Raw genomic sequence first — 58,035 nt, 5'->3', positions numbered from 1 at the left:
ATCCCCACGATACCACATTCACCAAATTATTAGCAACCTAATTAGCCGACTATAATTATAAAATAAAAAAAATTGAAGTTCCCAAAACCAATAGATTGCGCTAAAAAAGAGGAAAAGATTACCTGAAGGGGAGGAGTAGTGGTCTCGAACAACAAGGCATCAGGTCTGTCAGCAAGAACAGAAGATTTAGTCCACAAACAGCTCAATCCGCATCGGCAGGAGTAGAGATCGTCAAGATTATCAGGAATCCACGTCCAACCTTTCACCAAAACACTAACATGCTCCATTTTCAGCTCACGGCATTCAAGTACATGATCTTGCAAAGACGAGGACCCATTTGACTGAATTGGGAGCAACGCTTTGTGCTTCTCCTTGAAAAGGGCGCAACCCACCTGAGAGTCCCACTTCCGGAAGGCGCTGATCAAATCGGTAAACGGATCGGGTTCGGATTTGGTCTCCGACGAAGCGGTCTGGGAGATGGGTTGGATGGAGTTCACTACGGACGGGAATTCAAGAAATCCAGAAAAGAAGAGGATTAAGAACGTGAAGGCCAACATGAATGCGACGGTGATTGTATTGAGGGGCTTGAATGGCATCGTGGGCACTGATCTCACGGTTTGGGTGCTCTCTATCTCTCTCTTTTGAAGAGAGAACGACACCGTGAGAGAGAGAGAGAGAAAGAGTCAATGGGTTTGAACTTTGAAGTTAGAAGTTTGAACGATCTAGTTCGGGTGTCTTCTAATTGAGAAGAGGGACCATCTATCTCTCTCTCTCTCCTTTTCTCTCCGCACTCTGTGTAGATTTCTCCCACCTAATTGCATAATTTTCCTAAATCTCCGTCACTGAGCACCCGGCCATCTCCGTCTTTCACCGCCAAACCAACCTACAAACTCAAGCCAACAGAACAGTACTTGGCTGTAACCCACCGGTTTCTTCTGCCCACCACCGAAGTAAGCAAACATAAAAAAAAAAAGTACACGCATCCCAAAATTTATATATTTTCTGAAATTTTAAAAAAATATATAAAAACTACGTCGCTGTTCCATCAGCGTCTCAACCTAAATCTTTGTTCGTCTGATTTGATAATAATATCAATATAGTATGCCTTAGTTTATAATATTACTCATTTTAATGATAGTTAATTCTAACCATTATCTAAAATGTGTTACATATACTTATATTTTTATTTATAATATTTATTTTATTAATGGCCCGAGACATGTTCATTGACAAAATCATCGTAGGAACGGAGACCTTTTCACAAAGCGAAGGCGAATTGATCAACGAGAAAGATTTTTTTTTTAATTTTTAAATTTTAATATATTAATAACTGACACGTAAAAAAAATAATTTTTTTTTATAAATTTTTTAGTAAAATATATAAAAAGTGAGATAAGTTAATAATTTCTAAATATATATATAGATAGAGAGAAATAGAAACGTTATTGGGCTTGGGCTGGGTTTATGTTGCGTGTGAGCCACTTCAATAGTGATATTCATACTATCTTCTAAAGGGCCCCGCTCAAGTCAGATATGTGGTAGCCTAGCCTTTAATTATGTTTGGGCTTGGGCCCGATACTTCATAATATAAAATGCACATACGTACGGTTATATATGATAAATGTGTGTAGTATTATTCTATATATATATATATATATATTTATAGATATATAATCGAACACCTCGATCGATTTCTTATTCACATTCCAAATATTATATTTCAGTCATATAACTAATTAACAGTACCATGCATGCAGGTCTCATATCATGTACTTGTCTATTGTTAATCACATTTTTATTTCTAGAATGCCTTATTTTTCTATAAGAATTATATCACATGATATCGGAGAAATTCCGCATCATGAATTTTGTCATTCTTAATCATACTAATTGATACATCGCATTTCGAGTGATTTTTCATATAAAGTATTGTCCTATAAATGCACTTAAAGTGTGTCGCACTAATTTATATGATTGAGAATGATAACATTGCATGCCACGTTATTTCTAAGAAATTTTTTTTTATCAAGCCGTTGCATACAACACACATGATAAAATAATTATATAGCATAATTTGATTTAAAAGATAAATTTTAAATTTTAAATCTTATAAATTAATTTTTATTATTTAAATAATGTGGATTATATTCTCTACAAATCCATTTGAAAATAGAATAACTCTACTGCATTCATAAAAGAGTAATACTACATACAGTCGTGGAATGTACAAATGCCGTACAGTCTCTTTGAAAAAGAATTAGGTATACTATTAAAAAATTAATTTCTTTTCATATAAATTTTATATTTATTTTTTTTTTTTCAAATACTTACACGATATTTATATATTTATAATTACAAATATCATTTCTCTCCGTAAGAATCCATGCCTAAGATGTGGGGTATTTATTCTCCACGACCATCTCCTTAAAGTTGTGGCGAACAGAAGCCCTGAAATCTTAATAGCCAATCTCTATCACATACTCATGTCCCCCCATGCACTTCTCTTTCCACCTTATCTTTTTATGTAATTTCCTTCACTTTTTGGGTGTTCAATATTTCCCTCCAAATTATGTCTCTGACTTTATTTACTAATATTAGTAGAGCCAGCCGTGGCACCTCTCACGACCACTAGATTTGGGTTTGTCTCGATCCCTGCAACTAATCCAATGGACATCATTCATCATAAAACAGTATTAATAATCTTAACAAGAGAGTAATATTAAATACAATTGTATAGATATATTTTATTTTTTAAAAAAAATAAGATTTATTATTAAAAAAATAATTTTTTATATAATTTTTATATTTATTTATTTTTTTAATTGAGAGTTAAACGACGTTTTACACATTTAATTTTTTTTTTATTAACTTGGTGTGAAAGTTTGTCCATGCCCTTTAGAAAGGGTGGGCATCCGGACAAGTTGGAAGCATCAAAGGAACATTGATAGTTTGATACTCTCTCTTGGTTTTAGGACTAGTTCCTGTCATTGTCGAGGTTTGTCCCTATCCATGGAAGGGAATTTTGAACACCGACTATGAATTTCAAATTTTACTACATTTACCGGCCTTAATCCAGTCTAAATAAAAGGACAATGATATACCACTAATTATATTACAATTTAACTACAATTATACATTAAAATATTAATATTTTCTACTTTAATTTAAAATTTCTGTACTTGCAGCAGTTCAAAATAAATAAAATAATAATTTTTTTATAGTTAGTAAAATAAAATAATAAGAATTTCTGTACATTATAATTTTTTATAGATAATAAAATAATAAAGATCATCTAAAGTGTTATACCTTAATTTACAAGACAAACAAAATTTAAGTAAGATTTGTGAGAAGATGATGAACCCCATCAACTTTTGGGCAGATGCTCGAGATCATTTATTCGAAAAAGAAGATCTACGTTATATCAGATCCATTAATGTTATATTAATATACTATTCTTCATCTTATTTTCATCTCACTCTATAAATGTGAGAAAAGATAGAAATTCTCAAGTTATATATAAGGAAAATGCTAAGTGGTCCTCTTAGTTTTGTCTTCTCATCTTGACCTTTTATATATTTTATTTCTTAATAATTAAGAAAGTAACTAATAGTGAATTTGTGTATTTTTTTTAAATATTTAAAGATATTAAAAAAATATTTGAAAATAAATACAATTACACTAGTAATAACTTTGAAGGGACAAAATGTTCGAGCTGAGTACTAACACCCTATATGTAATTGGAACATATTTTAAGAAAAGAAAAATGATACTACGTTGTCTCCGTTATACTACTCATTTTGTCATATTGACATCGAACTATTAAGTGGTGCTAAGCGTTTTATTAAAGAAAAATTTTAAACATAAGCCTCACACCCTGCACACCCACTTAAAAACATGTGATTTTACTTTTTTATCATCATATTTCATATTAAAACAGAGACTCCTTCATCTATAAAAGGAGAACCTCATTTCATTTATAGGCAGAGACAATTTTAGCGAAAACCATATTGTAAGCTATCTACTACTCTCTGCCTATCACCACTATTACTCAAGAGCAAATCTTGCTCTACCTTGTGCCATAAACTTTGTAATCTTATTAAAGTTTATGAATATGTTTATTTTCATATTATCTGTTTTAATTTCTTTATTTTGCATCGCATCCATGCATATGGTCGGTTCTACCACCTGCCTTTAATTGTGCATATTTATCTGCTTTGCTTTATTCTTCCATATTCTCCTTCCTTCTCTTCTTCTCTAATCTCTCTTCTCTCCATTTCCGCTGTATTGGTATCAGAGCCATTCTGGTATCTAATTGTTGCACATTATTCTCCATATTCTATCTTGTTTTGATCATCTTCTACCGGGTGCGGGAGTTTCTGCACTAGGTGGTTCAGTGTCGTGTTTGTGTTGCTTTAAGACTCTTATAAGTCCCATTTTAGCCGGGGTAGGCGTCCAGGGCATACTGGGTTAACAAGTAACCAGTCAAGGTAAAGTTCGCAGCCTCTTTGAGATGCAACCTTCCCTGTAGATTAGGATCAAAACCTGTTAGGATGAGGAGGAGTAATTCCTCAATTAGTTCCAGGTCGACTTTGCCACCTGACATTGTTAATGAAGAGGATTGCTCTTATGGAGAAGAGCTATCTCCCAATCTAGGATCATGGAAGATCCCTGATATTAAACCATCTTCTATTTATAAAACCACTTGGTTGAAAAATACTTTTTTAAATACTTTGAATGTTCGAACAGTCGAACAAACCTATAGTATATCTAAATCCCAAGAAAAATGTTATCTTCTTAATGGTAAGGAGATTGAAAGTTTTATAAATGAGGGATTTAAATATATTCACATAGGTTCTGTACAGATTGCTGCTAAACCTTTAACAAGGTTAGGCATCAATGCTTCTGTTCTTTTTTGTTTAAGAGATGGCAGATTCCTCGGGTTTGAGGATAGCATTCTCGGAATGGTCCAGTCTTCTCTTTCTGAAGGACCAGTCCATTTTGATTGTTTTCCAAATATTACGTTGGCTTTAACTGACAAACATATTTTGAAATGTTTAATTTTAAACATTTTAACTTCTGGATATCATATGATTGAAGGAAGTAAACCTCTTGCTTTAATTTTCAGGGTTTATTATCGTCTTTTAAAAACAAATTTAGACCCAAAAGCCATTGCAAAACCTTCTGGAAAGCATACTCTTCTGATCCAGAGTAGCTCTTCAGATGTGGATATTAAAATTCCAAAAAGGATTTATTGGGATGAAATTTCTCTTCCTAATGAATGGATTTTGGAACAAGAAATGCCCTTGCCTCCAAGAAATATTGCTCCGGGTGCTGATGTTGACATCATCCAGCAATTTCTAAATGAAGATGTTAAAATTTCTTTTGATAAATCTGAAACCTCCAGTAGTAGAAGAAGAAATTCTTTTGCTGGTTCCAGATCTAGTTTTGTTGGCCCTGTTCAGAACAATCCAAGAAAGGATATTAATTTCCATCAATTTCTTGAAGATTCTGTAAGAACAGCCCAACCTGTTGTTAAACCTGCTTTAAAAATGAAAGGAATTTCTACTTCCTCTCAAGTTACTTCTGCTTTTTATTCTGCAAAAGGAGAAACTGGTTCTTCACAAAACCAGAACATAAATGAAGAAGCCGACAAAGAAGACACGTCTTCTATGTCTCCAACTGCTTCAGATATGCAAGCCCCTGTTGCACCTGTTTTTGCACCTGTTCATCACAGTTTAAATGTTTTGAACAAACCTTTTGAAATTGATTTACTCGCTTTATTAAAAGATTTTGCTTCTTCTGAAAACAAACAAAAGCGAAAAGCCTATCTTGCAAAATTTTCAGATTTAGAAAAACAACGTGTCAAACGCAAATGGAAGGAAGAGATGAATAGGCTCCAGCAGCATATTTCTCTTCTAGATTTTGTAGAAAATACTTATGTTTCAAAAAACACGTTGAATGTTGTTAAAAATGAATTTGTCAAAGAAGAAGGTAGAACTGTGATCCAATCCAGTCACCCTCCTTTGGAGACTGTTGTTATCCCTTTTAAAGGATCGGAAGTAATTGCTTCCCCTTTTAAACTATCTGATACTATTGTTTCAAAAGATCCAGAAAAAGACAAGATTCTGAAAGAAACAAAAAAGATTATTTCTCAAAATAATTTTGCGAATCTTGCTCTTCGAACGATCGGAGAACAATTGGATCGGATTGAAGAAAAGGTGGAGAAACCTGTTTTTGCTTCTCCCCCCATTTTCAAAAATGATCATCCTTTGGTATTTCCCAAAGATCAGCCAAAGAAAAAGATTGAAAAACCTTTGATCAGTCTTCCTGAAGAAAGGCCAAAAATCGATTTTAAAAACCTACAGGCCACAAATTTAGACAGAATTGATCAATTGCTTGCTGATCTAAAGAAAGAACGACCTTCTACCAGTGCTCTTAATAGTAATGGTGATGGATTTGTTCTTGAAGAAACTTCAGAAGAATCTTCTAATGAAGAATCCTCTGAAGACAAGGATATTGATCTCATTGAAAAGAATTTTCAAAACCTGGAAATTGCCAGATTTTCTTCAAAAGGACCCAAGCCAATGAGTCTGACGAAGAATTGGTATTCCAGACCTACACCTCCTGATTTACAATTTGAAGAAAAAGTTTTTCAAAACCAATCTTCTTACTCTGCTGACAAGGTTTACGAATGGAATATTGATGGATTCTCTGAACAAGAAATCATCAATACCATGAGTAAAATGTCAATGGTTGCCAATGCTTATATCAACAATAACATTAGACAACCAGATATTGTTATAATTTTAACACAAGGTTTTACTGGTGTTTTAAGAAACTGGTGGGATAAGTATCTAACCAGTGATGCTAGGGAATCCATCCAACATGCAGTAAAATGCAATAAGGAAGGATTACCTATTTTAGATGAGGCTATTGGGATGGCACATCCTGATAACATCAACACCTTGATCTTTACTATTTTAAAACACTTTATTGGAACACCATCTAATATAACTAGTCGCGTCAGCGATCAGTTGAATAATCTCAGATGTCATCAGATGTCAGATTATAGATGGTACCAAGATGTTTTCATTTCTCGAGTAATGCTTCGTGACGACAGTCAAAAGCCTTACTGGAAGGAGAAATTTATCGATGGATTACCTCGACTATTTGCTTATAAAGTCAAGGAAGAACTTACTGGTGCTGATGGATTACTTAACTATGAAGAATACACCTATGGTGACATCTTCAGTATTGTTAAGAAACTTGGCATTAGTATGTGTCATGATCAAAGAATGCTTCGTGAACAGATGAGAAATAGTAAGAAGGCCAAATACGAAATGGGCACTTTCTGTGAACAATTCGGTCTTCCTAATATTGCTCCATCTAAAAGAAAGCATAAAATTGCTAAACCTCATGGTGGTTTCAGGAGAAAACCCCGTGATGAATTTTATAAGAAAACTTATAAAAAACCTTTTTCTAAATCTTTCCCAAAGAAAAGGAATTTTAAAGATTCCAAAGAAACTTCTTCCGGAAAATGTTTTAAATGTGGCAAGACTGGGCATTTTGCTGACAAATGTCCCAAGAAAGCCAAAGCTTTTAAAAAGAAGCTCAGCCAGATGGATATTAATCCCAATGATAGAGAAGAACTGTTTCGACTCCTAGAAACAGACTCGTCTTCATCATCGGAGATTCCTGAGTATAGCTCTAGTGATTCAGAATATCACTCTGAAGCTACTATTCCTGATTCCTCTGACTTAAAGCTAGGTTGTAATTGTAATTCTACTTGTTGTAAACCACCTAGTAAGACAATCAATGTCTTAACTAAGGATGAAGAACAAGAGAATCTTTTGCTAACCATGATTTCTCAAATTACTAATCCTGAGCTTAAAGAAGATTATCTTCTAAAGCTAAAGAAGGTAATGCTCCGTAAGGATCCGAAACCTTCTAACCAAAGGGTTAATTTTCAAGAAACCTTGGAAAGATTTTCAAAGAAAAAACCCAAGGATATTTCTGTTTCTGATTTACAATTTGAAATAAATTCTGTCAAAAAAGATATTTTAGACCTCAGATCTGAAATAAATAACCTCAAATCTGAGAATGAAGTTTTAAGACAAGAATTTTTATTAATCAAGATCGACAAACAACTTGATCAAGACATTCCTTCTGATAATGAGCAAACTGAGGCTGGTTCTAGTCAACAGGATTCACCTACCGACAACCAGATTTGTTTAATTCGTCATACTATTCCTCCTAAATGGTTTTCACGAGTTAATATTATTGTTGCTCATGATTTTCAATTTTCTGTTGTTGCTATGATTGATTCCGGATCAGACTTGAATTGCATTCAAGAAGGACTCATTCCTAGTAAATATTTTGAAAAATCTACTGAAAGATTATTCTCGGCAAATGGTTCAAGAATGACCATTAATTATGAGCTCAATAATGCTCATGTTTGCCAGGATAATATTTGTTTTCGGATTCCCTCTGTTTTAGTAAAAAACATGTCTGACAAAGTAATTTTGGGAATCCCTTTTATCTCTTCTTTATATCCTTTCATGACTGAGAAAGACGGTATCACTACCGACCCTTTTGGTCAGAAAGTAAAATTTCACTTTGCTTCTCGTTTTGAAATTGATTCGGATAAGAGCAAGAAATCTTTGTTTTTAGCAAAACAAAAACATTTGAATTTCCTCCAACAGGAAATCAAGTACAAAAAGATTTCTGAACAATTATCCAATTCCATTTTGATTTCCAAAATTGATGCTTTTAACAAACGTTTAATAACATATGTTTGTTTTGATTTACCCAATGCTTTTTGGTATAGGAAGAAACACATAGTTTCTCTCCAATACATTAAAGGGTTTAATGAAGCCAATATTCCAACAAAAGCTAATTCTATTCAAATGAATAGCAAAACACTGGAATATTGTCAAAAGGAGATAAACGATCTTCGTAATAAAGGCATTATCAGAAATAGCAAGTCACCCTGGTCTTGTCCTGCTTTTTACGTCCAGAAGAATGCAGAACTAGAACGTGGTACCCCTCGTCTGGTTATCAATTACAAACCCTTGAACAAAGTCTTAGAATGGATTAGGTACCCTATTCCCAATAAACAAAACTTAATTCATAGGTTGATGCCGTAGTCTTTTCTAAATTTGACCTCAAGTCCGGTTTTTGGCAAATCCAAATAGCCGAGTCAGACAGGTATAAGACTGCTTTTGTTACCCCTTTTGGTCATTTCGAGTGGAACGTCATGCCTTTCGGCCTTAAAAACGCTCCCAGTGAATTCTAAAACATCATGAACGACATTTTCAATCCGTTCTCTACTTTCACCATCGTCTACATCGACGATGTTCTTATTTTTTCCAAATCTATTGATGAACATTGGAAACATTTGCAAACGTTTCTTGACATCATTAGATTCAATGGTCTTGTTGTTTCGGCAACAAAAATTAAATTGTTCCAAACCAAGATTAGATTCCTTGGTTATGACATCTCTGAGGGCAAAATCAGGCCAATCCAAAGGGCCATAGAATTTGCTGACAAATTTCCTGATGTCATTCTTGATAAAAAACAATTGCAGAGGTTCTTAGGATCTCTCAATTATGTTGCTGATTTCTACAAGGATATGAGGAAACAATGTCGTCCTTTGTTTAAACGACTCCTTTCCAATCCTCCTCCTTGGACAGAAATCCATACAAATTTAGTAAGGAAAATTAAGGCACATGTCAAAACTCTTCCGTGCCTTGGTATCCCTACTTCTGATTCTTTCAAAATCGTGCAGACTGATGCCTCAGACATTGGTTATGGTGGCATTCTGAAACAATGTGTTTCACCAGGCTCATCTGAACAAATTGTTCGTTTCCATTCTGGAACCTGGAATCCTGCACAAGAAAAATATAGTACTATTAAAAAAGAAATTTTGGCTATAGTACTATGTATATCTAAATTTCAATCTGACCTTTTAAATCAAAAATTTTTGGTCAAAATTGATTGCATGTCTGCAAAATTTGTTTTAGAAAAAGATGTTAAAAACATTGCATCAAAACATATTTTTGCACGATGGCAAGCTATTTTAAGTGTTTTTGATTTTGATATTGAATATATCAAAGGCACACAAAATTCAATCCCTGACTTTCTCACCCGTGAATTTTTGCAGAAACCACACCATGGCCAGCAAAAAGAAAACCCGAGAGAGAGAGAAAAAGGTGAATCCACCACCTCCAATGCCCAGTATAAACCTCATCAAGAATGAGACTGGATCTGCTACCTCTAGTGCTGTTTCTACAGCATTAGACATTGCCAACAGGTTCCAGCCACTTGGCAAATCTGTTCAACCACAGACTTTCTCGTCTACAGTAACTACTACTTTTGACCCATATGCGAAAGCAATTGAGTCAAAACCCATCCCTATTACCCCTCAATTTTTCCTCCCAAAAGGAAAAGCTGAGTACTTGAAGAAGCCATTTTCTTCGTATCTGTTTCATATTGAGCCCAATAGCACAATATATACAGATGCTTTCAAAATCTCTTCTTCCTATTTTCCTCCTCTTTTTCACTGGATTCCTGAAGATTTCTCAAAAAATCTCCAGTTTTATTCCAGTATTTTAATTCAAACAAATTCTTTGGTTATCAAACCCATTCCTGACAAGGTTGATGCCAATAAATTGATTTACCACAGTGCCTATTTTCATCGAGTCATTACTCAAGCAGAATGGGGACCCTCCCCATCTTCTACTAAACGACTTGACCTAATAGACACTCCTGTCTCTTATTTTGATTATATTGATGCTTGGAAGCGCTTCATGTTCTTCCAAACTCCTGCTATGGACCATTCATGGTTCTTCTGTTTTGACAAACATTTTAAAGGAAGTTTTCCTCTTTGGTTCATCCAATGGTGGAACCAATTTGGATATATTCCTGAAAATCTTCCTGATGAGCTCCTAAAAGCTTATCAACATTTTTCTACTAAAGTTGGTCCAACCCTGGATCAACATTCCAGAAAATTTCACCACACCTTGCTTTTCTGTAAGAAGTACCACTTCCCGTGGATCTTCAAATGGAACTATGAAAGAAATGGTGATGTAATGACACGAGTTTATTTCACAAAATGGTGGGATAAATTCGCCCATAACCAAAAAATTGTTGATTTACTGATCAAGGATTTTTCCCAGTCTGCTCCCAACTTGCAGAATATTAAGGAATTCCCACAGATCATGGCTGGACCATCCAAAGGACCTGAATACCCATTATTGCTTCAGGCCCCTGCTTCTCCGACAAAATCCGGGGGGGTAAAGGATAAGGACAAAGAAAGTTCATCCAGCAAATCCTCTAAGTCCAAGAAGACAACAGATTTACTCTTCGACAGACTTAATAAAAAGGATTTAATCAACATATTAAAAGAATCATTGTCAAAGTCTCAAAGCAAATCTGGAGATGACTCAGACTCTGCATCAGAGGCTTCATACAGCAATTTCTTCGGTAATTCCGGATTTATCGGAATCGACACAGATGAAGAATAATTGCTAATTACTACCTGACAGAAGGTCCCACTTCTGTCGACTACTACTTGAGTTCAAAGAAGACCAGGATCCACCAGTCTTCTTTAAAGCTTTGTCATTTTGTGCCGAAAGCAACTCAGCCGCCATACACAATGATGACACCCGTGGTTAAATAGTACCAACACTGTTCACTCACGGATTTACTTTTGCTTTTACTTTCCCGTGCTTCAACAGTAGTTGACAGCTGTGAGTCACGGATCTTATGTAAACAGGGACTCCTTCATCTATAAAAGGATAACCTCATTTCATTTCTAGAGAGAGACAATTTTAGCGAAAACCATATTGTAAGCTATCTACTACTCTCTGCCTATCACCACTATTACTCAAGAGCAAATCTTGCTCTACCTTGTGCCATAAACTTTGTAATCTTATTAAAGTTTATGAATATGTTTATTTTCATATTATCTGTTTTAATTTCTTTATTTTGCATCGCATCCATGCATATGGTCGGTTCTACCACCTACCTTTAATTGTGCATATTTATCTGCTTTGCTTTATTCTTCCATATTCTCCTTCCTTCTCTTCTTCTCTAATCTCTCTTCTCTCCATTTCTGCTGAAATATGATGATAAAAAAGTAAAATCACATGTTTTTAAGTGGGTGTGCATGGTGTGAGACTTCTGTGTAGCACAACTCTTTATTAAAAAAAAAAAATTGAAAATACAAATATAAAAGGAATATTTTGTTTTGAGTATATATATATTTAAATAAATCCCACGATAATGACATATTAATAGAATAAAATAACTGTATAACTGAAGTGAATAATAACATTAATAATCTTAAAAGAGAAAGTGGGAAAGGAGTGTGGATAAACCGTGCGGTGCATGGACCATGAGAAGTCAAAGAGACGGCAAAGTCCCAGACTCCCCATCATTTGGTGCCATTCACATTGATGTAGCCCATATAACCTCACATCATAATTTCCCTCGATTAAATAAATAAGTAAATAAATAAATTATTCCGGACCAGACGAGACGGTCAGAGACGCCCATGTTCACTTTTTCTACCCCCAACTAACCAAAACCCCCCGCCCTGTTTCAACGATCACATTCTCTTCTTCTGATGGGCTCAATCTTTTAGCTCCATCTCACGCTCTTTCTCTCTGAGTTCAGAGTTCTAGGGTAGGGTTTGGGTTTTGGCTCTTGGAGGCTGACGCGATGGCTTTCTCGACGACCAGCTTTGCCGGTGCCAAATTGGAGGCTCCGTTCCTGAAATCTGCGCTGTCTTCAAGGGCCTCGCCTTCCTCTAAGCTTCCCATTCTTTGTAAGCACATTCGGAGCAGAAAAACCTTGATTCAGAGAGGAGTCAGGTGCGAGTTTGCTGCCTCAGATGCTTTTGTTCAGACCGATAAGCTGTCCGCTCTTGAACAGCTCAAGATCTCTGCTGCTGACAGTAATAGCTCCCGTTCTTCTCATTTTTTTTTTTTTTACCGTAATAGCTTCGAAAGAGTTTAATGTTCCTTTAAGATTTGTAAGCTTTCGATTATTAGGACATAACCACCTGTCTTTGCCTATGGAAATTGATGATTTTATTACATGTGGAGAAATCATCTGAATGTTGATGATACAGTTGCTAAGTCATGGGTGATTTAATTAGATGTCGAGAAATGTTAATAGCTTAGCCAATTAAATAGAGTTTTCTTCTGCATCCTTTTCAGTTACTGGTAACATTAAACGTTCAGGACGGGGGCTGTGCACAAATAAGTTTCAAAATCCAAGAAATTTTTTGTAAGCACTTCCAAGCATTTGTGATAAGAATTAAGATTCAGTAAATATAGGTCTCAATTCACAAAGTTTTGATCATGTGATCGGTTGAGTTCGAGTGTCATGTAAACTTATCTATGAATTATCTTTTCAGTGATTAATGCGGGATATGTGTGTAACTCTCAGTGCATGATTTCTACTTGTGCCAGAAATGAGATCGCTTATTCTTTTATTTTTTAATGTTCTATTGAGAATTTCGTAGTGCTTTTGGGAATAAAATTCGTTAAAAGCTTTAAGAAATATGGCTTTTCTGAACTGGGCATTTGTTTTTTCAGGATATACAAAAGAAAGGAGTAGCATTGTGGTAATTGGACTTAGTGTTCACACTACCCCAGTTGAGATGCGTGAGAAACTTGCCATTCCAGAAGCAGAGTGGCCTAGAGCCATTGGGGAGCTGTGTAGTTTAAATCATATAGAAGAAGCTGCTGTTCTTAGCACCTGCAATAGAATGGAGATATATGTTTTAGCCCTTTCACAGCATCGCGGTGTCAAAGAAGTGACTGAATGGATGTCAAAGGTCCTATCCCTCTCTTGATCAATACTAGGATTGGTTTATAGAGTGTAGACCAATCCAAATATCCTGGTATTTATAGAGTGTAGACCAATACTAGGATTGGTCTACACTCTATAAATACAAATCCATTTGTGTTTGTAAATATCCTGGTTTGGTAGTGACAAACACAAATGGATTGGTCAATTTAAAATGCTGCTAATGAAAAACATGTTGCAGATAGCCTTCTGATCAAGATCTGTCATGCAAAAACTTTTGGACCATTTTTTTAATCAATCTGTCCCAGTGGTTTCCTTTTTGCAATGTTTTTCCTCTTATTATTGACCTGCTGTTTTTTCCCCTTCCCATTAGTGACTTACTGTTCATCCATGTTGTTTGTGGCCTTTTCATGGATTGAGATAGAGGGTTAACACAGTGATTGGTGTGTGACACCGTTTAGAAGGAGTGTCCTATACTATTGCATTTTCATGATCATGAATTTGATTATATTTGAAACAATTATTCTTGCTTCTCTTTGGCAGACCAGTGGGATCCCTGTTTCAGAGCTCTGTCAACATCAGTTTCTGCTTTATAACAAAGATGCTACCCAGCATATTTTTGAAGTTTCAGCGGGTCTCGACTCTCTTGTCCTTGGGGAAGGTCAAATTCTTGCTCAGGTTAAACAAGTTGTCAAAGTTGGGCAAGGAGTTGTTGGATTTGGGAGGAACATTAGTGGGTTGTTCAAGCATGCAATAACAGTGGGAAAGCGTGTTAGGACTGAGACTAACATTGCTGCTGGGGCAGTTTCTGTTAGTTCTGCTGCTGTTGAACTTGCCTTAATGAAGCTTCCTGAATCCTCACATGCTACAGCAAAAATTTTGGTTATTGGAGCAGGTAAGATGGGGAAGCTTGTGATCAAACACTTGGCAGCAAAAGGTTGCACAAAGATGGTGGTTGTAAATAGAACTGAGGAGAGAGTTGCAGCCATCCGGGAAGAGTTAACGAATGTTGAGATAACATACAAACCCCTTGAAGAAATGCTAACTTGTGCTGCTGAAGCAGATGTCGTGTTCACCAGCACCGCGTCCGAAGCCCCATTACTTTTGAAAGAGCATGTTGAGGATCTTCCCCCTGTTGGCCCAGAAGTTGGGGGTTTAAGGCTCTTCGTTGATATCTCTGTTCCTCGAAATGTCAGCTCATGTGTTGCAGATATTGAAACTGTGCGAGTTTACAATGTCGATGACCTAAAGGAGGTTGTTGCTGCCAATAAAGAGGATCGCCTTCGGAAAGCAATGGAAGCGCAAGCAATTATTGCCGAGGAATCAAAACAATTTGAAGCGTGGAGGGATTCATTGGAGACTGTTCCTACCATTAAGAAATTGAGGGCTTATGCTGAAAGAATAAGAATAGCGGAGCTAGAAAAATGCTTGTCAAAGATGGGTGACGACATTCCAAAAAAAACAAGGAAAGCTGTGGAGGATCTTAGCCGTGGTATAGTGAACAAGCTCCTTCATGGTCCCATGCAGCATCTGAGATGTGATGGGAGTGACAGCCGGACACTGAGCGAGACCCTCGAGAATATGCATGCTCTTAATAGAATGTTCAGCCTCGAGACAGAGATATCTGTGTTAGAACAGAAGTTTCGAGCCAAAGTTGAAAGCCAAAAGTAAACACCTTTCTCAGATTTCATTCATGGCACGCATCTTTTTCCTCTAATTTGAATAAGAGGAGATTTTTCTCACCTTGTCATTATAATGCTGGCACTGTCGTAATGTCCAATCGGATAGATAAATCGGTGCTGGTTCCTGTTGGGGGGAATTTCTTTCAATTCATTCATCAGTGTCGGACACTTCCGGCTAACTTTTATTTGTCTTTCCTTCATGTGTCTCAGCCTGATTTTAGTGGCCATTTGGCTTGTAGGATACACAAATTGAGGGATTATAAATTGAGCTTAATACCTGTAACGATCGACTTCTCCTTTTAGCTTATGATCACTGTATTTGATCATATCTTGTCATATGTATGACTAGAAACATATGGTTTTTGGTCAATCATAAATCTTGTAATAAACGAAGCCTTCAAGACTAGATTAGATGGTTCTCGATTAGAAAATGATGTTCATCGTCGTATTAGTTATCATTTTTTTATTATTTTCAGACGTGACGACATCGAATACTTAGTCAATCACGACTAATCATTTAGTATCATATTAGGAGACGATAATATCATTTCATTATTGTCGTTGAAATTAAGGTGTGCTTGAGAGGAGCAAGGCTATTCCCACACTACAGCTCTTTGTTCCATAGCAACCCTCTTTACTCTCAAGGAAAATGACCAATAGACAATAGTCACAATACTTCACTTTTTGTTTTTTTTCAAATGGGGGCTATTTACTAAAATAAATTATAAAACAGTAATAAGATTTTATATATATATATATATATATATATTAAAAAAAAACCTGCTCTCCATTTGTAATGGAATTGTAAAAAAATTGTTTCTATCATTAATCGTGCTATTATATGTTATGTCCCAGCAATACACTATTTTCAATACACCTGAGAGAGAGAGAGACACATGGAGATTTAGGGTCACTTATAATTGTCTAAAGAATAATGTTAGATATAATTAGATAAATACTGCGCAATGACATCAATAATGCAACCAAGGAGAAGAGCAGCACATGCATGCCTCGTGTTTTCTCCGACAACCATATCCAAAGGGCTGGCAGTTTCTCATTTTGTTTAAGAACAGACTGCACAAACCCTTTTTCAATTGTGAAAGTTTGAGACTTTAATTCAATATAATATATCGCAAGCATGTCAATGCCTAATGTATGTTAATTGTCTGTCATGCATATATGTGAACTAGGCTGCTACCCACACCCCCAAACGGGTCACCACTGGCCCCGCCCTTGCACTTGCATGGCGGAGATGGGGGAGAGTTGGGCCCCCGGCCCCGACCCCAACCCCATGGGCGGGTGCCCCCATCTGAATGCTGGGGGCGGATTGACCCCATGGCCGTCCACCATCACCCACCCACGAGCCACAACAAATATCAGAGAGTAAGAGAGCTTCCACAAAGAGAGAGATACCTTGGGCTGGGGGCAACGACGAGAGGGAGAGAGTCTGCATTGACAACCGGATAGGGTGATGACAACAATTACAGGTGTTTAAACATAGGAAAGAGAGAGAGAGAGAACAAATCCATACACCAAAACGACATAGTTTTATTATTATTTTTTAATATATATATATATATATATATATATATTTAGGCTGGGCAGATGTGAGAAACCCCAGGTGGGCTTTGGGCCCAGCCCCATCCCCGTCCCCCGACTCCCAAAACCGTGTAGGGGTCCATCCGCATGCCAACAATGTGTGGGTGGATGCCCCCGACTGCCCCACGCGAGGCGGAGGGGCCGGATGTGGTGGCCAGTCGCCCACCAACAAAAATTTCTCAAATTCTTGTCTAAACTTGAGACTCAACTAGGAGAGCATTTCTTTTTTAATCAGTAACTCAACTAGGAGAGTATTAAATGCTCAATAAATGCTATCAGGCCTATTTCATGTTGTCTATTTCTCCTATTGACCCCAAGGTCTTGTAACTTAAGGGAATCATAATCATACACAGGCGCAAACAACTTGAAAAGGAAGTCAGGTCGAAAGAAAACTTGGAGGTCTTTGATCATACACGCATACAAAACAGAGTAGAGTTCGCAGGCCAACGCACTTTACATACTAAGCATTCTGTACCGGAACAGGACTTGCACAGATAGAAGAACAACAAACGTACTCCCACATACATAAGGTCTTGGGAGTCCTACAAATATAACAAATTTGAAATTGCCCACAAGAATATTAATTCCATGGCGAAGAAAAACATAAATAAGGTAACATAGTAAAAGCAGCCGAGGCAAGATCTCCTACCCAGTCCAACAACCTACCATTCTTCATTGACTCATCCTCCAACTAAAATCTGGTCGATTTGCTTCTTTACCTTCGAATCTTCTGGTGGGCTGCTGGAAGGATAGGATTAATCATGTCCAGAGCTAGCTAGTTCCTGTTCCTGCACTTCTCTACGGCCCTTGGAGCTGTGCACACAAAAAAAAAAGGGTCATGAGAACTGAATCTGACATGTAAAATGCGGGTGCTAAAATGCAACTCATGAACAAGCATCGCCCAAAGTATCTTCATATGTAATTTAGGCAGAAGCCAGCATTAAGAATCATGGTCAAGTTATACCTTGTGTGAAACTTGGGACCCAAATCTTTTCAGGCCCATCACTTGGTTCCATTGCATCCCATAGCTCTCATTTTTTAAGAATAAAATTATGTTTTTAAAGATACTAAACAGGAGATCAGGTTGGATAGCAACCACCATTCCATAAATAAAAAATGCAGTCTTAACATGGCTAGACCGGGTTAAGTTTCTGGGCGACTTCCTACATTGCAGCATTAACTTTACTACAAACCATTCATGCGGAATGCATTTGTCATTAGGGCAGGTTTGGGGCCAAAACCAAAACACAAAATTCTCATCCCATCTCATCTCATCATTACACCTTTTTCAAATCCCCATACAAAATATAATAAACAATTCAACTTTTTCAAATCCCAATACACATTTTTCAAATCCCAAAACAATAATAATACCAAAACTTAATATTTTAAACTTCAAAACAAAACACAAAATTCTCATCTCACCCCCCAAACCTACCCTAAATGTTTCAAGTACTAAAGCAATTATTTAAAGGTATCGAAAAGGCATCAGTTCAAAAGCTAAGCAGTTGTATAGTTGCCATGAATAGAATATGAACAACTTTTTGTTAAGAGTCACACTGACTCTGATCTGGGTTCAACTTCTTTATGCACTGTTCGAGTGTAAAACTGTTTGAATAAGGACAGGGGTGGTTTGAATATTTACTGAGGTGGGCAAACATAAGAGAGAGTTTTATGGATGCATGATATACGCACCTAGGCCAATAGCATCAGAACTCTTCATGATTCTCAGCCTCTTGCATGTACCAATAAACATCCTGCAAGAAGTAAAAGGTTACATTATATTCCACCTAGGAATTTAGTAGACAGCTATTCTGGGTAATAAAACGCGTGATGCAAGCAGCAATTAATTAGAGATGAACCCCAATGTAGAGAATCTTACTCCTTAAGTAAAGGTTCAGCTCATAACAAATTGACCAAAATGCCAGCATCTCAGAATCTTCGATAGTAATATATAAAAGAAGATCTTTTAATCATTTCTCCCTTTCTTCGCCCAAGCCAATACCGGTAATCTTCTCTCTATTGCTATGGCTGACAGTTCATTTTCTAAATTAAAAGCTATTCCACTTAAGAAGTATAATAAGGTCTGAGACCTGGACAACAGAAAGTATTCTTTACATTTTTTTTGTAAGTAAAAATTTATTAATATCAATAGGCATAACCAAATATACTGGATATATACAAGAGAGAACACCTAGCCTATTCTTTACATATAAAACAAAGGAGTAGAATATATCAGATCTTTTCCATAATTTTACAAAAATGATTAAGCATATGTATCTATAAAAGTAAAACTGGACCAAACTAACTACTACTTGTCAGCTCATTGTTAATAAGTATAAACTACAAAGCTAACATATTATGGAGCTGTCTCAATTCATTTTTAGTTGGAAATCCGCAAAAGAGGTGGAGAACAATTCTCATCTTGCTGTCCTAAGTCATGCTAAATAAGCAAGCATCATAACCACGCCATATTTCTCCCATTTGAGACCAATGGAGAATTCATAAAAGTGCACTTTTATAAGCTATGCATAAAGCCAATAAACATTATTGGTGAAGGCTTACACATTACATCATCATGATTCATCACCATCAATTGCAGGCCAATAGCTTGCTGCACTGTTTGACATGCCAATAGGGTATACCATGCATACTATGAACTCACATCCCATTCATGTGTTCCAATACCTATCCATATAGATCACCACTTCATTGGCTTCTAAGTATTTTTCAGCAAATTCTCAACTATCATTAACATTAGCTATCATTCCAATCCACAATAGCATCCCTAGAACGACATCATAACCCCAGCAGTTTTAAATTTTTAAATAAAAAAGTTTCATTATGTAACAGTTCAATAAGCAATGAAAACAAATAAGGAGAATCCGAGCTTACTCCCAGGGGACATCACCCACAAGCATCCAGTCACCATCTTTATCTTCGTATGTAAGAACATATTCGGAGCCATGAAGCAGATCCTTCAGTTTGCTCTCACTCAGCACCTCCCTGCCCAGAGTTCCATGAGATCCATATTGACCTGACACATCACAACAGCAGCATGCGCATGCAAACCACAGTATGTAGCATTAAAGTGCAAAAATATATAAGCTCTGAAAAAACTACATCATATAATAAGTCAACCATGATCTTTGAAATTAACTAAAACTTTGGACCGACTCACCAATGGTAAAACAGCTGAACATCTTTTCAAGTGCAGAAGACAGGTCCAGGTATGCGGAGTAATTTTTTAGGTCCACTTTCCTCAAATAAGGAGCACCATCCATGCTGACCTTGATAAATAGAGCTCCAGGCACCATTTTTCCATCTACTTCATCATTGTTCTTTGAAGTAATAGTCAATGAGTTCTTCCTAAATGATCTTATAGGTGGCCAACCCACAACCTGTGCCCTGCCACACGGGGATATGAGATATAATTCTCATGGTTAAGCCCAACAGTATGATCAGAACCCTCTTTGCACTTACTTGGTAGCAGGAGCACAGCTATTACTATTTGCAGAACCATTATGACTTGCTCGGGGTTCAATAGCAGCGTGAGGCCTCTCTTGTACTATTTTTGGGGGTGCTACGTCTTTTGTGTTTGCTGGTTGAGTCCCAAGGTTCTCGAGAACAGAACCAGCTTTAAGACCCAATTTTGAAGAAGGCCTTGGAGACAGCATCACTTTTACCTCTGAATTAGCAAGATATTTCCCCTGCAACAAACATGTGGCGGTAAATCAGAGATAGATCCAACAGTAAGTAAGATCCAATTCTCTTCAGCAAAGCTGTGACTTTCACCTCTGAGAATCCATCCATAGCATCGGAGAACCCTCTTTTGCTGCCTGAAGCAACACTCTTCTGTGTAGAAGAGTAGTGGCCATCGTTCAAAGGATGCAATGGGAAGAGGGGTTTCTCATCTAGTTGAGTTGAACTTGGCAAGCAGAGTTCTGGATCTCTTTCAGGAGACGGGGATCCAGGAAGCCCAAGCCTCAGTTCTGTAGCCTTCACATTGAGACTACTACTTTTAGTCTCATCAGCCACAGTGGATACCACTGAGCTGTCCACTGAGGAACAATCAGATAAACCCATGTAGTTGCGCTCTTTCAATTCATAGCTATTGCGGCATAAGCTGTCTAGTGAGGAGGAGGAAGCCATTAAAGTGACATTGCCCCGGCCCTCCTCCTCCCCAACACCAAGCAGTGGAGGAGACATTGGAACTTACACTGAAAATCTCCAATTTTTTTTACCTTGCCAAATTTTGCAAAACCCAAAATACCGAAATTCTTTTTTTAATCTGATAATCAAAGAAATGTATCAGAAATATGAGAAATCATGAATCTTTAAACAGATAAAGGAGTAAACACCAATACATGAAACAACAGCTGGCACCCTTAATAGGCAAACAAATAGAAGGTAATCCAATGATCAACTGCAAACTTTCCTCTATCTAATCAAGCATCCCTTTAATCACAAACAATTGTCTGTTTTTTTTGCCCAAAAACTAGGTACAAGCAACATGTTCAACGTATATTATAATAATAACAAAAAGTTGAGCATGTATTTGAGATCCCACTGTAGTTATAGAAAAATCTAGTTTAAAATAACTTGAAACCGAAGTTTATAGCGACCACTTGGGCACAGAAGCTGCGTAATATCCAGGGAGGAATGAACAAAAATTCTAAAGAGCTTCAGGGACTAAACTACGTCCAGAACGTTGACCAAAAATTCGTAAGAGAATAATTTCAAAAAAAAAAGTAATTACACAGCAGATCAAACCGCAACCTATAAATCTAAAAAGCAGAGGCGTACTTGAACTAAATGTGGCCTACAAATTTAAATGCATAAAAGGAAAATAAATATATAATCCGAGAGAGGGAAAACTCAAAAACGAGAGTAAAGAAAATGAAATTTTATGCTTTTTAAGGCAGAAAATAAGGAAGAATTTATTAAAAGTTTTCGGTATGCGGGTTCTTGGCAGGAAAAAAGAAAAAGAGAACTTCCACTAACTACAGCATTCAAAATGCAATGTTGATTATACAGGAAGCAAAAACAACAGCAGCAGCAAAAACAACAACAACAATAAATATGACCTCAAATTTATATTACAACCATCTGTCATTCCTTCAATTCCTCAGCAGCACAAAAACGAAAGCCAGAGATGTAACAACAGAAAGTAGAGTCACTAGAAAATTAAGGACAACAAAAAACTGGCAAAGAAAACAAAAAGAACAAGTCTTAGAAGCATGTCTTGTAAATTGTAGAGCTGAATTTTTTTACCTGAAGAAACTTATAATTTGTGAGGCAGTGGCTACCGAAAAAAAATATCGATTTGCTGGGTTTGGTTTGGGAGAGAGAAGAATCTCAGAGAGAGAGAGAGAGAGAGAGAGAGGGGGGGGGGATAGAGTCTAGAGAGAGAGAGCTAAGGACCCTCCATTTGGCACAAAGTAACAAAAGCTTCTTTGCTGTCCAATGTGAAACTCTATGCATTAAATTAGACAAACAAAAGAGAGTTTTGTCTGAAAAAAAGTATTTTTCTTTTTAATAATAATAATATTAAAGATTATATTTTTTACTAAATTATATTCTTTTCACCTTTTCTAATCCGCCGAACAACTTCAAGGAACGCATGAATGGCTGCTGCTGATGTATATGGATGGTTGAACGCAGGCCGTCGATTTTTGTTCGACAGTGAAGTAAACTGCCCTTTTAAAAGCGAAAGTTTGTTATTTGCGTGGGAATTTCGAAGGTCAGTGACGTTTGCGAGGGCACGAAAGCAAATACACCTAGGACCTCGTCTTGAAATGTAGGGCTGGGCGGCGGACGACCCCAACCCCCCCCCCCCCCTCTCTCTCTCTCTCTCTCTCTCTCTTCCTTCCCCATCACTATTACTCTCACCCCCTCCCGTCGCGGCATCACCCCCATTCTCTCTTGAGTCTGCCCTCCTCCTCCTCTTCCACTTTTTCTTCTATTTTTTAGCACAAATAACTCTGGAACTAGAGCTGAAAATCGATGGGTTTGGCACAATTTTGGTGCCAAACCAACGCTACACCGACGTCTGCTATGAGAGCATAAAACCGGCCGAAACCAATTGATTGGGAAAAAGAAAATCGATATATATCAATCTAGACGTGGCGCGGTTCAGTTTTTCGATATGTCGTCGGCGTCTATGTGACGGAGGAGGGATGCCGCATTGTCTACCATGAGAGAGTAGAAGGAAGTTGCAAAGGAGAAAACGTCATTACAAGGAAAAAAAAGATGCAAGGAAGAAGAATAAGAAGATGGGCCAGGAGGTTATTAATCTATTTTGAAATAGAACCTGTCGTTCCATATGTTTTTTTTTTTAACTTTTAGAGACAAAACGACACCGTTTTATATACATATATTTAATATATATATAGGATCGGCCGATTCAACGATTTTTCAACGGTTCAAATTGGCACTGAACCAGTCGATATCAATTTTCATCAATTTTTGCCGCCCGCCAACCGGTTCCTTGTCAGTTTCGGTTGGTTCCTTGCTTCGGCAGTCGATCTAATCGGTTCTCAACCGGTTTACGCAGTTCCTATACACTCATATTTGGAACCACGGTCACAAATGGTCGTGGAAGGTGGATTTGAGAAGAGACGCACAACATGTGATTATTTGACTTAGATTTGTTGTTGTTTTTATTTTTTTTTATTTGTTATGGATGGATATGTGATTTTGTGAATTTGATATTGTTTTTCAGTTGGGGGGGCCAATCCAACCCCTAACATCATATGAGGGCACTCACCCACCGAGGATGATGTCAAGGCACATAGGCCCAAATTGTCCCCTGCACCCATGCGGGGCCAAGAGGCAAGGGTGGGACGGATGGTCATGGGGGCCAATCCAACCCCCAACATCAGACGAGGGCACTCGCCCACCGAGGTCAATGCCAAGGCACATGGGCCCAAATTGTCCCCTGCACCCATATGGGGGCGGGACAAGGGCACCCCTAGTAGTGCAGGTAGCACCCCTAAATAAATGCTTGAAGTGCTCTAACTAAATTTATTATTTGCAAGTTACTAAGAAGCCATTTGAGTAAAAAGTAAAATATATTTTAAAAACTTTACTTTTTATGTCAATTGTACTTTTTTCGAAGGTTTGCATAAGATTTATACATTATTACATTGTATCTTATATTAATCAAAAATTTCAATATAAGATTTTTTGAAATACTGTTTATATTAAGAATAGGATATTCTTGATTATGAGTTAAGTAGCGAGGATGTTTATGTAGCATCCAACTCTAATATCTCTCCTAACATATAAAATTTAGAAATTTACATTTTTTACCCTAAGTTTTTCAATAAATTCTTATTTTTTGTGGCTGAAGAAATTTTAGAAATTTGAAAACATGTTATCAATATCCAACATTTTATTTCTACTTCATAATTCCTAAGAGCACTTCATAACACATCATCTCTTATATAAGAATATTTTTTTTCGTAAAATATCTTAGAATAGAACCATTGACATAACAATAAATAAGTAGGCATGTTTAGGACTCAATCCATAGCCATCCTGATTAGATCTTAAATATTTGGAAATTTTCATGATTCCCACCTCAGTTCACTTCTAGACCGGTACAAGATATCCCTTTGGATTAAGTACAATGACTATCTCGTTTGGATAGTGAAAATATTCATCTCATCTTATCTCATCATTATAATTTTTTCAAATTTTAAAACAATAATAATATTAAAAAATAATATTTTATTCAATTTTCATCTCAACTCATTATCCAAACAGATTTTAAATGCACAAATTTCTTAATACAAATTATTATTAAATTTAATATAATTATAAAAACTTAAAATAAAAATATATTTAATACTAATTAACGTGACAATATTTTATATAAGTTGTGTTTAATATTTTAATAGATAGATTTTTTTAAATAAAATTATTCATCACAACCACAAAATCTTACAATTATTTTACAAATTATTTTTTAATAAATTAATAAAATTTATTTTTTATTCATGGGGAGGATGATTCGATCATTTGTTATCTTATGAGAAATCAAGATATTGTCAATTGATTCAAAGGATCTCGACAATAAATTAAATTAATATCATTTTAGTATGTCATTAAAAGTAATTTTATATATTATTAGGTTCCATTTAAAACAAAATTGTAAAATAATTAAGTATTTAATTTTGGTCGGAGTAGGAATAATGGTGGGATTGGCATGGCTATAGTTTGAGCATAAAGTAATGCTAGATACAGTCGTGAAATGTATAAATATTATGTAATTTTTTTGAAAAATATGAGATTTATTATTAAAAAATGAGTTTTTTTTTATGTGAATTTCTTATTTATTTATTTTGTTAAAAATAATTATGTGGCACTTGAGCACTCTACGACCACAATTACAAATATCATTTCTCTTCAACACAACTACATTAATAAAAAAAACTAGGACGTGTCCAAATCACTGCCATTCACTGTCGTTTTTGCCAAACTTTGTATGAGATGAAAGTAAGATTTTATACAATAATGTTTTAAAATGAGAGGTATTTTTGTAAAATATTTTATAAAGTTAAAAATATTTTAAAAAAATATTCTTATTTTATAACAGGTGTTGTGTAAAGTTTTTTATGTTTATCACTATTCTTTATTTTTTATTTTTTCTTTAAAAAAGAGAAAAAAAGATAAAAAAATCATACCGTGTCGTTATCTTTTTAGGCAGTGATTCTTGTTCTGTCGTACAAAAACGTCGAAGGAAGCTCTCCTTCCCTTCTCCCCCCCCCTTCCCGGGGCGCTCCCCGGAAAAGACCGTGTTACCCACCCCCCTATTGACCGGCTTTGGTGGTACTGAGAATGAACATTCATTACCTGCACACAATCATGGTGCTTCACTGCCTCTCCTTCCAAACATTATATACTTCCCACTGCTAAATCTCGGCGTGAAAGGAGGATCTTTGCTCCTCTCTCTCTCTCTCTCTCTCGTTTCATCTACAATACTTCATTGTCTTTTTTTTTTTTTCTTTAAATTATCACTATGATTAAACATTTTAAAAGTTATACTTATTGACATTTTAAAGTTTTTTCTAATTTTTTTTTATTAAAATAAACATTTGAGGCTTTAACTCCTCTACTTATTACTAATCCCCCACATATCTCTATCAATATATATAAAAAAAAAAAAAAAACCTCGATCCCTCAAGAGTAATATTACATATAGTCGTGAAATGTGTAAATATCGTGCAATCGTTTTAAAAAAAAATAGAGTCTACTATTAAAAAATTAATTTATTTTTATGTGAGTCTCATATTTATTTATTTTTTCAAAATGACTGCATGACATTTACACACCCACGACTGCAAATATCATTCTCCAAATATCATAAATACTTGTCAAAGTCATATATGCATATAAAAATGAACAAAAATTGTATGTATAGTTATTTTTATTTATTTATTATGTATTTTATTGATATGATTGATTATGTCATTTTTTTTAATATAAAATATTTTTTTAATAATAAATTCTAAATTTTTTTAATTAAAAAATATAAGACTTATGCACATTGTTTAAATCGAAGTTCCTCTGTTTGGTGCCCCTTGAGAAGTTGGTTGGGGGGAGAGAGAGAGAGAGATGGGCAGTAGTAGAGCACAAGTTACGTGGTAGAGGGGGACAGAGAAAAACATTTTGGGAAGCGATTACATGTTTTTAGGGGACAAGAAAGCGCCTTTTCTTTTTATTTATTTATTTATAATTTTTGATTGCCTGCCCACCCATCACAACGCGACACATTTTCTTTTTATTTTTTAATATATATATTATATATATATATATCTTCTTCATGTTTCGCTTCTGCTTGACTTCTCACGCGCACTCGATCGCGCATGCCATTCACCCAGCAGACACCCGGATTGCAGATATTTGCTGGATGATCCCCTCCCGCACGGCACTCCATATTATCACGTGTAATGAATGAAGGTTTGATTAAGAATCTGCGTCGCACACTCGATAGCTCGGGAGTGGTTGTGTATGCTGTCGATATGTTTTTGCCTATTTAAATCATTAACTACTGTCGCTACCTTCGCACGCCTTTACACTTCTAATTAAATATATAAAAAAATAATTATTATATAAGAAAACATTATCTCACACATTTTTATTTAATTAATATATTATATTTTTATTATTTTATTTAAATATTTTAAACATAAATCTACACAACCTCCACCACACTCCACACTTCACATTTTTTTAAATTTTTTAAATTTTTAATATTTTTTTTAAATTTTTTTTTGAGTTTATTTTTTTTAAATTATTTCAAATTTTTTATTCATTATTCATATAATAAATATTTAATAAAAGAAAAAAAAATAAAAAATAAAAATAATGTGGAGTGTGAAGGTTGTGTGAATAATGTTTTTGAATGTCATTTGCATGCTTTGTGTGTGTGGAATGGTCGTCATCGTCATCATCCCGTTATATAGCAGAATTGTTCTCGTATTCACATACGTCATCCACACGTTATCATCTTGGGCTTTGGGTACGAGTGGGCTGGCCATTCAAACACTTCCGAATGAGTAAAATGGCTGGTCTCCATTTCAACCAAGAATTCTATTTTTTTTTTTTCAAAGTTCTATGGACTTTATGGGACAAATCCATGGTGGATGGATTTTTGAGGTTTTTAATTACGAGCTTTATGCTATATTTTTATTATTATTATTTTTGGTTACCTTGGTGTACAAATAAACAAGAAATAAATGTTGAAAACCTTACTATTATTAACAAGTAAGTGAAGATAAATTTCACAATTTATTAACAACAATAATAAATGCTCGTTTAGATGGTGAGATGAAAAGAAATGGTTTTAGATGAATTTAATAAAATATTGTTAGAATATTATTTTTTAATATTATTATTATTTTGAGATTTAAAAAAATTGAATTGTTTATATTTTGCATGGAAATTTAAAAAAGTTATAATGATGTGATGAGATGAGTTGAGAGTATTTCGTTCCGTTTGAAAATATATGCATTTGATCAATTATTATTATTGTTATTATTATTATTATATAATAAATGTTGTTTTATATCTCGAACTTTATCACCCTTAGCATCTGCGTTTCATTTTATGTGACTTTTGATTCAAGTGATTAACATATGAAATCAAAAAAAATATATGAGTAATATTTTATACAAGTCCTAAATAAATAAGTTCTACGTAATATAGTTGTAAAAAAGTAGACTTCACTATGAATATAAAAAATATATTCTTTTTTTTTCCATTTTTTAAAAAAAAAAATTATACGAATTTTATCTACTTAAAACTTGTAACCAGCGTTATTTAAAATATATTGCATTATTTAGCACGATTGAAATAATAAAATCCAGATTGAAAAGTGACATCATTGCATGAATAAAAAGAAGTTGAATTGGGCTCTCATGGTTTTTAGAGGCAAGTATTGTGGGATTTGCCATAAAGGTGGGTCCAAACCCGCTTCTGGTGGTAAGTCTTATTAAAAGAAAAATGTTAAAGGAAGACGAGTCTGCACACCACCATCTACCTGGCATGCCACAGACAAAATGAAACGACGCGTTTTGTACTTGCAAAATCGGTTAATTTCAGACGAGCGAGATTTGAAAATGAGATGGGGGAGATTTCAAACAAGTTGATGAAACAGTGTGATGAAACGCACCGTTTTCATCTCCTTCATTGAATCGGGTGATTGAGTATGGAGGCTCATCCGTGGAGGAGAGGATATGAAAACATCTCTATACCTTGTGAAAAAGTTTTAAGTTGTCTACTTTCATCTATGGCGATTACAAGGTGGATGGTGAGGATGAGTTATTCTTTCCCATTAAATGGTGGTAAATTTAATTTGGCAGGTTACTTTTCAATGGGTTGGGATCGCAAGTCTAGCTCATCTGGGTGCCAAGATTTACTGGGATAAGCTAGACCGGTTCAGAAACTTGCTCAGTACGGATTGAGAGCCTTTCAGAAGACTTGGGCCCATGATAGTTGTTAAAGATAGGTGAGAGCATTGGGTTTGCTTGAATAAATGGGACCATTTTATTGAGTTGGCCCGGGTCTGTACTAATATGGCCTTGAGAGGCTTGTGTAGCTCGGAAGTCTTGAGTCCTCATAAAAGTCTGAGCCAGTTTTGGGCTCATAGGAGTTCCACTCGAATGGGCCGAAACATGTGAATTAAGGGACTCAGTCCATTGAGTTTGGTGAGCTTTAAAGCTCATGATGGTTGAGTGAATACGCTTGGGTTGACTGATGTGAACAGATTTGGTGGGAAAGTATAAACTTCCGGAGTATAGGGGAACGGGTTGGTCGGTGGATCTTCTTTATGCTCTACAGTAATCTGATGAGTGATGGTGAACAGTGAACTGTTGGAAGAGCCGCTAGCAAGTTTCGCTACCCTTTGATTTTCCGTTGGTTCCTTCAGGTGATATTTCCCCTTTATGTCATGATTCCTGCTAATTTCCTTTCTCTGGAACTGATTTCATGCCCTAGAAATCCAGTATCACCAAGTGAACCTTTACCTGTCAATAAATCTTTAGAGGATGAAACCCTTGTAGGAATCTAAATAAAGGGCGTGTTACTGATTGTGATCGGAGGCCTCTTTGATTCTTTAATTAAAATCCCTTTTCCTTTCCCAATCTTAGCTTTATCTGAGAGGTCTTTTGTTTTGTTTGGCTCTGAGTCTTTGTCTAAATACCATAGCAACTGGCATTGCTAGTATTTGTTACGTTGATGTGATATGATCATCAACGTACAATATTGTTGATATTGAACGTCGGATCCTGATTAGATGCACCCATTAATAACCAAAAAAAAAAAAAGGCCATCAATCATCCTGCATGCATCCTTTTTGGAAATTATATTGTCTCGTGAGTACGTACTTTTTTTTCCTTTTGATTTGCTGGGGACTTTTTGCAGCAATTATGCAGGAGGATCGATGTTCAATATTCTTCCAAAAATTTCTGGTCATGTCAAAAGATTCCTATCGATTAGAAATTTAGACATGAGTCGAATTAGGAGGCCCTCCTCGGCTCCCATAATTAGAAAAATAATAATAAGATAATTATTATTATTATTATTATTATTAATATAGGTAGTACTTTTAATTGTGGGATAAGATTGCTAAGAAGAAAAAGGCATGATCGATCATGCATATTATTATATCCTCGGATTCGATATAGCTTTTGTTTTTAATGGCTGCTCGTTGATTTAACCATAAGAAGGAAAAGGCAATTAATTAAGCTTATTATATCCTCCCAATCTGAGTACAGTTTTTCTTGTTTTTGTTGGCTGCTGGTCGAACACTTTCATGATAATTGATAACATCTTCATTTGTCAAATCCAAATGTTTTAGTTATAAAAAGATTTCATAAAAGTAAATCTATAACTTGATATGATTTTATGTGGTGCGTTAGATAATAAAATTATTTTATTGTAAATATAGATCTAACGTATGATATAAAATTATATTAGTCTATATATTTACTTTTGTAGAAATGTAATATTTTTATTAAAACCTTAATACACTTACACATGACCAGGGCATAGCACAACATCTATGGGCAAATACCATTGGCAAAGACAATGGTATTAATGTTGCTGTTGATGGTGAAGCTTATGGCATGGAAAGCAACTTTTGCATGACCTTTCTAGATTAAGAAATGATATTTGCAGTTATGAAATGCGTAAGCGCCGTGCAATTTCTTTGAAAAATGAGTAAATATGGAATTCACATGAAAAAAATAATAATAATTTTTTTAATAGTGAACTCTATTCTTTTTCAAAATGTTTGTGCGACTTTTATGCACTCCTACAAGTGTAGGCAGCATTGCTGTTTCTGTGCCATACCGTGGGATCTGTGTCCCAAAAAAAAATACCCAAAACATTAATTAATCTCACCTCATGTTGCGATTGAATGTAGAAAAAACAGTTTTGTGGATAAAATTACACAGCTGATGGCTTTCAAGAGACAGACAGGTCTTATTCGAAAGTGGAAAACAAAAAACAAAAGATGGAAGAGGAAAACTTCAACCTCTCACTTGTAAAAGCTCATTCAAAATACAGAGATTTGAAAACCAATATCAAAAATTCTACCCCAGTATTTTATTTTTCTCTTCCTGTATTCTTTTATCCTTAAAGACATCCTCCAAATCCTGAGTTTCTGAACAATGCTTGCTTTATGTCTTCAGAACTTTGTTGGGCTCTCTGATCCATATCCTGTGTGATTGCCATGACAAGAGTGATCAAGACAATGACAAAAGAAAAACCAAAAATCTCAATCGAATGGAAATTGGCAGATAATTATATTAAGTACCTGATCTGAGCAAGAAGCTTGCATTGTAAAGTCATTGAAACAGCTAATTACACATTCTTCAATCTCAAGGCCTAATGCTTCTAAGTTACTCAGTGTCAGTAGCAGCAACCCTGGCTTCCCTGCACAGCAGATGTCAATCCTGGTATCCACATTCCTTCTCTCCACATCAAACTGCAAGTTTTGGAAATTGACGTTTGATTAATTTTGAGAATCTGTACATTGTTATGAGCAGAGAGCATGCAGATCTAGTCCTTACCTTTGGTGAATTTCTAACCAAGACTTCATTTGGTCTTACATTCTTGGAAATTTCTGTACTGTTTGGATTAGCTTCAGTTTCTAGTTGCAAATGATTGATTTTCCCTAGGAGTTCTTTCATGTAATCTATAGTGTCTCCAAGTATAGACGTCCTGTCCATCTTTGAGATCAAAATCCAAACAAAGCAAATCAGATTCCATATAAATATGAACAATTTATGCTTAGGAAATTGTTCTCCAAAAAGAAGTTAGAAAAATGGCTCTTACTGCTTTACCCTGCTTATCTTAGGAACAATGGATCTTAGCATTGAAAGGCGGTCATTTAACCGCTTTCTTCTTCTTCTCTCGGCCATTAGATTCTTGGATGGATGGCCCTGCAGCTTCTTAGCTCGATTCTTTCCTTGGAGACACTCACCCGTGGTGAAAACTTGAGCTTCTGGGGACTGGATTGGCTCAGCTTTGCAAGAAGCTTGCAGCTCCAAATTGTGAATTTCATTCCCAAGTATACCCAGCTCTTTTTCTTCCATTATGGCAAATGGATCATAGTCTTCTTGAGCAGGAAAAGGCAGTGTGTTAAGTGATGAATCAGTAAGCTGTGGAGCTGACAATTCATTGCCAAATGGACAATAGACTTGATTGAAAGTCATGTAGGAGGTATCCAAGTTTTGTTCTAGCTGCGGAGAGAATCCTTCACAGCAGGAGTACTCTGGAAAAGAAATGGCTGGGTTAAAGTAATCAAAAGTACTGCAACCATTAGAGAAGACCTCATTCATCTGTGCTGGGATGATTTTCGAAGTGTCCCCTCTTAGAGCCAGTAATTCCTCTAGGAAACATTGTTCATTCAGCTCCATATATAGCCCTCTTTTCCGATCTGTCTGTGAATGTGTGAGTCTCTCTCTCTCTCTCTCGGGAATGTTAATACCTTGATAATCTATAATGCTGCACCAAGTTGACGAATATATAGGACCACACAAAACAGAAGGATTCTAAAATTATAATATTGGATTATAGTACGCACTATGGTGTATCTATTTAGTATTTAGCACCAAAATCTGAAGATTGAAATGGAATCTGATTTTCTCTCTCTCTCTCTCTCTCCTATGTATGTGGTTGATGGGGGGTGATAATATTTTCTTGTCTTTTTCACCGAGATCTCTGCAATCGTACAAACTTGATTGGCATATTCAGAAAACTATGACCCAATCATGCATCTGTCTGAACCGGAAACGATGCAGTTAATTAGCATCATAGACACGATCGATAAGGTTCTTTGTATGCTCAACCTCTGTAACATTAATTGGCTATGAACACGGAAAACAAACAAACGCGGCATCCCTCTCTCTCTCTAGAAAAATTTCTCAGTTGGGTCCCATACGGCCTTAATGCCTCCAAAATTGAGCTTAGCTCACAAATCAAATGAGTTGGCAGGTGCGCCTTTTTGTTCCAGCTTCTACGTTTTCCTCACCATTTCTAACTTCACAGGCGTGTGTCGTGTGTATATGGTACGCAACTTGCTCTTCGTTTTTTTTTCCAAGTATATATTTGAGATAGCTATATATATACCCACATTTATATATACTAGTAGGGAGCAATTTTTCTTTGATCATGAGACTCTAGTCTGGGGATCAAGATATATCAGACCGAAGTAGCTAGTACTGGGGTGACATTCATCTTAAACTACTTGTTTTGGCTGATGCGAATCATATTCACTGCCATTAGCTAGATTAATGCAGCTTGATCAATTACGAGGATCAGCATTTCGACGTCCATGTAGATACATACATATATACATATATATATATATATATATATATTTATAGCCCATTCTATCTCTCTAGCCATGAAAAATTAAGCTAGCTCTATATATCATCCATCATAATTACCATGAAATATATTAAATGGTCATATATAATACCAATATTTATTTGCGATATAATTGTTTCAGGTAGGCCGTAAGCTCGCGGAATACCTATATATATATATATACGTATATATTATCCGGTAAGTCTACGTCGATCGTGACATAGAGAACAAAATAAAAACAATTGCTCATCAAAACGGATCAAACTGGTTTTTTGGCTTTATGCATATATATATATATATATATATAATATGGATAGAGAAGGATGTTTTTGAGATTAGAAAAATTAAGATTCAATGAAATATTGCAAATTTTATTGTTTTATATATCTCTTCTTGTCATTCTATTTATAACCAAAGCACTGCATGCCCTGTCGTTGTCGTCCGACGTTAACAACATCGATCGATATTCATGCATCATGTGCTGATGTTCCCCTAATTAATGGATTAAAAGAGGGATATATATATATATATATATATATAGATACATGCCTATATATATATAGATAGCTAGCCAAAGCCCCATGGCCTATTTTGGCTCCTAACGATCATCAGTACTCTTTTAGTAAAAAATATATATAAAGGAACAATATTTAGCAGCATGCGCGCATTTGGAGCGGCTTGAACGTGAAGCAGACTGATCCTGATCATCAGGAATGAGAGCACAAATATATATATATATATATATATATATATATATATATATATATATATACACTAGCGGTGGCTAACGTGCAAAGCACGTTTGCCATGTCTGCCTAATTGAAAAAATAAATAAATAATAATTTCTAATATTAAAATAGTCTAATGTATATAAGTAAAATTATTATTTATTCATATTCATCATTTATTATGAAATTTAAATTATATTAAAAATTTAAATTAATTAGATAGTTTTTTTCTATTAAAAATATTAAGTAAAATTTCATCATTTATTTAATGATGAAAAAATAATATTTTATAAATTAAAGTTAATTTTAAGTGTATGATATAATATTATTCTCTTAAAAATGTTCAGTAAAATTTTATCTTTTACTTAATGATGAAAAATTAATATTTTATAAATTAAAGTTAATTTTAAGTGTATGGTAGAATATTTATATTTTAATTATTTGTTTTATGTTAGTTTAAATCAATATTTAAACTTCTATCGTTAGATTAAATCTGAAGATTAAAGATGAATGGTTGTAATTTAAAACCTAAAAACTAACATTTTCTCCCACTTTTCCTTTCTCACTCTCTCTCCTTCCCCACGCACGTTTGCCTAATTTATTTAATTAAGAATATTATCATATTTAAATTATGTTAAAACTCTAATTATTTATATGATTTTAATTTCTTAAAAATATTTAGTAAAATTTTATCATTTATTTAATGATGGAAGATTAATATTTAATAAATTAAATTTGATAGTTTATATATAATATGATATTTATATATTAATTATTTAAATTTTAAATTAGTTTAAATCAATGTTTAAATTTCTATTGTTATATCAAATCTAAGAATTTAAAATAAAGGATTAAGATTAATTTCTTAAAAATATTTAATAAAATTTTATCGTTTATTTAATTTATTTTAATATTTTTAATTAAATTAATATTTATGTATATTTAAATCAGTATTTTAATCTTTTATTGTTAAATCATTTTGAAGATCCAAAACGAAAAAACTGAATAAATCTCTATATCTTTTTCTTTTCTCCCTCACTTTTCCCTCCCCTCTCTCTCTCCTCCCTCAGCTCACGCGTACGCAGTACGCTGCCCCTCCTCCCAGCCGAATCTTCCTCTGCCCAGCCCGACGACGCCGTGCATCGGTGAGCCTCACCGCCTCTTCCACCGGCACCACCTCACTCCGGCGAGTCTCCCCACATCGGTCTCCCTCTCTCACGCTCTCTCTTCCTCTCTCTCGGCTGTGCGCAGCCCAAATGGGTTTGATGTTGCTGCGCCGCCGTACGCCATCCTCCGGCGCCACCACCTCCACGGTAGCCTCCTCTCCCACCGGCCATCCCCCTCCAGCGAGCTCGGCCTCCATCTCCGTGCCGTTTGCTCCCACGAAATCTACCTCTCTCTTGCACGGGTTCTCCACACCCACGGCGGAGCTCCACCTTCTCTGGCCACCGCACCACCACCGGGACCTCCTTTCGCCACCGACCACCTCTCGTAGCCGTCCTCACGCCCAGCCGAGCCACCATGGATGCTCACCTTCCCTCACGGACGCCCACTTCCCCTTAGGCCACCTCCACCACCGTAATTTGTGGTGATTTTTTTTATTTTATGGTATTTTTGTTGTGAATTTATAGTGATTTTGCGGTGATTTTGTTAATTTGTGGTATTTTGGTGATGATTTTACGATGATTTTGCTTCGAGGATGTTTTGTGAATTTTTCGTGGTTTTGCTTCGAGGATGCCGTGGTTTTGTGATTTTACCGTGTATTTTTGTGATGATTTTATGATGATTTTGCTTTGGTTTTGTGATTTTGCCGTGTATTTTGGAAGATGTTTTGTGAATCTGCCATTTTGCTTCGAGGATGTTTTGTGATTTTGCCGTTGATGTTACTGCTGATGTCCCTGTTCATTACTGTTCATAGAGCGATAGGCTCTTTTAAGTATAAGGAGATATATATAGGTTAATTAATATTTGAATGATCTAGAGCATTATTATAGCTGTGAATTAAGTCCTGCATGTGAATGCTCGCAAACCCTGAGTAGATTGTAATGTGCTGCGCTGCATGCATGCTGCGCGATCGAGCTGTAAATATACATGCACGTGGGATTGAATCTAGCTAGCTAGTAAGCTACTGACCTAGCTTGTGCATGAATGTCAAGGGAGCATACATCATGCATGATTCATAAATTAATGAATATATATATATATATATATATTGCTTTATCGATCCTTTTTACATTGAGAAATAGATGGCAGCTAGCTAGAGCTAGCTGTTTGCGTGAACCAAGGAGGAAAAAGGTGATCCCCTTTTTATTAACTTAAAATGACAGAGATTAATGAAGGAACGTCTCGATCGGTTTTTTAAAAGTGTCCCACTCAGAAAACAGGGAAATAATTAGCTAGCTAGGATGATGCATGTTTTCCATGGATTAGAAAGGCCGGGGGCCGGCGTGACTCCGGCCAAGTACTGATATTATTGTCTAGCTAGCTTGCATATTTTTCCAAGCATGATAAACTTAAATATATATATATATATATATATATGACGAAATATATTATATCCTGTATTTTATTGGTTAATTAATTAGAACTCTTACTTACATTTTATATTATGAGTAATATTAGAGAAAAATTATTATAGCAGTGCACACTTTACATTCACTGTGTATCTACTTCTAGTTAATTGTTCTTAACACTTATTTGAAGAGATGTGTGGTATAGATGATGTGACATTATGTATACAAAATTGATACTTCTAATAATGACTTCTATCTATATTTATTCTTATATTATATATGAATATAGAAATTACAAATTAAATTGGACACATATATATTGCGTATAATTGAACAAAAAACACATATATAAATCAAATTGGGTATACCATTTCCAGTGATGCCTTTCAAATTAGGTCTAAGGTACGTAGGTAGGCGCCGTGCATGGAGTTAAGGGTTACCACCAAACCCTCCTCTCTCCCAGCTCCCACCAAACACATAATTAGCGGGGAACTAGCTAGCTGAGATCAGAAATTATGAGGAAAAACAAACGACATGACTGGCTGGGCCACGTACGATCCATCGAGAATCACTATATAGGTTGGAATTGGACGATTTTCGCGCGGCGTGAGAAAACTGCGGCTGGGTTCCCCCTACCCTCCCGACACGCACGCATACAGCGCACGGTTTCTCAAAACCAGTTTCCTACATGCAGCTTGGCAGCCCACAATATCTAATACGAAGTTGTAGGGTTCTTGTCTTCATCAAAACCACTCTCTCTCTAAATTACTCCCCGTCTGCATATATATTTTTATATGTTAGTGTATTTTAAAGATGTGATTGAGCAAAATAATTATTTCTTATAAAAATAAAATAAAATAATCAATCATATTCTATATGGAATGTATAAACGAATACACAAATATATATATATATATAAAAGGTCAGCTTTTGGACGAGAGATCAGAGGGCCCCGTTCCCAATGAATCTATGATCATCTCGTGTATTAACGCATGATTTTTTCCTAATGTTCAACGCAATGCATTGCATGCATGCATCCAATATCACTAATTTGCTTAATCGACTTAGACTAGAATGCCTACGGCATTGCTGATATATAATTTGTACGTAGCCAAATATACGTGCATTATTTATATAATAAGTAATTAGCACCCGTATCTTGGGAATTACGATATATATATATATATATTGTATGTGCAAAGATTTCATCTAGAGCGAGCTAGGTAGCAGCATGAGCCCGATAACTTGTGTTTGTTCATGTCTCCATGATCAATGCATGCATGCATCTAATGTCAAAAGTTTCCACTCAAGTTAGGTATGGAGCTACCTTTAAGAAAAACAAAACATGGATTAATTAATAATATCAAAGCTTAATTAATGTTTGCTAGCTATATATATATATATATATATATATATATATATATATAGGTACTACGTACTACTGAGTGATATTTGAAATTAATTATCAGGCAGGGCAAGGTGTTCATGATTAATTCTGCCAACCAAACTTAATATATAATTTGTGGACAGAAATTTGCTGCATGCGTGTATGTATATATGACAATGAGTTTCAGAGCATCCATTCCCAGATATCGTGGTTAAGATACACTCATCATGATTAGCTGTGATCGATCGATCGATCTGTTGAAAAATTAACATGATCGAGGTTTATAACTTGTAGTAGGCCGCGAGTAGCATCAAATTATTTTAAAATTATATAGAATTTATCTTGCAAATAGAGATGATCAATATCCATAGATCGAAATCATCAAATCAACTACATCATGAATGAAAATTTGCTTAATTTTTTTTTTTAATTTCTATTATTACATATTTCTTGCTTCTTTTTGTTTTTTTGGTACTGTATGATCAGCTATATCTAATATATACCAATAGTCCTAATTCCGTGCGCTTGGCACTTAAAATGATCAGATGATTATGCTATATATTTGTCCCTGCCGTCAGATTGAAAACGAAATGTATGTATGATCTGCAATCTTTGGGGCTACAAAAACTAATTAACTACATTTGATATCACAGCAAAATCATCAACTTGACTGACTATCATCTTGATCTCCTAACAACATAGAGCACAAATCCCACCAAGATAGAGAGGAGAAGGAAGAAAATAGCGGCCTTGACGTTGACATTATTCGACTTTGTAGATTCTTTTCCATTTTCCTCTCTAGCGTGACCTCCACTTTTCTCCAAGGGAAGGCTAGATGCTGAATGAAATGGGTTTGCCACATCCCAGAAGGACTTGGTGACCAGAGATGGGGCTGCTTCTATTTCTGGTTCCAAAATCGTTGAGGCAATGGCTGGTGCTTCCATGGACATCAACTCAACACAATGATCGTTTAGAACCTAGGTGAGAATATAGGTTGTCAGAAAATGGAAAGTCCATTTTGGAAGAAGGCCATACTGTTTTCGAGATCATTAAAATTCGTCAATTTTGTTGATCAATACTAAAAATCTGGTGTGCTATATGCACATGATTAAGAGGTAAACTATAGCAGTCATTTGACATACACCAAGATGAGTTATTCAAAAATATATCATGCAGGATAGTCCAGATCATGCAAACCCCACAAACAGATACAAGAAAGAACTCCATTATTCATGAAAGCGGAGTGTTATAGCCACAAAGAGATTACACAAAAGTAATTTCATAAACTAACGTGACTTCATGTAATCCGTTAGATCTACTTTTCAATAAGTAACTTGACAATCTGACGAATCGTATCAAGCCACCTCAATTTGTGGGATTACTTTTGTGTAATCCCTTTGTGGCTAAAGTTTTCTATTCATGAAATACATGTCCATTTAATCTTCTGTCATTCAACAGAGTAAAATTTTTTCCAGTGGGATATGACATAAGTAGATACATTAGTAGGTGGGATATGACACAAGTAGATACATTAGTAGATATTTTACTTATCACGTCAGATGTGCACACCTCAAGAGTCTCAGATGGCTGTAGGTAGTCACATATGTAGGTGCCTGCCAACCAAGGAACAAATACCCTTCGAGGAAATGAAAGACTGCATTCTTTTCTGTTCTCAACAATATAATAAAAAATTGCAGTCAGTGTTTGGATCGGGTTCCATCAAACATGGAAAACAAAATATAAATCAAGAATGATGCCTTAAATACGATGATTCAACTTTCAAACTCTTGCTTCACAAAAGATAGATTAACCCAATAAAAACAAACTGATGGGATGGGAAAGGTGGGTGTTGCAGCGAAAAACTGATTGCAGTAGCAAAAATATCAGTCAAATAATGCCAACATGTCTCACAAAAACTGATGGGAATGACAACCACAGAACATTGATGCACCAACGATGAACATAATTTTCTAGCAATATATATCCTCATAAACAAAACAAATACATATGAATATATAAGTAACACGCCTTAACAAATGCAGGACAAGCTGGGAAACAGGTTTATCAGTTGATGTCCCATCACTTGCTTCTGGGCTAATATCATCTTTTGGCCATACATCTCCATATGCCTCATCACAAATGATGTCTAATCGACTTTGTAGGCTCGTGATGATGTCCCCCTACACACAAAAAAGCATGTGAAAATTGCACAGGACAGCAAACCAACAACCACAAGCAATTCATAAGGTTAAGACTAGCAAAGACTATAAATTTCACCAGCGGGTAAATTCAAAAAGTAAAAGAACAAAACAAACAAAAAAAGAAATTTACAATTCATAGGAAACACAAAAGCAGTTGATGAAAAGCAACCGAGGTTCTACTTTGAGAAACTTGCAGCAACCATATGAGATGCAAAGATGGTTTAAAGAAAATGCCTAAATGTATACATATTTATCCACTTCTTGTTAGTGATCAGCCACCACACACACATGCACACAGTATTACCATATGCAAGTATTACAGTTCAAAAGTAAATGCAAATTTTTTTTTCAGGTTTAAAAAGTAGATGCAACTTCCATATTTTAAGACGATTGTAATCCAGCATATAGAAGAAATAAATAAAGATGTGTTGGCCAGAGAAAACCCTGTTTAAAATTGCAAGCATATGAAAAAGGCACACTCGTTCAGTGGCAGACACCATTTACCGCAGTCATAAGGTTAAGCATTTTATACTTCTAAACACAATTAAAATGTCAAAGGGATACCCTTTAATACTACCGGAAAAAAGTACAACCCTTTAATACTAAAGTAAAAACAGATTATACTTGTAAAATAAGGTAATGAACCCAAACTTGATTATTGAATACCTTTATATCAGAGACAGCTTGTGAAATTGCTTCTTTTGAGTTCAAGTATGCAAAAGCACACACAGATCCACTGAAGACAAGAACACCCAGAGCATCTTTTCTGCTGCATGCTTTACAACATTTAAAAAAAAAATGAAATACGAGAGTTATAATGCACAACAATGGAACCGTCACGAAGAATAACCTTATCAATAACTAAAAAAACAGCAAACCTTCTGCGTATGTATCTTTCATGAACGGTAAAAGCAATTCAACTTCATGTACTCCATCTAATGTGCAAGGTTCATCATTAACGACCTGGGATTATGGAAGAACCACACACACACACACAAAACAAAAAATACATAAAAATCTGATAATAAAGGAATCCACGAATAAAATGAGTTCATTGAAAAACTTGGAAAATTATAGAAAAGTACAAAAAGAGCTATATTGTAGTTTTATTTTTTATATCTTCCATTGAACTATCTAATATATCTCACTTTTTAAATGACTGGACAACTTGTTGACAGCTTATTTTTAATACATCATGACAAAGCCTTCCAAAGACAATTGGGTGGAGCAACTTCACCTACTAACATGAATGCTTGAATTTTAAGCAAAAAGAATTTAATGATTTTATAGAAAAAAAACTACACTTGATCTTATCTATCAACTAGCGGAAGCTCCACCCACCCTAATATATTTTGAGTCAAAAATAAATATCAGAGTCAACTTATTTAACTTTCCATAATACCATTCCAATTTTATAGATATTAACTACCATGCAGTAGCACAATTCTATGAACCAGCCAAGAAGGATCAAGTTCTCCAAACTGCGTTACTTATGCAACTGATGAAATGCTAATCCATTGTATCAAAGAAATGTCCACATACTGAAGTATGTGCGAGTGTATAAATAGACAGGCAAACAAACGAAGACATATATTTTTACGTATCAAAAAAATAAATAGACAGGCAAGCAAACGAAGACAGATATTTATAATAAAAATATGGTATATCATAGTTTGTCTTACCAAATTACCATCAATCACTGCCTTGGCATCTTTCAGCTCTTTAGCATGATGAGAAATTCCTTGACAAAGAATATCACTCAATGTTTGTAAATTTGATGCACTTTCATGACATACAAGCAATCTGGGAAAAGAGAGCTTTACTCATGAGAGATAAATAAGACATATGGGTCCTACTATGAATCAGATCACCAAGTTTTCAGGATAATTACTGTGCACCAAAATACTATTGAAAATTTATGACTGAACTATGGTGTGAAACTATGATTGCCTGATATTGTAAAACAAGAGATGCTTATATGACCAGCTAATGCAGTCAGCATAGCTTACACGCAGAAAGAACTCGGTCCAACTTCAACATTGACGTCAACCACAACTTATATACAGTGGCCTTGATTTAAATGTTTTGAAAGTTCGTAGAGTAGATGATAAAATATCCAAGATGGGTTATAATCACACCTTGGCTAGATATTGACTTAATTTGGGTCCATTTATCAGTTAATGACTGACTTCAATATTGACATGTTCTTTCCTCATTATTGTCTTTGCAAAGATGATATTACATCTCATTTTAGAGTACGACCTTTATAGTACATGACCAGTTCACATCGAGGAAATAATAAAAAGAAACTGTCTGAAAATTAAATTACAGTGAGAGAAAAGATTTTAACTAGACATACCATAATGATACATGAATATCCAAAAACCAAATATTGATTGCCAAGAGTTATGAAAGACCATATTAACAATCAAATAGGAAAGATCATCACTAATAACTAAAATATAGAAGATTGAAGACAATACAAATGTTACCTCAGGTTAAAATTATAGGTGCACTTGAAAGTCTGTAGGGAAGTTAAGACCCTTCCCATTTTGAAATCACAGGGTTGTAGGCTGCTTGATGTAGTATTTGAAGTCCATGTGCAACTTCGACACGTCCACCTACACAAATCAATCATTTTGTCAGCATGAAAGCCACTTAAGAAATTAATTATATGTGCAATTAGAGAGAGAAACAGATATATTAAGTTATATAGGTTAAATACCTGATTGGACTGTAAGAAATATGAATGAGCAGTCTTTCCTCCCGATCAGTCTGCAGTAGGGGTGTTGCTTCTGCAACTCCCTTTATACTCTGCATGAGCTCTTTAGTTAAGTGTTATTAAGCTAGGAAGCATCAATATGGACACAGGACACAAACACGATAAGATATAGATATGGCGATGAGACAATCTGTGAAAAACTAGAATACCATATGATCAGAACCTAATATTTATTAATTATAATGTTATACACATTATATGTACACACCTATTATAAATCTTCTACTTAGAAGACCAGTAGCAAGAATTAAATGAAAGTTCAATAAGTATCTAGAGCTAAGAAAAAAACAAAGAATTCCAAATATTAAGGCAACAGCATGATAATTATCCAGTTTATATGATAACCCGATGTTGATTGTACACCTTTGCAGGAATGCTATGCCACGATCATCAGTATAACAGGGCCACAGCTACAGTACTAATAAAGTGGATCGACAAATCCACACGTTATAACTAAATCTTGATGAATGAGAAGAAGAAAAGAAAAATAAAAGACATTACCTGAGAAAGCATTATGGTTGAATTTTTAAAAACATCGTTGGTGACCCATATATAGATGCCAACCACCTTCATTCCACCTACTAGCATTCTAGCCACCTAAGAAACGATATAAGAGCTAAAGCAAGGCTCACAAAAATCCTATGGATTAACAAAACGGTAAAAAAAATAAATTCAAACCTTTAAAGCAACGTTACGTGGTTCAGATTTAAATAAAACTAGAAAAATGGTTCAAATGTTGGACCTGACGAGCATGTTCGGCGACCCAATCATCATCAATGAACAAAGAGGGAGAATCGGCGGCCTGGGACTTGGGTTTGGGTCCCTTTTTCTTCTCGTCCTTGACGGTCTCGAGGAGGGAAGACGCGGGCTCTCCGGCGTCGTTCGGTGGGGTTGGGACCAAATCGAATACGAAACCTCGTTCTAAAGGCGAGCTGATCTTGCCTATTACCAGCCCCACCTGATATAAACAAAACCCTAATTCTCAGATTCATCTATTCCAACAATCCGATACATCCATACAAACATTCATATATACAATTACAGAGAGAGTAGAGAGAGTGCCTGAACGGGGAAACGGGATTGGCTGAGACGATCCTCGATCGATTTGAGCTGGGTTTCTTCTCCAACCACAGCTTTCACCATGTTGACAGACTCAGTTTCTGTTCGTAGGCTCAATGGGTTTTGACAAAATAGAGAGCTCTGGAGAGAAAAGCCGTTGCAACTCTCACTCTACTGAAGACCGAACCGAAACTCTTGGCGGTTTAGTTTTAACAAAAAGAAAAAATTCATGGGCTTGGAAGCGCCCCAGAAAATAATCAGCCAATTTGATTTTTTTTATTCTAGTCATTTCAGTCTCAGTGAACTAATTTTTTTCTATACTGAGTAACTTCTATAAACAATAGTGAATTAAGATAGTAGAATGAGATATATGAGATCAAATTAAGATAAATTAGATGTATTTAAATTTTAAGATGTATTTAGATGTTAACAGGAATTTAAATATATTTATGAAAAGTTAAAAAAATTATAAATCTGGCGTGTAAAAAGATGTTAAGTTGAAAAAAGTTATGAATTCTACATATTAAAAAAGTTTTGAATTTAAAAGAATTTAGTAATTTAAAAGTTGAGTGTTTAAATCTAAACCGAACTCAGTTACATCCGTAATCTCAATGCACTAAATTAAAGTTACAAACTTTTTTTAAAATACTAAAGAAATGAAAAATATTTTTTATTCTAAATTTTATTATTTTCAATAACACTGGTTGATATGGCATATTTTAGATAAAAACATCACTAAATATAAGTGGAGATGACAAAATCTATAATGAAAAACATTGTTGTCGGAAAGAAAGAAGTTGCGAAAATAATGCCGGTTGCAACAAGAAGTTAGAAATGAACCCTCAACTTTCTTATAGTTCCTAGAACAATGCAAATTGATCACAATTACTACACAAACATAAAAACCAAGCTCAATTTGTGAAACTAAGATTTAAAGGCTACAGTGTACTCTGGGAAAATTGGGGAAAAGATATGCAAGGATTCTGCTTGAACCGCTCTAATGATTACAATATTCTTTCTCCATCTTCTTGCCAGCTGCTAAAGAGGATGTACAAGGAACATTCAATAGAAGAAAGCTGATGCACCAGTATAGATTCATCTACTCTGAACTGAAAGCAATTCCACAGAAAAGCATGTCTTGATCATAAGCCGTGTGAAGGCTCATCCCAATAGATGGCGGCCGCAAGTCGGCTGACTGGCTGAAAAAGAGTTTTGAGTCCCTTGTTACAATTCAATAGATATCGAATGCTCCAACCCTTCCAACATAAGAAGTTAAGTTCCCAAAGGTAATATCTTTAGTCCATGATCATTTACATAATAAAATGCTTGCATGGGTCAATTCGCATGCTCAATTGGACAGCACTTGAAGATTTTGTGCGCACGCGGGTAAATCCAATTAAAGTTTTCTGTGGGGCTCCACTAATTGGAGCGGATGCTCGACCAAATAACATTATCACATGGCTGCCATCCATATCCCCGTGGTTGAAGACTGAGATCTGCACTTCAAATTTTACATGATTGCAGGATGTTATCTCATCAACTGGCATATAATCTTATCCCATCTAATGTCTGGCTGTTCATTCTTTTACTAGGACCAGCCTTGCTGGTATCAGTGGATAAAACTACTTTGTCCGGCACCAACATGAATTTATAGCTGTAATTGGAATAACTCAATCCTTATCCAAATTCATAGACCACCTCTCCAGTATAGAACCGATAAGTTCGTCTTGGATAGCCACGTGAAGGGTCAGGTCGCAAGCTCATGTCATTCATTGGCACACTGATAAATGATTCAGGATACCAAGTGATCGAAAGTCGTCCACCTGCTTTTTGCTAACATCAGTCAATAAATCTCTTTATGGCAAAAATAAGTGAATATTAACTTTAAGACACCATTCAAGTGACAAACCTGGATTGAACTCTCAAAAGATGGTATCTGCAACCGCTTGCCACCAGCCTCACTAGGGTATCCTATCCAGAGAATGCTTCCAATTCGTGGGTTTACTTTGGCAAATGATATATCAATCCACCACCAAGTAGAATCAAAATAATAGGCTTTTCGCTTCAGTAGAAACTGCAGAGATGAGATCCATCTGTCTACCAGGAAGGAGAAGGCTCGCCCTGTCACACCCTTCATCTTCTTGGGACAGATCAAGCCCAGCAACAACAACTACTGCATCAACTTCTCTGGAAATTCGAACAGCTTCTGCAAACCCCTTACTGGAATTGCATCGCGTGTCACCACAACCACTAGCATAATTAGTTTTGATGTAGTGTTGTAGTCCTTCGAAAAGGCTTGTTGCATTACATGGCACACCTAGGCATTATGAAACCCATTAAAAATTGATTTTAAACTTTAAGAAAAAAAAAAAAAACTAAGAGACAAGCTATCTTTTTTCGAGAAACCTGTGTAGTCACCACCCAATTGGCTGGAACTATTTGCTGAAGGCCCAATAATGGCCAAGGAGGTGATAGCCATTCGATTTAATGGCAATAAATTATTATCATTCTTTAAAAGCACAATTCCCTGCCTTGCAGCATCTAGTGCCAAGTTCTGGTGTTCCGTAGTACATACATTTTCTTTTCCTCAAGTGCCAACTGGGTATATTGTGACAAATACGTGCCACAATTTATATCCATTCCTGGTTTCAAAAGCTTTTTTAGAAACTTTTTGTGTGAAGACTAAAATATCAGAGAGACAAAACGTTCCTTGCTTGTGAATAAAAAATATGGGGATGTTTGACAACAATGAACATGCGTTAGATTAAACTTCTGGATATGGTCACAAAAACTTTCTATCTACCTACGGGCCTCCTCCCTCATGCAGTGATAAACCTAAAGACAAATTTCCTCAAGGAATATGTGCTTTTTATTGATTTCAGAAGCAAATTCTCAACGGCTAATTTTTCGTGATGAAGGCTCACAAGAGGTGCTTGCCTCTAACATCAACGCTAGCATCAAAACATCGTCATCTCTTACATTGGCCAACCCAGTTACTTCAAACTCTTTGCAAGCATATGCCCAAGTAGAACTTATTTTTAAAAGGTTTTTTTTTTCAATTTCCCAACCCCTAAAGAAAGAAATATAAAGGTCTCAGTTCTTTTAAGCCACACCAAATTTTTAACCTTTTGAAGTGCAAAAGCAAAATAGCTTGTGAGTTTATATACAAACACATACGAATGAGTGTAAAATATATAAATTGTCAGCAACCACTCATTTTACCAGAGTCAATTCTTGAAAATGAAGATACTTGGGGTTCTAAGTCATGATCATGCCTCTGGAATCTGGTAATGGCACAGTGATCATTAACAAGCATCAAATTTCAAATGAATACCCATTGCGCATTTGTTTTTCCTATAATCTAATCACACCATTTACACAAAAACCTGACCTGCTTTAATGACATTAGCAATTGCATCTTCAGGAGATTTCGTGTATTTATGATCTTCATAAATTACAGCAACAGCATCACAGTCTGAGGTGATGTATCTGAAATTTCCATAAAAAGCTTGTTAAACACAACGCTCACATCACCAATTCATTAAGATGGCAACTTTGAAACACAAGCTTGTGATTTTAGTGCATACCCTTTGAAGCCCCATTCCTTTCGAGCTCTCTGTAGGAGATCACAATGTGCACACGAAGGCATTCCATTGACTTCATTATATGAACACGTCAAACGAGTGGCTCTACCTTATTCAATGCAGCTCTGAAATGGCGGCTGGTATGTATCCTCCATATCCTGCTTAGAGACCTGGAAAATAGCAAAAGCCACCACAGGAGAACGAAAAGGAAACCAAATCACATCCTCCACTTCATTACCACAAAAAGGCTTTTAGTGTATTTATATATTCAGGACTTTCTGTTATTACTAAATTCAACATCAAGAAGAACTGTGCTCGCACTGTCAGATGTGGCTGCATATCATCAAGATTGGCTTCAATTAAAAGAACTTCAATAGAATGAGATCGATAACACTAATTATATCTTGATTCTTACTACAGGAAGACCATAAAAGGCTACAATAGAAAGCCCAGTATGCTATTTTGAACAATAACTCAATAGGTACCTACAAAGAACCCATGATTTTGTGCTAGAAGCCGAATCTCGCGTAGGTTTTTGAGTTTTTCCAACAGCAATCAGGGGTGACATAAAAAAAATGGAACCTCTTCCTTACCATGCATGGCATTGAAGCTAAAACTACTGAAATTCCCCCAATTCTCCAAATCATAAGCAGTATAATGCTTGCAACAAGCAGATGCCATGAACCCACCATCCACACCACCCAGATCCTCCCCCTGCAACCCCTTCACATATTCAACGGCATAAGCACTCGCCCCCTCGGATCCTCGCCCGGCGTCTCTTGCCCTCTTCCCCATCTGGGGTCCCTGAATATATGAATGTTCGGCACCCAAAAAGTCAACCCAGACTGACCCTCATTGTGCATGGCCCTCCCTTCAACCCCAGCAGCCCGCCCAACCAAAAACCACAAATTTCTATTAAAAGAAGCCGCGTAAAGCAAAACCTGAGGGAATGCTGTTGCGGCTCTAACTGGGCCACTGAAAGAGACACCAGGACCGTTTGAAGCTATGCCATGGAGGGACTTAGACCACCATGTTAGACTTAAATAAAATTCTCGAATAACACTGTAGAAATGAGAATTGAAAGGTTTAACGCCAAGAAAAATTACCTCCAGCCATTGATGCAGTTCACTGTATAAGTTGCATTTCTCACTGTGTTTAGCTCTTCCAAACTCTTATTCACTCTATTTAGATGGTGTATTACCGAAGGGAATTGAGTGAGTGAGTTTGGGGACCAAACACATGTATTTATAGCCGAAATCTCTATCAAATTTCGGTATTTACATGTCCCACGTGATCCTATTTTCATGGGATCAGTTTAAACTTAATGGAAGAGTGTTGGACCACTTAAAGGACTCTTAAGTGATAGACTCCCACTCACGAACGTCTCTGTGAATGAGAATCGGTCAATAACGTCTATGCATGAGAATTGGTCAATATTCTCCCACTTGGTCCACACTCCTAATATAAGATTTCATCTTAAACCCATCAATAATCTTCATTTAAGTAATAAATACATGAATTATGGCGATAGGTCCTCTAATGACGAGTATTACCTTCCATGTATTACTATGTATTCATTTCTTAAACATTATAATTTATGTGAGAACAATTTCTTAATGAATAAACCCTATGTTTATTCTTGGTCCAATACAGATGAATTTTCTCAAAAAATAAATTAAGATGCACATGAATATGAGAAAAGAACATCAAAATGATTAAGAATTTCATTAAAAATAACATTGTTCATACAATGAAAAACTACATAATGGAACCAAGTCCTATATTCACTATATGATCCTTGAATTTCAACGGCGGCATGCCCTTAGTCAAAGGATCAACGATCATTAGTTCAGTGCGTACGTGCTCAATGACCACTTTATTTTCTTTAACACGTTCCCTTATAGCTAAATATTTAATGTCGATGTGTTTACTCCGACTCCGACTTTTGTTGTTCTTAGCCATAAAAACAGTAGCTGAATTGTCGCAATACATTCTCAATGGTCTAGAGATTGAATCCATAATTCTAAGCCCAAAAATGAAACTCTTAAAACCATACACCATGTGAAGTAGCCTCAAAACAAGAGACGAACTCGGCTTCCATAGTGGAAGTGACAGTCAAAGTCTGCTTGGCACTCCTCCATGATATAGCTCCACCGGCCATAAAAAATATGTATCTTGATGTTGATTTGCGTGAATCAATACAGCAAGCAAAGTCAGAATCTGAGTAATCAATTACTTCCAGATTATCCGTTCGTCTATACATAAGCATGTATTCTTTGGTCCCTTGAAGGTACCTCATTACTTTTTTTGCAGCTCTCCAGTGGTCTAAACCTGGATCACTCTGATATCGTCCCAACATTCCCACAGCAAATGCAATGTCAAGTCTTGTATAGACCTGAGCATAAATTAGGCTTCCGACAGCAGAAGCATATGGAATATTCTTCATTTGTTCCCTTTCAAGGTTGTTCTTTGGGCATTGATTCAAATTGAACCTATCACCCTTCACAATGGGAGCTACACTTGGTGAACAATCTTTTATCCGATATCTCTCCAAAAATTTATTAATATAGGTTTCCCGAGACAGACCCAAGATACCTCGAAATTTGTCTCTATGGATCTTAATGCCAATGACATAAGATGCCTCATCCATATCCTTCATATCAAAATTTTTAGAGAGGAATTGTTTCACCTCATGCAGCAAACTCTTATCATTGGTTGCTAGCAAAATGTCATCCACGTATAAAACAAGAAAACAGATTTTACTCCCACTGACCTTCTGGTATATACATTGATCCATAACGTTTTCTACAAAACCGAATGAAGAAATTATATTATGGAATTTCAAATACCATTGGCGGGATGCTTGTTTTAAACCATATATGGATTTCTTGAGCTTGCAAACCAATTGCTCACCATCACTAGAGGGGAATCCTTCAGGTTGTTTCATGTAAACCTCCTCCTCTAGATCTCCATTGAGAAATGTTGTTTTCACATCCATTTATTGTAATTTTAAGTTAAAATGGGCTACTAATGCCAAAATAACACGCAAGGAATCTTTCTTAGACACGGGAGAGAAAGTCTCTGTATAATCTATTCCTTCTTTCTGAGTGAATCCCTTAGCAACGAGTCTTGCCGTGTATCTCTTAATGTTGCCTAATGAGTCTCTTTTAGTTTTAAATACCTATTTACATCCAATGACTTTTACACCATTAGGCAACTCAACAAGATCCCAGACTTCGTTACTCTTCATAGAATTCATCTCTTTATTTATGGCATTGTACCATAATTCTGATTATTTGCAACTCATGGCTTGTGAAAAGAACTCGGCATCATTTTCGGCTCTAATGTTATAGTCAGATTTTTGCAGATACACAACATAGTCAGTAGGAATTGCTGATCTCCTTGCTCTAACAGATCTTCTTAATGTTGCACCATCATCTTCCTGAGAAGTATGTGGTTCAACTTGTTGTTCAAGAGTTGTTGGCAACTCTTGAACTACCTGATCTACTAGAGTGTCATCAGCAACTCGTAGAACATCAATTATTGGTTGTTCAACACCAGTTTGTACTTGAGGGGTGTTGTTAATAATAACCAATCTATCACTTGAGGTGGAAGGTTGAGATTCTGAATGATCATTCTCAGAAACTATGTTCTTGATTTGATCGCTCCCATTGATCAAGTCATTTTCAAGAAACTTTACATTTCTTGATTCCACAATCCTAGTACTGTGAGATGGACAATAAAATCTATAACCTTTAGACCTTTAAGCATATCCAATGAAATACCCACTAATGGTCCTTGGGTCTAGTTTCTTCTCTTGTAGATTATAAATTCTCACCTCAGACGGGTATCCCCAAACGCGCATATGTCGCAAACTAGGTTTCCAACCTTTTCATAATTCAAATGGCGTTTTAGAAACAGCCTTGGTTGGAACTCGATTCAATATATACACTGTCGTCTTAAGTGTTTCAGCCCACAATGATTTAGGAAGATTGGAGCTGCTAAGCATACTCCGCACCATGTCCAATAATGTTCGGTTTCTTCTTTCTGCTACACCATTTTGGTCCAGTGAACCAGGCATGGTGTATTGGGCAACAATCTCATGCTCTTGAAGAAACTTTGCAAATGGCCTAGGTGCTTGTCCATTCTCTGTGTATCTACCATAATATTCTCCACCTCTATATGATCTCACGATCTTAATTTGTTTACCGCATTGTTTCTCTACTTCAGCCTTAAATATTTTAAAGGCATCTAATGCTTCGTTCTTGTTATGAAGCATGTAGAGATACATATATCGTGAGTAATCATCTATAAAAGAGATGAAGTATTTCTAACCATATGAGTCCATGTCTGGACTACATATATCAGTATGTATGATCTCTAATATGTCTGAACTCCTATTGGCACATTTCTTTGACTTGTTGGTTTGCTTTCTCTTTATGCAGTTCACACAAGTCTCAAAATCAGTAAAATCCAGAGTATTAAGTACCCATTCATTTACTAATCTTTTAATTCTATCTATGGAGATATGACCTAATCTCCGGTGCCATAATTTAGAGGAATCCTCATTAATAACACATCTTTTAGTGCCAGTGTGAACATGCATTGAATCATAAGTGGTATTGTTTTATAAATTAATGTAGTAAAGACCATCAGACAAAGTACCATTCCCAACACAATTAGATTTATAAAATAAACTGAATGATGAATTTGAAAAATTAAAGGAATATTCAAAAGGTACTAGTCTTGAAACTGAAATCAAGTTTCTAGAAAAACTTGGAACATAAAAGGTCTTTTCCAACTTTAAAACAAAACCACTAGATAAAATTAAATAGTAAGTTCCAACAGCTTCTACATGCGAGCCCATCTTATTTCCTGATAACATGCTTCGCTCACTTCCCACTGGCTTCCTTAGATTTTACAAACCCTACAAGAAATTTGAAATGTGGATTGTTGATCCAGAATCAATCCACCATGTGTTAATATTGATATTAACCATATTAGATTCATAACAAACAAGTGAGGTTGAATTACCTTTGTCTGCAAGTCATTTCTGGAATTTGGCGCATTCTTTCTTCATGTGTCCCTTCTTTTTACAGAAAAAACACTTAGAATCTTTCTTAATACCACATTGGGGAGGTATTTTGCATTTTCCTTTCAGTTTGGCTTGATATTTGCACTTTCAATGCGTTGCCAGCATTGCACTTTCACCTTGTTCCATCATCAGTCTCCCTTCCTCTTGAACACACATGGTCATGAGTTCATTAATTGATCATTTATCCTTATGTGTGTTGTAAGAGATTTTGAAGGGTCCATATTGATGCAGGAGTGTGTTCAGGATGTAGTGCACCAGGAAGGACTCCGACATTTCAATCTCGAGTTTATTCAATTGAGCCACATTGTCCCTCGTTTGCATGATGTGCTCACGCACACCTTTCACACTTGTGAGTCTTAGGGATGAGAACTTCATAATTAGGGTGTTTGCTAGTGTCTTGTCTGAAGTGACAAATTGTTCATTAATGACTTTTAGTAAGTCTCGGACCTTTTCATGCTGATCGACAGAACCACGAATACCAGCTGATATTCTAGTCTTAATGAACATCATGCTAAGACGATTAGATCGCTCCCATCGCTCATAAGGTGCGATGTCTGCTGTATTGCTGGTATCAGTTATAGCTGGTGGTTCGTCTTTCCTAATAGCATAATCTATGTCCATACACCCTAAATGAAGAAAAATTCTTTCATTCCAGACTTTATAGTTATCTCCCTTAAGTTCAGGAATATCATAACGAATATTAGAAAAATTTGTAGGTTGTGTAACTGCATATAGATTACATGCTTACATTAAAATTGAGGCCTAAATAAATATTCATGTTTTACCAATGTAAATCATGCTTAAGAATTTAATCTAATGACATAAAATTGCCTGTGGGCTAAATTTTTAATTCAAGTAGATCCAATTAATCTATATGATAGAATTTTATCAATTTAATTACTTAATTCATAATTCTAAAGGGTATATTATGATTTGATGTGCATTCTATCTTAAACTTTTATGATAAAACTATCAAATTATTTACTTCATTCATAATTCATGTGGGTAATTTATGAATAACTTGATATTTTATCCTAATTAATAATATAAATATAATAAAAATTCATGTGGGATAAAATTTATAAAATTTATGTATAATTAATTACAATTAATGTCTAATATTCTTTATGTGATCCTAATCAATTATAATAATTTTACTTAATTAAAGATGTTGTGGCTATTCTCTAATTAACATAAAATTATATGGATCACTAGACATTTAAATTGCATAAGACTAGTTTAATATTATGAATTACATAATTTTAACTAATACTCACATGTTATAACTATGCACAAAATATTCATAATATAAGCATAAATATTGCACGATCAAGACTATAATATTATGCATAACATTTAATTTCCTACTCCAAACTATATACTTATCAAAAATTGCATGTATAAAGTACATATTTTTAAAACACAGAAAGCCCTTAAACCACATGTCGTTTTATTAAAACTCAAAACGACATGTCGACATGTCGTTTTGTCATTACACTTGATAAAGGCTCCGAAACAAAACGACACGTCATTTTCATTAAATTGAAAACGACGTGTCGTTTATCACTATACGGGATACATAATCCTAATGCTAAACGACGTGTTGTTTAGCAGTACCGTATGAAACAATCTCCTGCTAAAAACGACATGTCGTTTTCAATAAGGCTGAAAACGACATGTCGTTCGCGTCGTCTTCTACCTCCAGACTGCACGCGATTTTCGCATTTCATAGCCATTTTCACGTCAAAAATCATATTTTTAATCACAGAAAGTTTAGAAAAAATATTTCTTTATGATTTCTAAACTTCTTTCAAATAAAAAAGGTCCAAAAAACAAAACTCAAAATTTTTTTCAAGGTTCGGCCAAAATATAGAGGAATTGTGTTTTTGATTTTAAACACTAAGACAGAGGTTTTTATGGCTCTGATACCAACTGTTAGACTTAAATAAAATTCTCTAATGCGGAATAACACTTTAGAAATGAGAATTGAAAGGTTTAACGCCAAGAAAAATTACCTCCAGCCATTGATGCAATTCACTGTATAAGCTGCGTTTCTCACTGTGTTTGGCTCTTCCAAACTCTTCTCCACTCTATTTAGATGGTGTATTACCGAAGGGAATTGAGTGAGTGAGTTTGGGGACCAAACACATGGGACCAAACACATGTATTTATAGCCGAAATCTCCATCAAATTTCGGTGTTTACGTATCCCACGTGATCCTATTTTCATGGGATCAGTTTAAATTTAATGAAAGAGTGTTGGACCACTTAAATGACTCTTAAGTGATAAACTCCCACTCACGAACGTCTCCGTGAGTGAGAATCGGTCAATAACGTCTATACATGGGAATCGGTCAATACACCACTCATAAGCAGCTAGGCCGAGCCTGGGTATGGCAGAGGTGTCATTGGATAGGAGTTGGACCTTTTCTTGTAGAGTCGAGAGGGCTATCAAGGATTGAACTCTGATTTCAATGGGGAGGGAGGTGTTGCAGAAGGGGTAAGAGTGGTGCGGTGGGGCACAGGAAAACTTGGGATTTGAGGAATGTGGGAGGGTCGTGGATGTTATTGGGAAGATAGAGATTAGGTAAAAGATAGTGAGAAGCTTGAGGAGTAGGAGTGTAAAAATGATTGTTTTCCACTTCCATTGTCATATTTGGAGCATTGTGCAGCCGCTGCAACTTGCTTACCTTGGAAGTTTGGGAACCGAGGTTCTGCGATGGCTTTGCTCAAAGATCCTGGTTCATGTAATACCAACTCTCGTTTGACTTCAAGGAATAAAAGAAGAAAAATTTTAGATATAAACTTCAAAATATGTCATTTTATTTTTTTTTAACTAAATAATAAAAATAATTTTAGATATATTTATAAATAAAATAAAATAAAAAAATAAAATGATATATACAGTACGATATTAAAATGGATTGCTAGGTTAACTACCAAACGTGTCAACTAAACTAATACTGGATCTTTTTATTTGTCTTTTATTTTTTTAATTATTTTTTAAACATATTTAATTATTAAGAAATAAATATAAATATCAATTCACTAATAACCATTTCATTAACCATTAAAAATAAATAAAAATATATAAATAAGCATATTTAATTGATATATTTGAAAGTTATAATATCATTTTTCTATTAAAATATAAAAAGAATGAATAATGATAATAATATAATTTTATCAAATTATTACATAATCCGCGGTAGAATTGCTAGAATACTTTCACGGATTCACTCGTGCATCATCTCCACTATGAATATGGTATGATCCAGTTTTAATAAACAAATAAATAGATCATGTGAAAAATGTTATTTAACCCCTTAATATTATCGTTCAAAGTTATCACTCAAGTCTTTTTTTTTATTCAATGATTAAGAAAGTGATTATTAATAAAATTATATATATTTTAATTTTTTTTATTAATAATTAAGAATATTATAAAAATATATAAAAGAAAATAAATAAATAAATAAAATATATTATACTAGTGGTATGCCCAATAGTAAATACTGGATGGCCCGCTAGCATTGTCCTATGTTAGTATTGTCAAAATTTATATTTACATAGATTTATAAATAATTTTTTAATTATAAAAAAAGAGAATTGAAGTGAAAATAAAACTAAATTGATAGGATGACATGTCACCAATCGACAACCTTAGGAATGGTTGGATAGTAAGAGCATCATATTTCATTTCATTTCATTTTATTTTAATATTCAAACAATACAAATATAAATACTTTTTTATTTTAAATTTTTAACTTTTTTATCTAATTATTGCCTAATCATTTCAATTTTTTCAAACTTGCAAACAAAATTCAAAAAACAATTAAACTTTTTTAAATCTCAAAATAAAAATTATATTCTAACAATATTTTAATTTTATAATATTTTTAAGACAGTGCATCTCGGATCAAGAGAGTGGACCGAGAAATGTCAATCAACTTTTTTATTTTTATTTTTGTTTGTTTTATTTTCAACTATTTTTTGTACATCTTAAAAAAAAACTAAAACATAAAAAATACCAATTCACTTATAATTACTCCATTAATTATTAAGTAAAGAATCAAGATTATTGGTCCCAATCTTCGGTTCAAGAAGCATCTTTCATATTTTTATTCAATTTTTTTCTCTCATTTCTCAAAATTCTATAAAATATCTCAATTCAAACCATTTCATTACTATTCTCAAACCATTTTATTATTATTTACATATTATCTCATTTCATTTCATTATCCAAACACATTTGTTAACGTCGTATTTCACACATATTTCGATCGAGTTTCCACAATTCAGGTCTTCTGAAATGAGTTTGCAAAAGATGGAGATAATATAACTAAGAGAGGGTAGCCTCAGGGTCGGATAGTCTATGATGTCAAAGTTAGTAAATATTCTTGAAAGTTTATAAATAAATGAAAAAGTCTATGGATCAGAGAGAGTATCCTCGTACCTATAACCTGCTATTTATATTATAAGCCTAAGGGACAGATCATGTCTGCCTTCATGGAGTCTGCGTCCTTCGTACTGTTCTCTATGTCAAAGTCTTTTAATGAGGCGTGACTCTACAACGACGTTATTAATGTGGCGTGTAGTCTAGGTAATGGTGCTATTAATGCGCTATAGTTTTCTGATTTCCTTCTCTCAGATAATATCTTACATATTATGCCCCTACTATGCAACAAGCACTTGAGAGTTGGACACTACTTGAGAGGCCTTCAGATCTACGAGTCTCAACTCCTGCAACACTCTCCCTTTTGCATGTTGCGTCCAAAGGACCCTACCCATGAGCCAGGTTGGAGACTGTTTGTTCTGGGTTGGGCCTTTGATTTATTTCCTTTAGTTTTTATTCACAAGCCTACTGCCTACTAGGTTTAGAAGGGGAGAGAAATCTCTTTACACTAATTATTACAACTTTAACAAACTTTCAAACAAAAAATAAAAAACAAATCAACTTTTCAAATATTGAAATAAAAATAGTATTATAAAACTAAATTCTAATAATATTTTAATTTTATAATATTTTTTATTCAAATTTATTTCATTCATTTTCTAAAATTTAAAAAATACTCAACTTAAATTATCCCATTATTATTTATAAATTATTTTATCCTTATTTATAAAATTATCGTTTTATCTAATTCACTCCCAAATGCGTGGACTTTTTCAATGCCATCTCTAAAATCTACCATATATTTATTT

The 58,035-nt window shown here is 35.2% G+C and overlaps 5 protein-coding genes and 1 pseudogene across 6 annotated transcripts in view; 1 reads left to right on the top strand and 5 right to left on the bottom strand.

Moving 5' to 3' along the window:
• The window catches only part of LOC109011840 (alpha-(1,4)-fucosyltransferase-like), a 6,691-nt gene extending 5,729 nt beyond the window's left edge, over window positions 1-962 (bottom strand). Inside the window, exon 1 of the mRNA XM_035693472.1 lies at window positions 123-962. Within this exon, the coding sequence (XP_035549365.1) occupies window positions 123-596 (474 nt within the window). The 5' untranslated portion in view covers window positions 597-962. The remainder of the gene's footprint in view (window positions 1-122) is intronic.
• An 11,553-nt stretch (window positions 963-12,515) lies between these two features.
• Window positions 12,516-15,934, top strand: LOC109011812 (glutamyl-tRNA reductase 1, chloroplastic-like). Its single transcript, XM_018993151.2, has 3 exons — window positions 12,516-12,958; window positions 13,605-13,846; window positions 14,362-15,934. The coding sequence occupies exons 1-3, from the start codon at window positions 12,724-12,726 to the stop codon at window positions 15,487-15,489; spliced, it is 1,605 nt and encodes a 534-aa protein (XP_018848696.2). The 5' UTR covers window positions 12,516-12,723; the 3' UTR covers window positions 15,490-15,934.
• A 1,544-nt stretch (window positions 15,935-17,478) lies between these two features.
• LOC109011815 (auxin-responsive protein IAA9-like) lies at window positions 17,479-22,560 on the bottom strand. Of its 2 annotated transcripts, none has more exons than XM_018993155.2 (7): window positions 22,374-22,560; window positions 20,895-21,390; window positions 20,583-20,809; window positions 20,281-20,507; window positions 19,995-20,136; window positions 18,795-18,856; window positions 17,479-17,912 (listed from the first exon to the last, which is right to left on the bottom strand). In XM_018993155.2, exons 2-7 carry the CDS (start codon window positions 21,306-21,308, stop codon window positions 17,875-17,877), a joined length of 1,110 nt encoding a protein of 369 aa, XP_018848700.2. In that variant the 5' UTR covers window positions 21,309-21,390; window positions 22,374-22,560; the 3' UTR covers window positions 17,479-17,874. The 2 variants fall into 2 exon arrangements, with proteins under 2 accessions (XP_018848700.2, XP_035549259.1); XM_035693366.1 differs by lacking the exon at window positions 22,374-22,560 and adding an exon at window positions 22,187-22,353.
• Window positions 22,561-30,985: 8,425 nt separating this feature from the next.
• On the bottom strand, window positions 30,986-32,731 carry LOC109011816 (transcription factor bHLH93-like). Its single transcript, XM_018993157.2, has 4 exons — window positions 31,955-32,731; window positions 31,682-31,840; window positions 31,426-31,596; window positions 30,986-31,328 (listed from the first exon to the last, which is right to left on the bottom strand). The coding sequence occupies exons 1-4, from the start codon at window positions 32,528-32,530 to the stop codon at window positions 31,245-31,247; spliced, it is 990 nt and encodes a 329-aa protein (XP_018848702.2). The 5' UTR covers window positions 32,531-32,731; the 3' UTR covers window positions 30,986-31,244.
• Window positions 32,732-38,642: 5,911 nt separating this feature from the next.
• On the bottom strand, window positions 38,643-44,350 carry LOC109011813 (protein odr-4 homolog). Its single transcript, XM_018993152.2, has 11 exons — window positions 44,156-44,350; window positions 43,836-44,051; window positions 43,595-43,690; window positions 43,037-43,125; window positions 42,804-42,932; window positions 41,994-42,114; window positions 41,190-41,274; window positions 40,978-41,087; window positions 40,139-40,290; window positions 39,680-39,776; window positions 38,643-39,087 (listed from the first exon to the last, which is right to left on the bottom strand). The coding sequence occupies exons 1-11, from the start codon at window positions 44,234-44,236 to the stop codon at window positions 38,788-38,790; spliced, it is 1,476 nt and encodes a 491-aa protein (XP_018848697.2). The 5' UTR covers window positions 44,237-44,350; the 3' UTR covers window positions 38,643-38,787.
• Window positions 44,351-45,051: 701 nt separating this feature from the next.
• LOC109011841 lies at window positions 45,052-48,276 on the bottom strand (annotated as a pseudogene).
• Window positions 48,277-58,035: the final 9,759 nt, after the last annotated feature.

This window comes from Juglans regia, chromosome 8 (assembly GCF_001411555.2).
Source record: "Juglans regia cultivar Chandler chromosome 8, Walnut 2.0, whole genome shotgun sequence".
Lineage (NCBI taxonomy): Eukaryota > Viridiplantae > Streptophyta > Magnoliopsida > Fagales > Juglandaceae > Juglans > Juglans regia.
Note: the sequence above shows the minus strand (reverse complement) of the source record. Positions and strands in the feature narration are given on the sequence as shown.

What these genes read in the sequence shown, in the direction of transcription:
- LOC109011812 (XM_018993151.2), top strand. Translation starts at nt 12,724, where the DNA reads ATGGCTTTCTCGACGACCAGCTTTGCCGGTGCCAAATTGGAGGCTCCG. An exon ending in CAAGATCTCTGCTGCTGACA is followed by an intron (nt 12,959 to 13,604) that starts GTAATAGCTCCC and finishes TTGTTTTTTCAG; the next exon opens with GATATACAAAAGAAAGGAGT. An exon ending in TGACTGAATGGATGTCAAAG is followed by an intron (nt 13,847 to 14,361) that starts GTCCTATCCCTC and finishes TCTCTTTGGCAG; the next exon opens with ACCAGTGGGATCCCTGTTTC.
- LOC109011815 (XM_018993155.2), bottom strand. Translation starts at nt 21,308, where the DNA reads ATGTCTCCTCCACTGCTTGGTGTTGGGGAGGAGGAGGGCCGGGGCAAT. An exon ending in AGCTGTGCTCCTGCTACCAA is followed by an intron (nt 20,508 to 20,582) that starts GTAAGTGCAAAG and finishes CCCGTGTGGCAG; the next exon opens with GGCACAGGTTGTGGGTTGGC. An exon ending in GTGGGTGATGTCCCCTGGGA is followed by an intron (nt 18,857 to 19,994) that starts GTAAGCTCGGAT and finishes TACTTCTTGCAG; the next exon opens with GATGTTTATTGGTACATGCA.
- LOC109011816 (XM_018993157.2), bottom strand. Translation starts at nt 32,530, where the DNA reads ATGGAGCTGAATGAACAATGTTTCCTAGAGGAATTACTGGCTCTAAGA. An exon ending in TGGTTAGAAATTCACCAAAG is followed by an intron (nt 31,597 to 31,681) that starts GTAAGGACTAGA and finishes CAAAACTTGCAG; the next exon opens with TTTGATGTGGAGAGAAGGAA. An exon ending in AAGCTTCTTGCTCAGATCAG is followed by an intron (nt 31,329 to 31,425) that starts GTACTTAATATA and finishes GCAATCACACAG; the next exon opens with GATATGGATCAGAGAGCCCA.
- LOC109011813 (XM_018993152.2), bottom strand. Translation starts at nt 44,236, where the DNA reads ATGGTGAAAGCTGTGGTTGGAGAAGAAACCCAGCTCAAATCGATCGAG. An exon ending in ATTTCTTACAGTCCAATCAG is followed by an intron (nt 42,933 to 43,036) that starts GTATTTAACCTA and finishes TGATTTGTGTAG; the next exon opens with GTGGACGTGTCGAAGTTGCA. An exon ending in ACCTATAATTTTAACCTGAG is followed by an intron (nt 42,115 to 42,803) that starts GTAACATTTGTA and finishes CTCTTTTCCCAG; the next exon opens with ATTGCTTGTATGTCATGAAA.